At 36.4% G+C, this 60,074-nt stretch overlaps 10 protein-coding genes across 11 annotated transcripts; 2 read left to right on the forward strand and 8 right to left on the reverse strand.

Moving 5' to 3' along the window:
* Positions 1–3,865: 3,865 nt before the first annotated feature.
* LOC125198776 (uncharacterized) lies at positions 3,866–5,496 on the reverse strand. Its single transcript, XM_048097075.2, has 3 exons — positions 5,360–5,496; positions 4,377–4,715; positions 3,866–4,240 (listed from the first exon to the last, which is right to left on the reverse strand). The coding sequence occupies exons 2-3, from the start codon at positions 4,687–4,689 to the stop codon at positions 4,044–4,046; spliced, it is 510 nt and encodes a 169-aa protein (XP_047953032.1). The 5' UTR covers positions 4,690–4,715; positions 5,360–5,496; the 3' UTR covers positions 3,866–4,043.
* Positions 5,497–6,362: 866 nt separating this feature from the next.
* LOC125205108 (Tetratricopeptide repeat (TPR)-like superfamily protein) lies at positions 6,363–9,405 on the reverse strand. Its single transcript, XM_048103927.2, has one exon. It carries the CDS (start codon positions 9,178–9,180, stop codon positions 7,135–7,137), a length of 2,046 nt encoding a protein of 681 aa, XP_047959884.2. The 5' UTR covers positions 9,181–9,405; the 3' UTR covers positions 6,363–7,134.
* Positions 9,406–11,107: 1,702 nt separating this feature from the next.
* On the reverse strand, positions 11,108–13,887 carry LOC125202189 (zinc finger CCCH domain-containing protein 44-like). 2 transcript variants are annotated; one of them, XR_016135127.1, is made up of 3 exons: positions 13,501–13,887; positions 11,614–11,855; positions 11,108–11,358 (listed from the first exon to the last, which is right to left on the reverse strand). XR_016135127.1 is itself a non-coding variant. In XM_089063903.1 (2 exons), exons 1-2 carry the CDS (start codon positions 13,798–13,800, stop codon positions 11,730–11,732), a joined length of 426 nt encoding a protein of 141 aa, XP_088920029.1. In that variant the 5' UTR covers positions 13,801–13,887; the 3' UTR covers positions 11,568–11,729. The 2 variants fall into 2 exon arrangements, 1 of the variants encoding a protein (XP_088920029.1); XM_089063903.1 differs by lacking the exon at positions 11,108–11,358 and having other exon boundaries at positions 11,568–11,855.
* A 162-nt stretch (positions 13,888–14,049) lies between these two features.
* Positions 14,050–17,882, forward strand: LOC148931483 (RNA polymerase sigma factor sigB-like). Its single transcript, XM_089065961.1, has 7 exons — positions 14,050–14,399; positions 15,082–15,362; positions 15,554–16,156; positions 16,514–16,744; positions 16,866–17,006; positions 17,115–17,315; positions 17,399–17,882. The coding sequence occupies exons 1-7, from the start codon at positions 14,309–14,311 to the stop codon at positions 17,678–17,680; spliced, it is 1,830 nt and encodes a 609-aa protein (XP_088922087.1). The 5' UTR covers positions 14,050–14,308; the 3' UTR covers positions 17,681–17,882.
* A 585-nt stretch (positions 17,883–18,467) lies between these two features.
* On the reverse strand, positions 18,468–19,220 carry LOC148931484 (uncharacterized). Its single transcript, XM_089064804.1, has 2 exons — positions 18,878–19,220; positions 18,468–18,607 (listed from the first exon to the last, which is right to left on the reverse strand). The coding sequence occupies exons 1-2, from the start codon at positions 19,218–19,220 to the stop codon at positions 18,468–18,470; spliced, it is 483 nt and encodes a 160-aa protein (XP_088920930.1).
* Positions 19,221–22,990: 3,770 nt separating this feature from the next.
* Positions 22,991–25,204, reverse strand: LOC125200723 (uncharacterized). The gene is made up of 2 exons (XM_048098465.2): positions 24,605–25,204; positions 22,991–23,947 (listed from the first exon to the last, which is right to left on the reverse strand). Exons 1-2 carry the CDS (start codon positions 25,178–25,180, stop codon positions 23,231–23,233), a joined length of 1,293 nt encoding a protein of 430 aa, XP_047954422.2. The 5' UTR covers positions 25,181–25,204; the 3' UTR covers positions 22,991–23,230.
* A 1,949-nt stretch (positions 25,205–27,153) lies between these two features.
* Positions 27,154–31,603, forward strand: LOC125200722 (putative cyclic nucleotide-gated ion channel 7). The gene is made up of 8 exons (XM_048098464.2): positions 27,154–27,314; positions 27,450–27,649; positions 27,938–28,505; positions 28,741–28,953; positions 29,110–29,420; positions 30,028–30,139; positions 30,421–30,657; positions 30,733–31,603. Exons 2-8 carry the CDS (start codon positions 27,591–27,593, stop codon positions 31,477–31,479), a joined length of 2,247 nt encoding a protein of 748 aa, XP_047954421.1. The 5' UTR covers positions 27,154–27,314; positions 27,450–27,590; the 3' UTR covers positions 31,480–31,603.
* A 13-nt stretch (positions 31,604–31,616) lies between these two features.
* On the reverse strand, positions 31,617–32,943 carry LOC125200724 (Ribosomal protein L3 family protein). Its single transcript, XM_048098466.2, has 2 exons — positions 32,376–32,943; positions 31,617–32,030 (listed from the first exon to the last, which is right to left on the reverse strand). Exons 1-2 carry the CDS (start codon positions 32,917–32,919, stop codon positions 31,741–31,743), a joined length of 834 nt encoding a protein of 277 aa, XP_047954423.1. The 5' UTR covers positions 32,920–32,943; the 3' UTR covers positions 31,617–31,740.
* A 955-nt stretch (positions 32,944–33,898) lies between these two features.
* On the reverse strand, positions 33,899–40,512 carry LOC125201565 (UTP--glucose-1-phosphate uridylyltransferase-like). Its single transcript, XM_048099732.2, has 18 exons — positions 39,748–40,512; positions 39,214–39,290; positions 38,309–38,399; positions 37,237–37,297; positions 37,058–37,135; positions 36,932–36,976; positions 36,760–36,830; positions 35,947–36,019; positions 35,799–35,856; positions 35,605–35,651; positions 35,471–35,536; positions 35,260–35,300; positions 35,111–35,171; positions 34,853–34,936; positions 34,669–34,767; positions 34,480–34,584; positions 34,276–34,347; positions 33,899–34,192 (listed from the first exon to the last, which is right to left on the reverse strand). The coding sequence occupies exons 1-18, from the start codon at positions 40,368–40,370 to the stop codon at positions 34,151–34,153; spliced, it is 1,794 nt and encodes a 597-aa protein (XP_047955689.1). The 5' UTR covers positions 40,371–40,512; the 3' UTR covers positions 33,899–34,150.
* Positions 40,513–45,813: 5,301 nt separating this feature from the next.
* On the reverse strand, positions 45,814–55,058 carry LOC125200763 (myosin-12). The gene is made up of 39 exons (XM_048098523.2): positions 54,778–55,058; positions 54,569–54,697; positions 54,100–54,243; positions 53,706–54,008; positions 53,549–53,607; positions 53,299–53,458; positions 53,070–53,219; positions 52,832–52,968; positions 52,599–52,745; positions 52,183–52,284; positions 52,045–52,102; positions 51,843–51,944; positions 51,710–51,747; positions 51,461–51,587; positions 51,211–51,381; positions 51,003–51,134; positions 50,822–50,928; positions 50,690–50,750; positions 50,436–50,613; positions 50,154–50,359; positions 49,883–50,002; positions 49,714–49,812; positions 49,404–49,619; positions 49,013–49,152; positions 48,825–48,926; positions 48,430–48,625; positions 48,264–48,359; positions 48,128–48,187; positions 47,878–48,048; positions 47,652–47,807; positions 47,370–47,573; positions 47,150–47,296; positions 47,007–47,077; positions 46,823–46,922; positions 46,686–46,742; positions 46,548–46,604; positions 46,371–46,451; positions 46,204–46,286; positions 45,814–46,135 (listed from the first exon to the last, which is right to left on the reverse strand). The coding sequence occupies exons 1-39, from the start codon at positions 54,778–54,780 to the stop codon at positions 46,009–46,011; spliced, it is 4,797 nt and encodes a 1,598-aa protein (XP_047954480.2). The 5' UTR covers positions 54,781–55,058; the 3' UTR covers positions 45,814–46,008.
* Positions 55,059–60,074: the final 5,016 nt, after the last annotated feature.

The following is a 60,074-nucleotide window of genomic DNA, read 5'->3' on the forward strand; positions in this document are numbered from 1 at the left end:
TATTATAAATATAAGAAAGAATTAAATTAATTATCATTAACCTTAATAAATGTTGATTTTTGTTTATATAAATTTCATGCAATAAAAAATGAACCAATTGAATAAATTATAGTCTCTTCATATTTATATTTCATAACTAAGGGTACAATTGTACAAATAAAATTGATACTTTTTAAAAGTATTGATTTCAACGAAAATGCATTAAATACACTATCTTTTATCAATATTTTATTTTTATGGCTGGCCATAATGTGGCCATTTAGCACTACTTTTTTTTTTTGATAGGTGAGGTTAGGTTGACAACTATTTTAAATTAATAACTGATGACTATTTCAACAACCTACATTACAGTTATCAACATGAAGATATTTGTATGTCAACTATATATAATTGACATACGTATATCTTCTTTTTACATCTATATTTACATATCAACATAAGACATATGTATGTCAACTACATTTAATTGAAATACACATATTTTCGTTTTGACATCTATATATAACATAGATTATTGGCATAGTTGTTAGTTATTAATTTAAAATAATTACCAACTTATCATATACTCCCTCCGTCCCCATAATTTGTCACCATTTGACCCGACACGGGTTTTAAGAAATGTAATAAGAGCACTCCCAATGGCGACGGCGAAAATCCGGCGATTTTTCGCCGGATATCGCCGACTTATCGCCGGCCATTGGGAGGATTTCGGCGATAATTCGGCGATAAAACTCCCTTATTATCGCCAACTCCCTTATTATCGCCGATTTATCGCCGAATCATCGCCGCCCACTGTGGGCGCGATTCGGCGATAATTTTTTTTTTTTTTTTTTAAATCTTTGTTTTTTAAATCTTTGTTTTTATGGTTTTTATTTGTAGTTTTTTTTAAATCTTTGTTTTTAAAATCTTTATTTTTTATGATTTTTATTTGTAGTTTTTTTTAAATCTTTGTTTTTTTAAATCTTTGTTTTTTATGGTTTTTATTTGTAGTTTTTTTTTTCTCGTTGTATTATATTTTCCAATGATTAATACAACGATGAATTGTTCATTATAAATCTATTTATTAAACACATTTGTAGGGAAAATTAAACAATATTAAAAATGATGATGTAAAAATGAAATGTTGAGTTAAGGAGAAATAAGGGAGAAATAAGGGAGAAACCATTGGAGCAGTTGGCTAAAAGTTGGCTAAAAACTGGGAATAAATTTTGGTGCTGATGTGGCGCTGATGTGGCAGGAGTTAGGGAGAAATAAGGGAGTTTTTAGCCGGACCATTGGGAGTGCTCTAAAAAGAGGATTGAAAAAGTTAGTGACATGTGGGTCCTACTTTTATATACTAGTTTTATAATAAAATGTGAGTGAGGATGAGTTAGTGGAATGTGGAGTCCACTACCAAAAATGGTAAAAGTGAAAGGTGACAAATTTTTAGGGACGAACGAAAATGGAAATAAGTGACAAGTATATCCCTTCCTTGAATATACAAATATCTATCATATGTGAGTATGTACAAATTGAAAAGCTAAATACCCCTAAATAGACTAACTTTCAATTAATTCTGATTCTTCAGATGAACTTTCGTACTATTGGTAATTTTTGACAAATTAATGTCATTGTGATTTGCTGAAGTGGAAAATTAATACCATGAATATATTATAGATATTCAAATATAGTACATCGGTCATTTAAATCATATTGACATTTTTTTTTAGTTTGACCCTAGGTATATTGAATCCATCTTTCACAGAATCTGACTAATCATAATTGGTTTGAGAATCAGGTTTGTGGATTAAGATCGAAAGTTTCCCAATATATGGTGGAGTTTGAACCCGTGACCTCAAGGTCACCACAGTTTGTGCTCTGTCAATTGCGCTACAACCTGTTGGTAATGGTACCATATAGACATTTTGTGGGTCAATGAAATGATATTTTTCCAGATAGCAAAGATCATATCATAAACATGTTTATTAGAATAAGGAGGGTCCTATTAGGTTGCTATCTAACTTAATTTGTTAACTTGTCAACTTTGTATATAAAAAATTTCATCATTTTGATATTTTTAATATGCAACATTGACAAGCTAACACTTAGCAAAGTTAACAAATTAAATTGGTTACCAATATATCATACTCCTAAGCCAAAGAAATGTAATTGAGCCCTCAACGAAACACACTAGTGAACAAATCGCATAACAAAGATTTAGGATATGTCTACCTTTTGGAGAAGAAGAGGATGATAAAGAAATGTGAAAATGTCGATGGAGACTTCAACCACTGACCTCCAATTCCATTTCAAGTAAGTTGTATAGTTAGATTGGCGTGTGAACTGTTTATTTTACATTAGATATCTCAAATAGAAATGAGATATTGGTCCCTAAAATAATAAAATTTAGCACAATATTGATATTTCTCACTAACTTTAAAATTGATCTAAAATATTATAATCTTTGCATTTCGTATGTTATTTCCCAACCTGACTTAAATAAGAAATATTTATAATATTTTAGAACATTTTTAAGTTTATATCAAGTAGAATAAAATGACAAGGTCGAAATTCAGGTGATTTAGTTGTGTTAAATAGAATAACAAAAATCCATGTACGTTGGTCAAATATGATGATTGGTCTACTATGAAAAATAACACCGAACTTAAAATTTGTGTTATTTTACACAAAACAGAGCAGCAAAATTTGACCAAAGTTATTTTAGGGACAAATATAGAGAAATGTACATTTTGGAGAAGCAAGATTGGTTATTTTTTCCCTTTGAAGCACGCAACAGTATAATCTTCTCTCTCTTAATCTAGACTAGCTAGGAGCATAACCGAACACGATGCTTGAAATGCTCAACAGGAGCGTTGCACGTTGCACTGCCCCAAAGATTATCATCATAATTAATGCTAATTGTCTACACAATTAATTCCACAACTGGCAAATCCTTTATAAACCACACAAAATATAAATCTAGACAAGTTGTTGGGCAACATTGAGAAGTCCATATATGGATTTGAAGGTAGAATGAAGGAACGACAAAACCACATGCATGCTCCAAAATGATAACAACATTGCAAACTAAGAGCTATGTTCAACTCCTTGTAGTACTAATTTCTCTATCAAATCTTTTTTATTTCATTCGAGGGAACATAATATAATAACCACACGTGTGGCAAGTGCTAATCTTGATGTCCTCCCCAAACAGAGGCCAGTGTCTTTAGTGAAATGTTTATGTTTTAGTTCACCATTAATATATGTTTATTTATTTGATACTTCTTCAATCCCAATAAATTTTAAACATTTAGTTTTAAGTATGAGATTTTATGCAGTATTATTTTGTGAATTAATGAAAAGATAAAAAAGTAGAGATAATGTTGTAATTATATTAGGAAATGTTTCATTTTTAATGGAACAACTAAAAAGGAAAACATTTCATTTTTAATGTAACATATGGAGTATAATTTAACATTGTGTTGGAATTGAAGGTTCAAATAAGTGATAAATTGTAGACTCTTTTTAAACTGTTTTTAAGAGAATGAAAGATATATTGCCTTGGTGAAATCTGTATTTGGCAATCCATGAATCTACATGTAGCAACAAACCAGTGTTCATATACCCAAAATACAGAGATACAACCCAGCAAAATCAGACATAATTCCTAATAACCATCTCAGATATGATCGCAAGATTTGAATTATTAAACAAAATTAGTTATGTGCATGTGCAAGGTTATAATAAGATTGTTCCAATGAAGAGAGAAACCACAATGTGTTCCAATGAGTTACTCAGAAAGCACACTAGTTCGGATGAATATAGCATAGTTTGGAAATCACTCACGTTCAAGTACACAATATTATGTTTATGTGCAAAACATAGCTTCAGCAAATCACAGAATTTCAGAAATTAAATTTCACCAACAAAATATTCAGTAACGAACTGCATAACTATATACAAAACAATGATGGAAGAAATATGTTTGCGATAAACAGGGATATAAAACGATGACAGTAGAATGCCAGCAGCGAAACAAGCCAAACAAGGGTTGCTTTGTTGCATCACTTCCATCTTTTCATGAATTTGTGCTTCCCATACATGCCATGCTTGCCATGCTTGAACTTCCCGTGCTTAAACTTCCCGTGGTGGCCATAGTAACCACCATGAGGTTGGTACATCCCATGAGCCATGTGGTGAGCACCATAAGCAGCAGCAGCAGCAGCTGCACCTCCGGCAAGGAGTCCTCCCACTCCAAGCCCTGCATTCACACATATCAATAAGTCACCCATCCAAGTCATCAATATCACACACATCATTGCTTCATTCTAACACAGCAACAAACTCAGTTTCATTTCTTATTCGTGTTTAAATGACAACCCTCGAGATAAAGCTACCTGAATGGGATGCGCCAGGATAACCTGCCGGGGGGTATCCGTGAGGAGGAGGGTACCCTGCTGGTGGATACCCTCCGTGAGGATATCCATGTGGCGGAGGATACCCTGCGGGAGGATACCCATATCCGGAAGGGGGATAACCCGGTGGTGGATAACCAGCTGGAGGGTAGCCTTGGGGAGGATAGGGTGCAGAAGGGTAAGCTCCATGGTGAGGATAATGTCCTGCTCCAGCAGCGTACGCAGCAAGATTAGATAACAGCCCTTTGTCCTTGTCGTCCGAACCACCATGTTTGTTGTTATTTCCACCCTCCATCTTTCTTAATTTGGATCAAACACACACTGAAAAAAAAAATTAACAACATCATTCAAAATAGGAAGTTGTATCCAGAAAAGCTAATCCTTATATCGCCGATCGCTCTACTGCTTTTGGGGGTGTGAACACGATACACAAACATGAAGCGTAAGATATCAATTATCAAGCGCAATTAAGACGATAAGAAGACATTTTAAGTGCATAGAATGGAAGATCATCATCCTAAATTTGTTTGAAAAACAAAAAAAAACGAAAACCATAAAAAATCCCTTAATTATCATCTTCAACATATACAACCAAACAGAGTGGTTAACTTTTCAATAGACATTCCAACTAATACCCAAGATCAACCTAAATCCTTCCCCCTTCCTTTCTTAACAAGGGAAACGTCATAATTTATTGAAAGACACATGATAACTGGAAACTAGCCATGATCAATCAGCAAATACAATAAACCACAGCGATAAATTATAACAAAAGTTAAACAATTGTTCATAGGCTAACATGAATCAACAAAAACAAAATAAAAAGATTTTCCAGCGCCACCATAATCATAATGGAGTATACCAAAACATAAGAAAAAAACTACACAAAAATCAGAAAAGAAATCATAGCAGCATAAATTCATATAGATTTCATATATGGATCAATAACATAAAGCTTATTTCACCTGATTGGATTCACCTAGGTTTAGTTTTTTTTTTTTTTTTTTTAAATCCTTATCCGCTTTGGGTTTTTGCGAAGTTGATTGAACAACAAATATTATGAGCGATTCAATATATATACCCTGATGAAATATAAATAATCAACCGTGCAACATATCGTATTAATTTAGTAACGCGTTTTTTCAACGCGTGCACTTTATTAGGTAGTCTCTTGTTATTATCGCATAAGTTACACTACTCCACATAGGCATGACAATTCAATCTTAGTCTCTAAGGTTTAATTATAATAATTGAAAAATGAATTAGTACTAGTATATTTGTTTTTGGATTGCAGGCTGACTGTTACAATTCAACACGTAATATAATTGAAATAGCTCTGATATATTTTCCTAGTATTGTTACAATCCAACACGTAATATAATAGTATTTGTTTCACATTGGCTTATAGATCTTCCAATCAAATTCCGTATCGACATTTCGTAATATTTATAGAAATTGCCAACGATATAGATTTCTTTTTAGTAAGTCAGAAAATGAAATACTATAGTACAATGGGGCAAAAAAAAAAAAAACAAATAAATCGTTAGCACCTAGAGTAAGTAAATTAATTGCTCACCAGTATTATACAAATCACTTCGTTGGTTAAAAAACGAAACCATCATTTTTTTTTTGCGTCTAAATTGCGGGATATCGTTATATGACTTTGTCATGCATTAAAAAAATGTTATATTTATCATAAATTATCGTATCCAAATTTGTGAAATTGATAAAGATAATTATAAAAATACGAAAGTATCACAAAAGTATTGATGCAATTTTATCTAGACGAAAAGATGTAGGGAAAGAATCTGTAAATGCTGCAAGTATGAAACATCCCAAATCTAATCAGCATCAACAAGATATTAATTACCCTATCTCCTAGATTATTTTAAGCGTATGGTGGTAAATAAGCTTAAAGTTCTAACACTTTAATTTATTACACGTTTTAATCAATAATGCAACTGTTAATTTATTTATATCTTTCCCATTGAATAGTTACATATAGATCAACACTGTCAACCATCAAACTAAGAATCAAACTAAAAAGGGATATTGCTCTTACAAATCAAAAACTTCTGAGTTTTCAGGTGTTCGCTCACTCTTCAATCCAGGACACACGCAGCGCAGGATATCTTTCACAATCTCGAACCTCTTGAGGGTCCGGTGAAGCTTCTAAGGACGCATACTCTGCCACATCGGCAATATTTCGCCGCTACCATCTTTCTCCATGTTCACAATGCCCGGCCAATAAGACATGGATATAGTATATCATAGCAGCCACACCAATCAGAGTCACGAGATTAAACGCCATACTGTCACTGACAGACAAGCATGGGAACAGGATGCGGCATTGATATTGCAGAAGATATCTCTAGTGTTTATCATCTCTCTTTTTTTGCTTTGACATAGATGGCAAAAGATATTTAAGCTTATTGCATATATTCAACATGTACTGCCTACTCATCATATTATAAAGAAGTGTAGACAATAAGAAGAGTGGCTGAAACAAGTAACCCTCATCCACAAACATAAAGCAACCTAGTTTTACTTATTGCATCTGCACAGACCAACTAGGGTAGGACGACATGCCTAATCATGGAATAAATTAAGCCAGTAAACTTTAAAAATGAAAACAGTACCTCCTCTTGGTGACAATGCTCTCTTGATGAAAACAGTAAACAGGCCATTTTGATCAATTCAATGGTACATTAAGAAGCAGTTTAATCAAATCTATACCAATTCAAGAGTAATCATTTCCATGTATAATTTCTTTGTCTGCTGCAGAATCTGTGCAAGCTGCATAATCAACATCTTTCATTTGCTTAGTCAGTCCCCTTAACAAAAGGAAAATTTCAGCTGATTGGCTATTAGAAGTGTCGTCAACTAAGAAAGGAGAAACTCCAGCCCCAATATCAACCCAAGCACATCCAGGATCCTTTCTCACCCCCAAGTCCCTCATAAAAGACCTTACTTCGACTAGTTTGCTCCAACAACCAGCAGCAGCATACATGTTGGCAATCAAAACATAGTGCCCTGAATGCTGAGGCTTCAACTCAAGCAACTTCCCAGCTGCCCACTCCCCAATATCTTTATTCCCATGGACCAGACATGCTCCAATAAGTGCAGCCCACAGTTCCGGGGTTGGCTTACAAGGCATACTTAATAGAATTTCTGTAGCTTTATTTAGTAATCCAGCCCTCCCATAAAGATCAACCATACAAGAAAAATGCTCCAATTTAGGAGAGATACCATATACAGTTTGCATCTTCTCAAAAAGTGACTGACCATGATTTACAAGACCAGAATGGCTACAGGCTGACAATACAGAAACCATTGCTACAGCATCTGGTTTTATTTGGGATCTTATCATTTCTTCAAATAGATTGAGAGAAACTTTACCATCTCCTTGTACGCCATATCCACTTATCATTGAAGTGTAGGTAACTGCATCTCTCTCATCCAGCAAATCAAACAGTCTTCTAGCAACTGAAACTTTCCCTGATCTTGCATAAGTATCAATAAGAGAATTCCAAAGTAGCAAGCACCCCCAAAATTCTGTACGCTTTGCAATATAGCAGTGGAGCTCTTTCCCGTGTTTTAGGTTAGCCACACGTGCACAAAGAGGTAAAATGCCGGCAAGTGTCACATAATTAGGTTTGAAGTCCATATGAAGTAATTCTCTGAACAGAAATGTGGCCTCTTCAGACCGATCCCACTGTGCGAATGCAGATATGATGGAGTTCCAAGATATTATGCTTTTAGCTTCTATTGATCTAAATACAGTATAAGCATGCGTAAGGTCACCACACCGAGAATACAAGGTAATCAATGCATTTTTTAAGTTAACATAGTCAATAGAAGAATTTCTAACTGCCAGTCCGTGGATTTCTTTCCCCAGTTTCAAAGAACAAATATGAGAGGAAGCACCTAAGGCAATAATCAGTGCTACGGGATCTAGATGACAAAGAGAGACTCTCATCCGACCAACTAATTCAAGTGCCCCCTTGAAGTTGCCAGTCCTCAAGCAACCTCCAGCAATGGTGTTCCATGTTATAACATTTGATTGAATGCCAGCTTCTTGCATGCTCTCAAAAAGCATAAAAGCCTCATTCCACATATCCTTAGTGGCATATTCTGAGATCATTGAGTTCCATGAAATTTCATCCTTAATTAGCATTCCGTTGAATATACTCCGAGCAGTTTCCAGATCACCACACTTCCCATACATAGAGATCAGTGCATTCTGCACAAACAAGTCCGTGTTTAAAGAGCTAGCATCAATAGACATATGAACCTCTTTTCCAAAATCAAGATTTGATAGCTCGGCACAAGCCTTGAGAATAGATGGATAAGTGAAACTATCAGGTTTTATTTGCTTCTGACACATTTGTTTATATGCGAGAATAGCCTCCTCAAAATGCCCTCTTTTTACATACGATGAGATAAGGACATTCCATCGTAAAGGATTCTGACTACATGTATTCGCAGCTACAAAATGAGCATCGTCAAGGGAATTGAAAGCCGCATAGTGTGAAACAAGTTTTGGGACCAACACATGATTATGTTGGAGACCCCAAGTAATGACCTGGGCATGAAGTTGCTTCCCTTCTATAAGCAACTTGCGTTCAGTACAAGAAAACAATAGACAGGACAGTGAGTCCTCAACAAAATCACAAGAAGCAGATGCCAAGGCATGATGTTGAATAATTCGAAAAATCCTAAAGGCTTTGATCAAATGGCCTTGGCTCGCAAAATATTTCAAGGTTTTCTGAAGGCCTTCCACCATAAAATTATCATTTATCACACTAATCCTACGATATTTTCGTGATGTAAGTAAAACTGAGAACTGGTTTTCTTCAGGACGTCCACTGGTTTAATTCTCTCTCCAGTTGAATAGAATGCGTCTTTCAATTTGGTGGAAAGAAATGCCTATTGACAGCTTATGACATCGAGATGACATACAATGCTTACGTCCCCTCTCATGAACATTTTGACACAGATAACACATACAATATGCACGACTGCACCAACAGTTAGCCTTCCACCAGGATACCCTTAATAATATTAGCAGCTGCAGAAACAAATTACATGGAAAATAAGGCATCATTAACAATCTAATGTGATATCTAAAAAATCAAAGATGAAAAAAGGATTAAACTGATTGCAAAAGGCATCATCAAATCAAGTGGCACAAAGCTGACTTCAACAGCCATATCAAATTACTAATGAAAACAATTTCCAGAACGCCTGAAAACTGAAAAAATTGAAACTTGCAGAAAAGAATGCCCACACTTGATATTCTTCAGTTGAAGAGGGTTTAGCTAGGGAAACTCAAGCCATGCAAATGCCACATGACCAAATCGGCCATAAACTAAATTAATAAATTAAAAACACATTAACATTGTGTACAATTGTAATGCATTATAACTGAAGAGAGAAAATATAATCTAGAATACAGAATTTGGAAATCAACTGCAATATTGTAGGAATCCAGACTGAAAGATTTTAACTCAGCTAAAGAAATCAAACACAACCACTATAATCAAATCATTTTATCTCGCCACTTCCTTCAACGAATTTGAAAACGACGGGAAATATAGATGTTAAAATTTCAAACTAGAAAAGAATATGAACCTGAAACGTAGGTGGTGCCGTGGCGGTGAGTGGCTGCCGGCGGAGTTTGCGACAGCGCTTCGACGGGGTGGGTGGGTAGGGCTTATGATTTCCCGGAAAATACCAGAGAGGTTTTAATTTAAATGGTTGAATGATAAACAAACAGGAGAAATTGAGTAATTTAAGAAATTTGAATATTTATAAATTAATTACTCTCTTCATGTATTAACTTTAATCGATTCAATTTTTTATTGCAATGATGTAGTACTCCATAACGTTAAACTTAAATGAATCATTTTACCTTTGGAATCTCTCCATCCCATTAATTCAAATTGATAAAACAAGAGATAAAAAAAATTGCTAAAATAAAAATTGTTATCTTCACGGGACATTCCAAAATAGTATAGGACTCCCTCCGTCCCACAAAAGATGTCACACTTGTGGGATGATACGAGATTTTAGGAAGTTTTGTTTTGTGTGTTAAATGGAGAGAGAAAATATAATTTTTATATTCATGTGAGAGAGAACTTTTTTCAAAAAGGGAAATGTGACATCTTTTGTAGGACAAACTAAAAAGAAAGTGTGATATCTTTTGTGGGACTGGGAGAGTAAAAATTAATACTCCCTCTGTTCCATAGTAATAGAGTCATTTGCCATTTTGGTACGTTCCATAATAATAGAGTTATTTCCCTTTTTAATAAAAATCATCATATTTTTTCCACATCTACTTTAATATCTCTTACTACTTTATTCTCTTTTCATTTCTCTATTTTTTTTCATTTTCCACTTTATTCTCTATTTACTCAACTCACCTAACACAATTTTTCTTAATCTCTGTGTCGAAAAGAAACGTTTCCATTACTATGGAACGGAGGGAGTAGTCCACTTCATACTCTTCACTTATCCACTCTGTTACCTTTCAACTGAAAGTTGTATCCGCCACAAATTCTTTAATGAGGATTCAGTCGACTCCTTACACCTCCGCACCGACAACATGCTCTTTAATAGATATCCAATAATACAAGTAGCAACTCATCGTGACCATGGTTCTTGATTCCACAAACGAGTCCGTGAAAACTTTAATAGGAGTAATATAGTACTTTGACAAAATCACAAAAGCATTGCAGTTGTCACTCATAGTCATAGTACTACATCTTTAACAAGGCATACACATTAGAATCCAACATCCGACATAAGAAATGCTACTACCAAGTACCAACTACAATTAGGTATCCATCTGAATTTCTCAAATTTTCATTCGCACAAGTGGACCTGAGTACCAATCTCCCAATAGCAATCCAATTCTAGATTTCTTGTTACTGAATTTGTAACGGAATTTATTCGTATGTATCTGCAATATGCACCAAAAATGTCAGTTTCTGGTAAGCATCATTGCTTCAGGTTGGTTCACCAGGGCTCATTTTCTCCGGCTAAAACAAATTATAAAAGGTTACCATTGTCTCTTTATAAGCATACATAAATCACTAGCCAAGATTCATAACTTTCCGATAGTCAAGGCCTGCGTGTGTCTTGTGTGTTTGTGTCTTCGTGAGAGAGAGAGAGAGAGAGAGCAGGAGAATTTCATAACTGGATTAAATCATCCTACCTTTTTACATTGTCAAGCTAGAAACATAACTTCGAAGTCTCCACAAAAAACAAATGTTAAGTAAGAACTTGGAAGCAGCTTTTTCCAGAGGTTTGGACAATGAGCCCCAGCAGCATTCAAGCCGACTTCACAAAATGGGAGGAAAGCAGCTTAGCGATCTCAAGGAACCCCACTTTATCCTTTCCTTCAAAAAGCTTCTTGAGCGTGTCATCGCAAAAGATCTCCCTCCTATCTACCGGGTTCTGCACAAAAAATTACCAAAGTATGCGTAAATCACTAAGCATACTATACACAAACAAGCATGACAAGACCACCTTACAAAAATAAAGTTCATCACAATTAAATATTAACAAGTAAAATGCCTGCAGTAGGAATTTGAACCAAGTAGGCAAATTCAAATGACGAGTTTCACAGCCTACAAAGAACCAATCATCCAAATGAAGCACAAGCAATAGCACTTCCACAGAGAATCACATCTTGTCAGGGCTGAAACAATAAGCCAAGTTAGGATTGTTTCTTTCTAAGAGTGTTAATGCATTAAAAAGCTCAAATGAAGGGTCCAATATTCATTGTTGCTGCAAGGTGGCATATTGGCACACAGCAGAGGGGGAGGGCGGGTAACCCCTACACTAAATGGACAAATGTATCCTTATTAAAGTACTGGAGCTACATATCAACAAAATCAAAAAAATCAAACTGATTTGAGGTCAAATGTCAAAAAAAGAAAGAAAAAATGTCTAACAGGGCTTTCTCATCCCATAGTTGATAAATATCTAAGTTTATGTTATACAATTACTAAATGAGAGAACTGTCTTCAAAGAAACAGCATATGTTTGAAGCTGTTACAAATGCAACTTTGCATGTCTTTTTATATATGAACTATTAGCTTGAATAAAATAAAGTACTATGAGCTAATAGGAAACACAATATCAGTTTATTTATGTCATATGCTAATATGAAACACAATCATGCAAATAGGAAACAAAATTGTAGTTTCTCTGGTCATAATGAGATAATACATATGTTGTCTCAAGAATCAGTAACCATATAGTTCTTGTTGAATCAATGATGGCATCTTAGAACCAGAAATTATTAATATTAACCAATAAAATATCCACAGCCATTTTCTTAAATATTAGGAGCAACAAGGTCACATTATCAAATTTAGTTTGTTGGGAGGGGCAACGCTAACACTTGTGACAAAATTCATTCACACAAATGACATTTGACAGACAAAAGGTAATTAAGATCATACAGGGTTTGTCAATCATATAAGGTAAAATAACTGTCCTCTGATGTAGTATTCAGTATTCACACTTAATCACCTGAAACCACACATGAGAACTAAATTGACAAGAACATACAAGTCAAAACTTGCTGAATGCTGAGATAAGCATTGGCTCAAGTAACATATTCCAATTTCAAATTTTACAATAACAACAAAGTAAAAGAAATAGTCTTTGGCAAATTCACCAAGCTATAGTCATAGTAATCCTACTATTGAACGACTTCGACCATTTCCAAGCACCTCATAGTAATTTCGGGGCACAGTGTGCCTGAAGTTTGATGCCACAGACAAAGTCGATATCTTAGGTTAACTAGAAACTAGCCCAAGTCACATTATCAAACAAACATCACATGCAATAAGCTAGTGTTCAAAATATATTAAACCACAACAAACATTAACAGTCCAATCAATTGGATAATTCAATTGTCAGTGTTAAGAGTCCTTATGCATCAACACAACCCAAACGCACAAACACAGAGTAAAAGCACATGGCATGGACAATAGTAGCAGCACAGCTTCATATTCACAAATTACACCCATTTCTCACACAGAGAAGATACAAATTAAACAGAAATAGAATGTAGATTGAGAAACAATACCTGAAGATTGTTTGCCTTGATATACGCCCAAACTTTCTTCACAGCCTCCACCCTAGAAATTTCAGTCTCACCCACAAAATCCTGGAGGGCCAGCGATATCGGCTTCGCCTTCATTATCCCAGACGGCTGGGTTGGCTTCTTTTGCTTAGCTGGCTTTGCTGCTTTTGGAGCGGCGGCGGCGGCGGCGGGAGCTCTTTTGCTAGGGGGAGCTGCGGCCTTGGGAGCAGCAGACGCCGCGGCGGACCTCGCTGCGGCGAACAGAGCCCTAGTACCCCGGAGCAATCCAGACGCAGTCGACATTGCTGTTGCTCTAGGGTTTGGAGAGTGAGAGATTGAGTTGAAAATGAAATTGACAGTGATGAAAGAGAGAGATCACAACCAGGGTTTTTTTTTGTTTTCTCCCTCAGTTTTATTTTTGAATATTTTATTAATAAATTATTTTTGCCGCTCTAGTTAAAAGCCCAAAACTAATTGGGCTCAATGGCCCAAAATGGAAAAAATAATAATTTAAAAATATAGAGAGAGAAGGCGTGGAGGTGGAGCCTTGCTGTAGTTGTCTTCCTCTCAACCTCATTTCTCAAAGGAATTGCCAGTCCTCTCTTATCCTTATTATTATCTCTTTCTACCTCTCCAGTTTTTGTATCTATATATCTCTCGTTCTCAGACTACTGCGCGCCTCCTTCAGCCAAATAGCTCTGCGTCGTTGGCTCATCAGCAGTTTTTCATTGGAATAGAAGTTGCGGAATTGCACGGGGAAGAATGTTTGGAAGTTTGAATATCTGTGTATAAATGTGTATATAAGGGAAGGATGTCGTGCCTGCTACCGCAATTCAAGTGCTCGCCGGACACTTTTGCAGTCAACTACTTCAAGTCGCAGAGCCATTCTTCTATCCACTCATGTTAGTGATTCTCTCTCTGTGATTGTGATTATTGTTTGCAGACGCAGATGATTATTATTTTTCCTTTTGAAGCTGTAATGTTATTGATTATGATGCATTCACTGTTTATGTGAGGGGAATTTGAATGTGTTCAATTGAATTGGTATGCGGTTTTGGTTGTTCTTACTTGTGAGAGTTGATAAGGATAGGCTGTTCTTACTACTGGAGAATTGAGATAGGAGATTTGAATTATGTTATGCTATATTGGCGATGGACATTGTATGTCTCTATTATGTTTGTGGTGCGGATGGGTAATTTTGTAGACGATATGGTTCACAAATCGATGCCCCTTGGAGGTTTTGTGTTATTGGATATGATAAATGCCAAAATTTTGATGTTTTCAAGCCTGTAAGATTTAAAGATGTTTGGGAACCATTTCAAATTAGATCTGATTTGCTCTTGTAATCAGATGTTAAGACATAATGAGGCTTTTTTATGAAAGTAAGGGGTTCCAAACTTTTTAGTTATCTTGAAAATTCCCTTTGGTTTTAACTACGACTTGGTTGTTGTGAATCTTTTAAGTGAACATCTTATTAGTTCTATGCTATTGGTGACATCAAGCTATTGATCTGGGATGTTTATGCTGCTGGGATATCAGGCTAATAGAGCTGTGGATTTATTTTGGTAATGTACTTATTTGCAGCAAAGAGTAGAGAGGCCATCAATTTCCGGACACAATGTATCTTATCTGTCACATCGGTGCCAACAGCCACAACATCATCAGTGCTTGAGTTGGAGAAGCTACAGCTATCATCATTAGAAGCTTTTCCTAGTTCAGCTGCTGCTGATAGATCATGGAGAGTATCGACATCTACATCTGCAATGCTCGAACTGGAGAAAGTAGCTTCTTTAGACACTCGTCCAATTCCCTTTGTTGCAGAGAGACCATTGACATACGTTGGAGCAGTTGGCCCCCCATCTGAGGTTGGAGAAAGCACATTCTACAGAATTCAGGCTGTGATAATACTTTTCTTGTTTGATGTTACACATTCAACTTTCAAATTAGAGACTGTCTTCAGCAAATTGTCTTGAATTCTGATTGTAGGAAAATTCCTGATTCTTTTGTTACTTAACCAGTTAGTAAATCCTAATTGCTAACATTAATTACAATGCAGATACGACTTGGAGCAGATTCGGATGAGGCGACTATTCTTACAAGGGAAGAAACTGTCATCACTGCTGCATCTGAAGCACTTGCTCTAGCTAAGGAGGCAGTCAAGTTAGCAAAAGATGCAGCCATGATGATCAGCCATCATAAATCCACCAAGTCAAGTAGCACTACCAGTGGAATGTTAAGTGGAGATAATTTAATGTTTGAAAAGAGTCAGCTTACCTATCCTGCAGAAAAAGTTTTCACTGAAGCTAAAGTTGGTGAAATTGGGCTAGGGGGAAATTTTCCTGTTTCGGATCCCCTTGCAGAACATGATGATGATGTGGAACCTAGTGCTGAGGAACTAGAGTTTCTCGAGTCCCAACTATCTAATATTATAACTGTTAGATCAAAGCGTCAGACAGAACGAAAAGCCAAGAGAAGTAGGGCAGCAGAAAAGGCAGCAGCCAATATTGTGTCTGTGAAATCTGGTTCTTCAAGCCGGAAAAAGCGCTCTTCTGTGCAGGAAGTAGATTACTCTGATCCCTTACGTTACTTAAGGGGGACAACAAGTTCTTCTAGGCTACTAACTGCTTCTGAAGAAAAGATGTTGTCAGAAGGGATCCAGGTAGCTTTAGATTAATTTGGCTCCGTTTCATTTTTTCCCAAACAATACATTTATTTAATGTCATTTACCCAGAAATCATTTATTGACTGTGTAGAAAAATCAGCTTTGGTAAATCATTTCGTAAATGTGTGATTTTAGAAACACGCCAAAGTTAATATATTAGTCAAATATCTATATTCTTTCAACTTAGTCTAGAGAAACTATTGGTAGCTGTCATTAGTAATAGTTAGTGGGATCTTGCTTGGGTTACTAGTAAAAGTAACTTTCGTTTTCCTTTTTTTCTGTTCTAAAGCCTCTTGCAGTGACTTGCTGAATTATGTTGGTTTGGCATTTAACACTTATTTACAATGAATGCAGGCTCTATTGAAGCTGGAAAAACTACAGGATGAGCTTACTCTACGTTTTGGTAGCCCACCTACTTTTGCCCAATGGGCTGCAGCGGCGGGTCTTGATCACCAAACCTTGCGGCAGCAACTAAATTATGGTGTTCTATGCAAAGATAAAATGATTAAGAGCAACATACGGCTCGTTATTTCTATTGCAAAAAATTACCTGGGAGCTGGGATGAATCTTCAAGATCTGGTTCAGGTATTCATTTTTTTGCCACCTCTGATTGACAAATATGAAGTTATAATGCAGAAATTAAAAAAAAACATATGATCGTCTTGTACTCATCTTTAACTAATTGGTCTTATGGTTTCGTCCTCAGGAAGGGTGTCGTGGACTTGTAAGAGGTTCAGAGAAATTTGATGCGTCAAAGGGTTTCAAGTTCTCCACCTATGCTCATTGGTGGATAAAGCAAGCAGTGCGGAAATCACTTTCTGACCAGTCCAGGACAATTAGACTACCGGTAAGAATTCTGCTACACTTTCTTTTACCCAGTGAATAACCGAGTGAGTGTACTGGTTAAAATGGAGGCTTATGAAATCTAAATTTGCATGCTTTGCCTGCATGGCAGTTTCACATGGTTGAAGCTACTTATAGAGTGAAGGAGGCAAGAAAGCAACTCTACAGTGAAAATGGTAGAGTTCCTGATGACGCAGAAGTTGCTGAAGCGACAGGGCTCTCCATGAAGCGACTTTCTGCAGTTATGCTGACCCCCAAAGCTCCAAGATCCCTCGACCAGAAAATCGGATTCAATCAAGACCTCAAACCCTCAGTACGTCCGAAAACATATCTCCTTGACATCTCTATCCCTACTCCTTCCCATCTCTAACTTATTTCTTCTTTTTCCTTGTATAGGATGTGATCTCAGACCCTGAGGCAGAAACATCCGAGGAGTTGCTGATCAAGCAGTTTATGAGACAGGACTTGGCGAAGGTTCTCGACAGCCTGAATCCGAGAGAAAAGCAAGTTGTGTCGTGGAGGTTTGGGCTCGAGGATGGTAGAATGAAGACATTGCAAGAAATTGGGGAGCTTATGGGTGTGAGCAGGGAAAGGATCAGGCAGATAGAATCTTGCGCCTTCCGTAAGCTGAAGAACAAGAAGAGAACGAAGCACCTGCAACAGTATGTAATGGCATAGCAAACCCTCCTTGGTATCTTTGAATTAGTCTGCTAGAATTCTTGAGGCTTATTGTCTGGTTCATGTTAGAGAATACCAGTATCATGTTTTCTTTAGCAGAATCATGTTAAAGATTAGTTCTTATCGTTTGTGAATACGACATTTTTGTATAACATAAATTTTGTTTTTGTTTATGAAAAATATATGCTGGATTCTTTTCTTAGAGCATCTCAACCCTGTTCCTAATTCAGGCCCCAAGTCCCCCCATGTCATCATTATCTTAAATTTGAATGTCAAGCCATAACTTCTCTAACCCTGCAGGCCCCAACCCAGGCCACAACTAATAAATTGCACTATTCACAATTTACAACCTATTTTACTTGTAAAATTAAAAATGCCGAACATATTCAAACACAGAAAAGTTGTTCTTCATTCGGAAATTGAAAATTACAACATTGAAATATAAAAATTCCACAAAAAAAAACATTAAAACATAAAGTCAATGCTGGAAAACATTTGTGCGTGTCCAAATTTCTTCATTTAGATCCGCTTGGAGGCGAGTGTGTAGTTCTTCTTGGTGCATCGCCGCTGAACGGGTCATGACATTGCGCACGTCGGGAGGAACACCCTGCATGGGCGGGTCGGTGACAGTGTAGCTACTGCTGGTGCTGGAGAGTGGATCGTCGCTCCACAAAGTGACATTTTCTCCCTCGTCCTCAACGATCATGTTATGCATTATGATACATGCATACATGATGTCGGTGATTAGTGGACGGTGCCAACCACGGGCCGCTCCCTTCACCATAGCCTACCGTGCTTGGAGGACTCCGAATGCACGCTCCACATCTTTCTGAGCCGCCTCTTGCTTTTGGGCAAACAATGCCCTCCTATCCGTTGTCGGACATGTGATGGTCTTCACGAACACGGGCCATCGAGGGTAGATCCCATCTGCCAGATAGTATCCCATACTGTACCGACGGTTGTTGGCCGTGAACTCTACGTTCGGCGCTCGCCCGGCACATAAGTCGTTGAAAAATTGAGACTAATTCAACACATTGAGGTCGTTGTTCGACCCAGCGACACCAAAGTAGGCATGCCAGATCCACAATTGTTGGTCGGCAACGGCCTCCAATACAATCATTGGATGTGTGTCATTGTGCCCGCTAGTGTATTGTCATCTCCAAGCCATTGGACAATTCTTCCATTGTCAGTGCATACAGTCGATGCTGCCCAGCATCCCCGGGAAGCCGTGGGTCTGCTCGTGCATGTTCACCAACTTGCGAATATCGTCGGTCGTTGGCTTTCTCAAGTATGTATCCTTGAATGCTTCGACCACTGCCCAGTAGAATCTAGCTAGGCAATCGCGTCCAGTTTGCTCGCTCACATGGAGGTACTCATCAAACATATCTGCAGTCGTTCTGTAAGCGAGTTGGCGTAGGGCGGATGTGCATTTCTGCAAAGTCGATATACTTTGCCGCCCGACAGCATCAATGTTTTGCATGAAATATGAGTCGCGAGCAACAACTGTGTTGACGATGCGCAGGAACAAAGGCCTCCGCATCCGGAACCGACGACAAAACATCTGATCACCCCATCGAGGATCTCTAGAGAAATAATCCGTGAAAAACTACAAACCAGCTTGTTCATGGTCTCGGTGGATATACGTCTGAGTACATGGTACCCAGACGTGTTGTTCGTTCCACGCTTGAATAACAGCTTGGTAGCGTTCCACTTCGTTGTTGATTTCTTATTGGATTGCGGGCATCGCCGTCTCTAACATTCGGGCCATTTGAGCTTCGATTGCTTGTTAACCTTCACGGCAAGGAGGCATTTTTCGAATTTTATAGTGTGAGAGGGAGAGAAATGAAGTTGAATAAAAATGAAAATGGATGGAGTGGTATTTATAGATAAATTTCATTTGTTTATTTATTTATTTATTTTTTAAATTTTAAAAATAAATGAATGAATTTCCGGGGGCGAACCACATCACGTCACGTCCCGACGCGATTAACCATGCGCCGGGCCGGACCCTGGGACGCAACTGCGTCACCGGGACTGTCCCAGGCCGCAAATCTTCGCCGTTTAATGCTCGCGGCTCGGCCTGTGCGCATTGGGGATGCTCTTAATACCTCAAGAATAGTTATTGACATTATTATATAAAGTTATAATTTTTTTTTGAATATAACGTTATTGATTTATCTCAATAAATATTGGTTTTTTTTTTCCTTGTCCAGGCATAAGAAAAAGACTCTGAACACATTAGCTCTTTGTAAAACACATTAGAAAACAAGCTGTGTCCAGTTTAGCCATTTCCTTTCTCTTAAAAAATTTTCCCACTCCAGTAATTTATAGATGCATCTTGATATAGATGGATGTACACAAATATGGAATGGAGATTGTGAAAATTACTTTTAATTGATACAATCAAACATGTGACTGGCCTGTAGGAATATAGTAAAAAACAAATAAAGAAAGAAATTGGTCATTTCCAAGAATTTTATTTACTGATACAAGTTTTCCAAACAGTAATATTTTTCTTAAAGACATGTCTATACTATTGACAATTTGTTTTTATTTCCTTATGGACTGTAACAATTAGTGGATTATAACGTAGTTAAGATTAATGATGGTTAATTATTTGTGCTAACGAGTTAAACTTATGAAATAGGTTTATTATTAGCAATGACCTTTTTATATTACAAGGTTTGATAATTAATTAATTTGAAGATGTTTGAACTTTGAATATTCTATTTGATTTTTATTTTGTACTCCCTCCGTCCTATAAAAGATGTCTCACTTGTTGGACGACACGGGATTTTAGGAGGTTTTGTTTTGTGTGTTAAATGAAGAGAGAAAATATAATTTTTATATTTATGTGTGAGAGAACTTTTTCCAAAAATGAAAATGTGACATTTTTTATAGGACAAACTAAAAAGGAAAGTGTGACATCTATTATGGGACGGAGATAGTACTATGTTACTTTTTCATTTTTTGGTTGGGCTTGTAATTTTTCACTACTTCTTATGGGCTCGTTCGCTTCTAAATAATTGGAAGCGTATGAAATGAAACTGGGGAGAAATAAATGTGGTTAGTCCCACCCCTCCTTTTAACTAACTCATTGTTTTGTGTTTCGTATTTGACGAAGCTGCCCCCCAAAATATTAGCGGCAAACACCATCCGAAAATGTTAAAATACCCTCCAAAATGAAATTCACATTCTCTTGCCAAGAAGCTTCGTTAAATACACGGTATGCATTGAGCTACAATAGCATTGTCCACTTGTTGCTGTGAATAACGTCTAAATCGGAAGCTACGGTGAATAATATGTTAGGGAGATTCAAAATACTAAACAGAATGGATAATCTGAAAGTCGTGATTAAATCACTTTCAGATCAAATCAATTTCGGTGGTTCTACCAAAATATTTGATAGGATACAATTCAGAGAAAATCAGAACTTTCTTATGTTGATTTTTGAGAAAAGAAAAACTTAGAACCAAAAAACGAGAATTGATCAGTTTTTAACAAGATGAACCAGCGCATCTGTTAATTTCATAACCGAAATTTTGTTTTTCAAAGGTTTCCGAAATTGCAAACTAGTCCTTTGACTTTCAGAAATTACATTTTCGGATGAATTTCTTACACAGCTCGACCCCAGCCAGGGGCTCTGCCCCTTGGACCCTCGTCCATCTGTTAGAGGTTCCGCCCCTAACATCGTAATGAATTCAAATAAGCGTGCTCTCCGCACCTCCAGACTTATATGATGTCTCATTATGATAATACTGATCAATCAAGTTAATCCAATTACACTAAAATATCCAACATAATATTCCGGCGTAAGGATTACTAACCATTCGAATCGTTTTGTTGTTATATTCTGCACTTCTTCATTTCGTTCAAAATGTTGTCATTGTATTGTGCAGGTTGATGACGTCACATTATGAGTATCATTTCCACGGGTAACACACTGGTCGCATCGGGTTTTAAGATTGGTAACAACGTCTGGTCTATTTTGGTAATTAGAAGGGTCTACAATAGTATGTGTTCGACCAGCATTGGGATGTTCTTCGCTTGTACTTTGTTCGTCGAACTACTTGAAAGATCCATGGTGATCATCATTAACCGGGCACTTGTATGTATACCCTCCAAATGACATTGTAATGAAGTTTTTTTTTATGGATACACTGCAAACAATAATTGAGAAAATCGTTAATGAACAAAAAACGCTCAAATGTCTTCGGTCCAGGTTGGAATGAAACATTATGTCAGTTTTACATATTCAACAATAATTTCTAAACGACTAGAATATGATATTCTTAGAATATGATATTTAATTCATCCCATTCTTAGGATATGAATATTTCATCCCATTCTTAGAATAAGTTTTACATATTGAACAAAAAATATATATGATTAATTTCTATCAGATATTCTTAGAATATGATATTTCATCCCATTCTAGTTCTAACCAAATTTCTAGTTCTAGCTTTCTAGGTACTTCAAAAATAAAAATAAAAATAAAGGTAAAAAAACTCAATTGATAATACGGGACGAGAAGCCTTTATATCATAGACATATCATACTTAATATAGATACCTGAAATTTACAATAACCTTTGAAATGATTGGTTTAAAAAGTCTCGAGTTTGAATCCATCACCACTTTCTAGATCAAATATATTTGAGATCTACATGCCCTCATACATTAATGTGACCGTATATATATACATGAACTCGTGCGTGTCTGGCTACTGCTCAGCCGTGGTCGTCAAAACACCGTGTGACGCCCCGCTTTTTCGCCTTGGTTAATTTTATCTTGCTCAAAGTGAAATAGAAATAAAAAGAAACTCTTGAGCAAACAAATTTTTATTCTATTGTATCGAAAATTAACGGGATAAATTTTATTCAAGTAATCGAGCTTGAGCTGAGTACTAAGTTTTTAAAATTCTATTACATTGAATATTAACTATGGTTTTTTATTGGAAAGAACCTGAGTAAGATATGTTATGCCATTACATATTCCAACTTCTTCATTTATAAGACGAGAATAGAGAGAAAATAAAATCTATTTACCTCATAATACGTTTAAACCGAGGTCCACTTTTGAGAAGGCCCAAGGCAGCTCTTTTCTTCATCAATCTGCTGCCCAATAAACCACTCCTGATTAAATCAAGTTTTTGTTGCGCAATTTTTGGAGTTTTTCTTTTTTTTTGGTTTAGGGTGTAATTAACTTCCTTAAGTGTATTGCTTTTTTTTTTTTTTTAAGTTTCCAGTTTATGTGAGCGACGCATGAGACTCATGCGTCGTCTGTTAATGAAACGCATGACACTCATGCATTTTAGGCAACGACACCTCGTGCGTTTATTTTTTTAATTTATTTAAAAAAAATTTATAGACGACGCATGACATGCCTCTTCGCACATCATTTTTTCACATTTGAATATGTTCATCATTTTAAGTTGGAAGCTGTATGTAATTCCTGTCCAACCCCAATTAGTTTGAGGTCGCTTGACCCAAAGCGGACAATATCAAACTAATGTTGCAGTCGACGATCCTAACAGGGGTGCCTCTTTCATTCAATTAATCGGCATCCTTTCGAAATTTCTCATAAACTGATAACAACAGCGTCGCATTCGATGCGCAACCGGAAGATCTCCATTCTGCCGTTTCACTCTCTTCCACGTGACATACATCTCCGGCACGTAAACGCAGACGGTTATGAAGACATGGACGCCGACATACACAGACACCACCACAGCAACAATCTTCCCAACCGTCTGCGTCTCAGCAGGATCGACCATGCTCAGCGAAGCTCCGTAACTCACCCCAATAGCCGCCATCGACACCACCGTCGCGTAGCAGACCACCGTCATCAGGACGCACGACTTGATCGGCACTCGTATGATGACGAGCAGGAGAACGACGAGAGCCGAGGCAAAGGCGGTGGTGTTGGCGCGGGCAAAGTGTCTGTATAGCCCGGGATGAGCGGATGCCATCACTGCCTTGCCAGCTCTGTGCGATGATGTGTCGTCCTGCCACACGCCGCCCGGGGGGCTGACGGCTGCCTGGAACGCCATCCCGGCTATCAGGACCACCACCACCATGGTCATGCCGGTTATCCCGCGGAAGGCGTTGAGTAATGGCTTGTCTGAGCAACGTAGTAAGAGTTCTTCGATTTCGGAATAGGCAGCGGTGTGTTGGGAGCTCTCTTTCAAGATATCCAGCGGCGTTTTGCCCATGGAATTTTCTCTTAGCTTTTGTATTTTATTTTTTTCCAGCAAATATCTTACCATCTGAGATTTCGATATAATAATTCAAGAATTAGAAAGATGTACATTTTGGATGGTGGAAATTAGATCATCTCTAATGACACTCTAAATAATTTTCTTTTAAATTTGCATAATAATGGAGTAAAATCAGTAAATAAGACATTTTGAATTTAATAGTATGATATTTATGCTAAAATGAATTTAATACGACACATACATAAAAATGAATTCAAATATAGTACTCATAAATCATGTTTTAATAAATTCTCGCCAATTTGACAAAAAAGACACCTGCTTTAATTTGGTACGACCCGGTCAATGTGACAATTAAGTCGAATTAGCTGCATTTATTTAGAGCCATTTTGGTCAATTTTTCTGAAGTTTTCTAGAGTTTATTGGAACTAAGATGGTCCCTTGCAAGTCCAACCAATCAAGCTTATGATGCTTCAACTATTCACAAATGAAACACACAGATAAAAAATTATTTCACATCGTCACAACTCACAAAGTGAGAACTTAAATTACTCTACTTTTCAATTATTTTAGGATGGAACCTCATTGAATATGGACTAAAATTTTAATTAGCCCAATAGTAAATCTAAGTAAAAAAAATGAATAATCGACCTAGATTGAAACCATAGTATAAGTTTAATGGACAACCATAGAGAAAGCATCTTATACCTCAACTCGGTTGCACCTAACAGCCATATGCAAAAGTGTCTCCCCATCATCATCCTTGGCACGCACTAGATCGCCCATTTTCTCTCCCAAAAACCGCAACGTCTCAAGCTGACGATGTTTCACGCACAAGTGCAACACAGTCTGCCCGCGATGCAGTCTCTCCATTGCAGGAGACAAGTCGTGCTGAAGCAGAACCTCCAAGATCTCGACGTGCCCTCTCATGGCAGCAATGTGAACCGGGTTCATGCCTTGATCATCGACCCACCAGCAAATCTCAGGGGCTACAATCGACAATTTTCGGGCAATCTCAACGTGCCCTTGTGCAGCTGCAATGTGAAGGGGTGCCGATTTTTTGGAGTCGATGTCTCGAGCTAGATCCGAGTAATTAAGCCTCAATAACTCTTCCACTATTCCCACTTGTCCACGGATTGTTGCTATATGTAGAACATTTCTTGACCGTGAAAATGAAATTTGATCGACAAGAAATGGATCTTGTTGTACAAGTGTTTGGAAAGTTGATAAATCTCCCCTTTTTGCTGCATCATATAGTTTCTTTACTGCTGTTTCTGCAACCATTGTTTTGCCAACTCCAATTTTTATTTCATATAAAGTTGTAATTTGCGAACTTATGGCATGCGTGATGTAAGTTGTTAAAACTCTTAAATCATGTCCCATATTGATTTGGTGATGATCCTAGCTCCTCTGTAAAAGTATGAAATATGAATAACCCTTTCTATTATAAAGCTTTTTAAGGAGTGAGTGACTCATTTCTAATTTAATTCAGGTCTAAGAAATGCTAAGTCATCTCTAATACTAGAGAATTCTACTTCTAATCACTTTTGCATTGGTGATTACCTTTGCCTACATGATTAAGAAGTCAAGATAATGAAAGAATTTATATTTTATGTGGAAAACATTGACCCGGCTTTGCCTACAATAATTATTTTGGAAAAACTAATTTTGCAATATTTTAAAAGAAAAACATACAATCTCATCCACTCACTCCTTGCGAATAGTGGCTTTCATTATTTTACAATAAATTATTATTCTTATTAATATATATTTTGATCTTGTAGATAGTAGTAGTAGTAGCTTTCGTTGTTTTACACTAAATTTAGAACATAATTAATTAATATATATTGAATCATGAAAATATATTTTGTGTAAATATGTATGTATTTTATTTATTTATTATGTCTTAAATGTATTATAATTCTCATTAGAAAAATATTTGGTTAAGAGGAAAACTTATTCTATCTACTATATACACTTCTCATATTTTTTATATTGAATTCGTTGGGCCGTGTTTAAAAGTAGGTATAAAAAGGTCAGATTAGTGGGCTTGATTTTTATTTATCACGGTTTAGAAAGTGTCCACTAAAAAACCCAACCTGTGGCTTTGAAATATATGTAGATAATTTTAGGATTAGTTGTGGAGATATATTTTAGTTTCTTCTGTATCTAAGACCTCTTAAACAAATCTATTAATAAGATAATAATATGTTTGAATTGGGGTGAATGGTGATGTGGATATTCAACAAAATATTGTGCAGAAAAAAATATTTTCTTTATTATTATAGCATGTGCTAAGAATTAATTAAAGCAACAAAACAAATAGTAGGAGTACTAAGGAATTAATCATCAAAATAGTCATGGAATCGTGTTGGGGAAGTGGGTTGCGGCGTGTGCGGTTTGGAGTCTCCCTGTAACACACGTCTTGTGGTGATGATGATGATGTAGTTTGATGTTCTAATAAAATAACAAAAGATTAATTTCGGTTCCATCTTCAAAAATCTAGACCATCTCCAGTCATTTACACTAAACTCAAACCAATTTTTAAGTATATATAAAAAAAAAACAATTTACTTTAACCATTTACACCAAATTTAAGATTTATACCATTTTCGGGATTTTATCTCACAAAACTTTTGGAGTAACACCAAACCAAATATGGTGTTGTTTCACAAAAAACACAAAAAATGAGTTTGAGTTTGATGTATGGTTAGAGAAGATTTCTACACTAAAACTCATTTTTTATGTATGGTTGGAGATGGTCTAACATGATTAGTTTTGGTGTACGGCAGTACCGTTGATGTTCTAATAAAAACAATAATGAATTAGGCAATAAATAGATATAAATATTAATAAAAATTAACATGGTAACAACAAATATTAATTTTGTTTCATATTATGAAAAGCTTAGTATAATGATACATTGATTATGCACTTTTAAAAATATTCAAATTGAAGCTCACAATTTATAAATATTTTAAAAAATGGTCCAAAATTCGTTTTTTATATATGTATATTAGATGTATGGTGTATGGATTTGATATTTTGATTTCATCGTATGGAGAGAGTACGTTTGATTCCCTTGACTTGGCGCGAAAATCACTCTCTCACGCTGTTGCCCAACGGAGTGAGAAGATGTTACAGACCTATTTTTATTTTTTGAATTTAGGCACCGAAAACTTCTCTCATTTGTTAATCTAATTACTCTGATAATAAATCTCACGCAAACAGTTTTTTCCCGCTGGATAAGAAAATAATTTGACGATCCAATCAATCTTCCTTTCTTCCATTTCATTTCGGCATAATTCTTCATCAGAAACTAGGATTTTTTTTGACATTTTACTTTTCTTTTCTTCGGGATCGCGTAGACATATTAGTTGGTGGCTGTGGAGTTGCCGTTGATACATTTCCTTTCCAGGTATGAGAAATTCCGTGATCAAATTCTGCAGAAATAACAAATTTTGCCTTGTTTCGCTTTGTGCTCTGTTTTTTATCCCTGTAATTATTTATATTTCCCTTATGAAAAGTGCATGTGAGTGTGTGTGTTTCTCAGGCTAAGCCGTCTGATCAAACATTGGCATCGCGGGGATATCTGCAGACGATAATTCATGATTCCGTGCGCAAGTTTAAGGGGTTCTTGTTTCTTTTTTGTTGAAAAGCTCGCCACAACTTGCTATGTATTTGGTTTTCTACAATGTTCGACTCCAATTATAAGACACAATATATTGGTGGACAAAAGGAGAAATTCGTAAGGTATCCATCATTTGCTCTACACTTTTGTGAAGATTTGTTTTCGGTTACTTCATTCTATAGGTTCGAAAATGGTATATTTATGATTATGGTTGATGTTTTCCTTTTTTTTGGAAGCCTTAAAAACTTGTGACTTTTTCGATTAGTTAGCTAGACTCTCGATTATTCGGATTCTTAGTGTTCATAGGCTATGAAAGGGCAATACATATTTTGTTTTTATGAATAATATCACTTGGTACGTGTAGGGAAAATGACAATTTGTTTTGTGTTTTGCCATGGTCATCGACATAGGTTGGAAGGCTCCAGTTCTTTTAGATCAGATATGGCTCAAAGGAATAGATGCGGGTTTAGCTTAGAGGGTTCTCAAGGACCTCCGACTACAAATGCATCAAAGTCGTTTAAAATGGTTCAAAAGGGATCCGAAGGGCTTCTTACATTTGGCCGGTCACTGAAATCCGGAGTCACACGAGCAGTATTTCCAGAGGATCTCAAAGTTTCTGAAAGAAGGATATTTGACCCTCAAGACAAGAGTCTTCTGTTGTGGAATAAGCTTTTAGTTATCTCATGCATTCTTGCAGTATCAGTGGATCCTTTGTTTTTGTATCTTCCAGTTTTCCAGCCTGAAAAAATGTGCTTGCATATACACAACAGTTTGGCATACACGACTACGACTCTGAGGACTGTAATTGATGTCTTTTACTTTGCACGCATTCTTCTCCAGTTCCGCACAGCTTATATTGCGCCTTCATCTCGGGTTTTTGGACGAGGTGAACTTGTGATTGATCCCAAAGAAATAGCAAGTCGGTATATACATCGTTATTTCTTTGTGGATCTCTTCTCCGTGCTACCTCTACCACAGGTATGTGCTGACCACATAAAGGAGCTTATTGTATAATTATTGCATAATCCTTAAATGCATAAAACATTTACTCAGTCAATCATGAGTTCTCCATAGAGGGTTACATAGCAATGCTTTTGATACCATGTGATGTTCTACTTGTTTGATTTAGACATCTGGTGCTACCTATTTACTCCAGAAAGCTAGATAATATACAAAATATATGTTTAGTATATTTGAAATTATGCTTCAACAGGTTGTGGTGTGGAGATTTCTGCGTGGGGCAGAAGATTACGATGTATTGAGTACAAAAAAGGCTCTGGTGATAATTGTTTGTGTCCAATACATTCCAAGGTTTGTGCGGTTTATTCCTCTTAGTTCAGAGTTGAAGAAGAGTCAGGGTGTGTTTGCGGAGACAGCATGGGCTGGTGCAGCTTATTACTTGTTATGGTTCATGCTTGCTAGTCATGTAAGAAAACTGTTGCTCTTCAAATTTCTAAATGTCTTGATTGCTTATATCTAGGATTCCATTTCCATTAGTCCTTCTGATGAGCAGTACTAACAAAATAACTACGAAACTTTATACATCAAGAGACTAACTTTATCACTGTGTATGATGCAACAGATTGTTGGGGCCTTATGGTATCTATTTGCCATAGAACGCAGAGATACATGCTGGTACCGAGCATGCTATCAGAACCGTTATGATAATTGCGATACAAAAAATCTATATTGTGCCCATGAGGTCACAAACCTTGAAGCATGGAAAAACATCAGCTCGGCGTTTATTACACCAATATGCGAGATAACCGATCAGGAAAAATCCCCGTTCAAGTATGGGATATATGCCCAAGCTTTGTCATCTGGAGTTCTTGATTCTGAAAAATTTGTCTCAAAATACTTCTATTGTTTATGGTGGGGCCTGCAGAATTTGAGGTATCTATCTTAATACATTTCCTACTATGCTTTTGATGATATACCAGTCAAACCAATCATCCATGAAGGAGAATAAAATTTTCATCCATTCATTCCAAAATTCTATAGCTGTCTAGACAGAGCTATGTTTGTTTCTGCAGTTCCCATAAAATCTAGTAATATTCTAGTAATAGCCTGTGAAAATCTAATAGATAAAGGAGGCAGCCTAAGCTAATGATAATGATACTTCTTTTTCATGGATCGTGTTTATTTCTATCTCGTGACTGGAAATGCACTTCTTAATGTCACGCATCTGCTTCGATTTATATAGCAATCTTTAATCTGCTGGTATTTGAAATAAGTTGGAAAGAAATGGTGAGCTTTGGATAGTCGAGTTACTTTTTTCAGTGGTACCAATTAGAGGTTCAGTCCAGTTCAATATATATCTCACTTCCTTTATGAGTTTTACCTTCGTGCTCAATCTCTGATAAATTGATCGAGACGACTCCCTACTTTAGTCCTCATAATAGATGGCAAACCTACATGATGCCTTAGACAATGATATTGAGGCTATTCAAGTTGAGATGGCTAGCATTTGGTGGCTAATATTATTTGAATTTCTCCTCAGCACACTCGGTCAGGGGCTTGTAACCAGCACGTATCCGGGAGAAGTTCTGTTTTCTATAGCAGTAGCCATTTTAGGCCTCCTCCTATTTGCTCTACTCATTGGTAATATGCAGGTATATATACAGGCTTCATATTTCATACAAACTTTTCTTTGGATGAACTCGAGTTAGTTTATAAACAGCATATATATTGCCAAATATCTGTCAATTAGATATCAGGTAAAATGTAAAATTCAAGTTTTTGTCACAAATTTGACATTGCTAATCAAGGCTGATACCACAAGATGTCTGCCTGTATGGCTGTTCATCATATTTCCTGATGCTTAATGTTGGTCTAAATTTATCAAATTTCATGGCTGAATGGTTGATTGATGGGTCCTTGTTTTTGCTCGCAGACATATCTTCAATCTCTCACGGTTCGGCTGGAAGAGATGAGGGTCAAAAAACACGACTCGGAACAATGGATGCATCACAGAGTGCTACCAACAGAGCTAAGGGAAAGAGTGCGACGCTATGATCAATACAAATGGATGGAAACGAGAGGAGTCGATGAGGAGAGCTTGGTCCAAAACTTACCAAAAGACCTTAGAAGAGACATCAAAAGGCACCTCTGTCTCAATTTAGTTAGACGAGTAAGTATACTCTACTTGGACGACTGAGCTAGCAAAGCTTCCCATTCAATTTCATTTCATACGATAAATGTTCAGGTCCCTCTCTTTGCAAACATGGATGATCGATTGCTCGATGCCATTTGTGAGAGGCTTAAACCCAGTTTATACACAGACAACACATTCGTGCTTCGTGAAGGAGACCCGGTGGATGAAATGCTCTTCATCATCCGCGGCCGCTTGGACAGTGTGACAACAGATGGTGGGAGATCCGGTTTCTTCAATCGAGGCACCCTGAGAGAAGGCGATTTCTGTGGAGAGGAGCTCCTCACATGGGCTCTGGATCCAAAGGCTGCTTCCAACTTCCCTCCATCCACGCGTACTGTCAAAGCTTTGACAGAGGTGGAGGCTTTCGCTCTTACAGCAGACGAACTGAAGTTCATCACCAGTCAGTTTAGGCGCCTCCATAGCCGACAGGTGCAGCAGACGTTCCGATACTACTCACAGCAGTGGAGGACTTGGGCAGCCACTTTCATTCAAGCAGCATGGCGTCGGCATTCAAGAAGAAAGGTTGCTGAGCTTAACCAGAGTGAGTGTGACGACAGTGGATCGGATTACAGCAGCGAAGATGATTACTATGAAGATGATGTGCAAGCTCGACTGATCGGTCCAAGCACCTCGTCGAGGTCGGATACAGGTAGTTCTTCCAGGTTTAAGACAACCTTGTTTGCCTCGAGATTCGCTAGCAACGCTATGCGTGGAGTCAGCAGAATTCGTGGCAAATCAGGTGCTGGGAAGATCAAATTGGCCAAACCACCTGAGCCAGACTTCTCTGGTACTAACTAGTTAGCTCCTGTGCTACATCATATTAGGCCAAAGGCATGATCTACCTACACTTCCTACATTACTGGTTATTTGTGTAGAACTAATTCATTTTGAAGCAGCAATTCAAGTAGCATTATTACTGTAATCACTTAAACATATATTGCAGAAAATTTCCATTCCTGTAGCCTCAAAAATGTTTTCAAACGGCAATGACAAACTAGGCTCAATTCAAACAAGAATTTCAAAAGCTACTTACTGAACATCATAGATTACAGAGTGAGGCTACTTTTGGGGGATATTCTTTCCCACGATTTTGGCCGGTGTGATGCGGAGCAGGTTGCCTGGTTTACCAGGAACGGCACCTTTGATCATCACGACATTGAGTTCGTTGTCAATCTTGATAACCTTGAGCTTTCTGATCTTCGTCTTGGTGCCTCCCATTCTCCCGGGCATTTTCTTGCCCGGGTAGACACGTCCTGGAGTAGTTCCGGCACCAATGGAGCCGAGTTGCCTATGGCTCTTGGACCCGTGAGTCATAAGCCCTCTCTTGAAATTGTGTCTCTTGATTCCACCTAATAATAGTTAATATTAGCATACTCAAATATCAATTCACCAACACATCTCCAAAAACAGATAGTTTTATATTCTCAACCAACAACATCCTTTTTATTTATGTATCTACGCTCAATCTCGTCGAATATATTCAAATTATGGTGAGTAATTTTTCTGGAATTACAGCTAAAATAATCACAGCTTCATCCTTGCTCAATTTTATGTGTCTACACTAAAATAATTACAGTTTCGTCTTCGATTCTCAAATTATTTTAGTAATTTGACATTTTGCCATCCGATTTCTAACCTAGATAGCAAAAAAAGAAGCAATTGGCAGTATGATTATGAAAACCGCGAAATTGTACCTTGGAACCCCTTTCCAATGGTGGTTCCGGAAACGTCGACTAAATCGCCTTCCTTAAAAAGCTCCTCCAACGCCAGGCGCTGATTAGGCTCGAAGCCTTCGACGGACTGCAGCCGGAACTCCTGCAAGTGGCGGAGCGGAATGATTCCGGACTTCTCCAAGTGGCCGAGCTCCGGTTTAGTGAGTTTCCGGTCGCGAATCCTGCGGTAACCGACTTGGACGGCGTCGTAGCCGTCGGTGGCCTTGGTCTTGACCTGAGTGACAATGTTGCCCTCGCGGAAGCCGACGATGGTGACGGGGATGACTTGGCCGGTGGTGTCGAAGTAGGACATCATGCCTAATTTGGTGGCCATGAGGCCGATTCCGGCCTCCATTGAGGCGGAGATGGTGGGGGGTTTGGAGGGGGAGGCATTGAGAGAGAGGGAGGAGAAGCGCTTCAAGGGGAGGCGGAGGAGGAAGGAGGAGGAGGGGGAGGAGGAGGAGGCGGAGGAGGAGAAGCGCTTGGAGGTGGTGGGGATGGTTGCGGAGAGAGAAGAGATTGACATTGTTGATGCAGAGAAATTTAGATTGGTTTCCTTATCCACTCCCTCAGTTAAGAGAGCTACTGCAAACATCTCTGCATAATTTTTTACCCTTTTATAGACTGGGCCTTGTGAATATTAAAAGCCCAATTATTTACCCTTTGATAGAATGGGCCTTTGACGATGACAAAAGCAATCTCCAATCAATTTAATTTGGGACAATTTGACATTGATCGATTGCTATGAATTATACTGCCTCCGTCCATCAAAATTTGTCCCATTTCTCTATTTTCGTCCATCTCCTAAAATTTGTCTCATTTCACTTTTATCATTTTTGGCAGTGGACCCCATATTCCACTAACTCATGCATACTCACATTTTATTATAAAACTAATACTAATATATAAAAGTAGGATCCACCATCCACTAACTTTTTCAACTCATTTTTCATTACATTTCTTAAAATCCGTGCCGGATCAAAGTGGGACAAATTTTGGTAGACAGAGGTAGTAGCATGTTTATGCATCATATTAGTATGTTTTTAGTTAAAATTTTTTGAATTCAGATCGCTATATGCATTTTCTTATGTTTCATACATGGTCATAGAAATCCATATGACTAATAAGCTAATTAATCAACAAAAACTTTACCTAAACATTACGTATTTTCTTACAGATATGAATTGACTGTTTGTGATGATTTATATAATACTCCTACATTAATAAATTAGATAGTTTTGTGAAGAAATGTCAATTTAGAATTCCTAATCTCGAAGATTTTATAAAAAATCGTTGTAAGTTTTGATGAAACACAACGATTACCACCACGCCCATTTCTTGTTTAAACGTTCCATTCCATTGGTTTAGCCGTTTAGGCACATATAAAAACAGAACAAAAAACCCACTTTGCTTTGTACTCCATTGGAAGAACATAGTACTATAAAAGACCCATTCATGGGAGACTAAACCAAACTACATCAAAAAAATAAAAATAAAAATAAAAATAAAAATAAAAAAAGTTGAAATAAATCACATCCTTAATTTGTAATTCAAAAGACAAATCAGAGAATATGCAATATGTTATCTAAGAATTGTTTTTGGGTGGCCGGAAGAGTGAATCAACTCTAATTATTGGAGCTAGTTTCCATTCCCCTGCTAACAGGGATAACTGTGTAAGAGTAAAATGTATGTTCCCAAGTCTGGTGAAACTCGGTGTACCTCCAGCAAAAACAATCTCGATTTTCTTGTCGATCAACTTATGATGATACTTTTCCAATCTCTTCTTGGCTAGTTATAGTCTGTTATGGAGGAATCGCAGTCAATCAATAAAGTCATCACAAGCATAATGGTGAGTGAACGAGCTGAAATTCACATCTCTTACCTTATTTTCCAGAACAGCGCCGTCAGGGATAACTATCCTCACACCGGGTCCAGCATAGATATTGACTTCCCCCTAACGAACACAGGAATGGCATGGGAAAATAGTAAGAACCAGTAACCAACATGACTGGATAAAAAAAGAGCTTAAAAAAGGTCTGTTTGAAAAGGTCCCATTATAAATCTGGTCAAGTAGAATCCGTGTTACCTTGAGAGTTATGCCAGTTCCAAACCAAACATCACCGGTCACCTTCAAGCTGTCAAGTCCTACAATACTAGGAATAGACTTGAACCGCTCTTTGAAATTTTTGATCTAAGAGAGAAGAAAGAATGAAGTAAATCCAACTTCGAGTTAATAGAAAGCATTTCACAAAAGCTCCAGTCAGAAAAGAATTACATTTCTGAATACTGGTCCCAATTGGATGGATGGGTCCGTGGGATTTTCTCGGGTTGTATTTCGAGTCAGCTTGTCCTCAATAAAGGTATACAGATCCGACTGCATGGCAACAATTAGTTATGAATACATATAACATCAGAACTATCAAACTCCAAATGATTGTTTGGTCGGACGTATTATTAACCTGTAGCAAAAATAGGTCTGATGTTGCTTCAACTGGAAGATATCTTACATTGGGAACACTTATTGCAGAATGCTGATCGAAAATCTGTAGGATAAAGAAGGAACTTTCGATCAAAACTTATAAAACATGAAATCAGCCTTTTCTATAGAACAAAACTGCTTGAGAAGTACAGCCATAGAAAATGCTTAATCCACCAAAGGGTATGAATGGGGTCCATCTGTGATCCTGATGGCACATTTAAAATCAAACATTTGGTACCTTGGAAATGGTTAGACAATCTTTATCCACAAGTTTTTCCATAGATTGAATGCTCATCCACCTAAAAATTTGGAAATAATGTGGATAACAGATATAGCTTCTTTATTTATGAAGATGGAATAAACAAGTTTTCAAGAGCAATAACTTACATTGTATCAGTAAATCTCCAATCCTTCTTTGGCGTCAGAATCTTCAAGATGCCCACAAGAAAAAACATAAAAATACAACTATCAAATTATGAGCAGAACCAACGACACACCAGTAACCTAGTTCCTACTATAGTATTGTCATACCAAATACTAGGACTAGAGTATTAATGTGGACTTCCGAAATGCATAATAAACGCAAAAGAAAACCAACCGGAGTTTTGGCTTCATCGTGTGAATGTTGGGTCTCTTTCCTTACAGAGGATGATTTAGGGGTCACCTGCACCAATATTAGAAACAGTTACCAACCAAAGTTTGGCAGCAACTTATGTGAGCTGTCGAGAATACCTCTAGGCAAAGCTCAATATCATTCTGACCAAGATAATTCAAGATTTCTGCAAACATGCATTAAGGAGCTCAATTGTAATAAATTCCTATATTATTAGAATATGATGGAGTCCTTAGATTCAGATGTTGAGAAAAATTGATGAGATCATCAAATTTCAGAGTGACATTTATTGTGATCCATAACAAAAGGATACTGGGGTCAATAACACAACCAAGATTATCTGAGCCCAACAGCAGTATATACTCTTTACCCTGTTCGCAAAATCAATGTCATCAGAGCCTGTATTAAAATAAGAGAATATTTTCTGCTTGCAAGACATCCAGAAAGGGGTGAAAACAAACCTGTGATGATAGTATATCCAATCTTCCACTATTTACCAACGGGAGGATGGCCTGAGCAATATTGAATGAATTCCTTCACATGTAAAAAGAAAAGCAAACTTCATATGTGATATGTACATTAAATGTCATACGCAAGACACCATATTTAGCATAAAGAAAGCTAATACATGCTGTGCAAGAATGGACTAGCCTTAAATTGGTATTCCTGATGGAAAAACTAGAAAGATATTCGTTGAGGTATGAAGAATCCATGACCATGACAGATTCTTTACACTTCATAGTTGAAAAATAATAAGGTTAATGTTAAGAAAAGAAGAAGACGAGAAAGGAGGGTACAAACGTAAGCTGCCATTTGATCCAGAAGAAAAATGAAATTGTAACCTTGAAAAGCTATATGGGGAAAAAATTTCAAACACCAAACGATCTTCCCTTATATAACTTTTAAAATGTGAACATCCCTTCTAACCAAGACTATGAGGTGCTGAAAGTCCCCCATATGCTAGACTACTTAATAACTGAAGAGTAAGAACTGAACAAACCCACAGTCCGCCTAATATTCACATCCCGAGTTATTAGTTTTTACACATAATGTTGATATCGATCAAGGATCCAAGATTTTCGTTTAGTTATGGAAAAACAACCACATATTGAATGAATATGGATGCATATTATTTCTCCCTATCATACAAATCATCATATCTGATCCACAAGGTGGGAAAAACGCACTGACAGTCTAACACACAACAATAATCAGAAATTGACAATCTTCAAAAGTTTCCCTATCCCCAAGGGGAGAGAAGAACTGAAACATACATTTCATCCTTGCTATCTTGGCCTTTAGCTGAGCGAGCAAACTTGCTTGCCTCTTGTAGGTCAGTGATGCTCTGTAAAACATACATATATCAAAAACTAAATTGGATAAAGTTTTCCGACTAAATGAATAAGCCAATAAGGCATAAACAACAAAAGGATCAAAATGTCAAACCTCTTCTATAGAATGGATATTCTTATTTGGGTGCTTTTTCAGGAACTGCCATCAGTTAAAACACCAACATCAGTTCCCACCACAGTTCAGCTCCAGATGAATATCAGAATATATAGAAGAAGTTACCTCTAATACTTTCCTATGTGCATCAACTGTATTCACCACATATAGTGGAATATTGGTTCCATATTTTGCGTTTAGAGCCTACAGATAGTATCAGATAACCAAAATCAAACAACTGCAGCTCCTGCGTGGAGCCGCCATAAGCTTCAAAAAGAGAAACAAGGAACTGACAGGAAAATTACCTCAATCTGATTGATTGTCAAATCAAGGCAAGTCAAACCATCAACAATTTCCATAGTAGACCTGCATCAACAAAAATTGATGTAAAACTAGCATAGAGATCTGGAAGAAGTGTCATTTGAGTCTTTAGGTAAAATATAATTAAATTCCCACTAGACTTGATCAATCATACAAACAAAAACCACACTCTCACAGTTGGACATAAATCAAAGAAACAACAAAACTTCACGTCCAAATGTTATGTTATATCCTCCATCCATTACAAGTGTTCCACATTTATTAAAGCATATGCTGAAAAGTTATAGGAACACTTATAAGGGATGGAGGGAGAATATCTATTAATTCATCATTCATCTTACTGAAACAGGATGGGTTAAGACAAGTTACAGACTTCAGAAAAAATTACTTCACTGGATTTTATGCTTTAAATGAACTGGAGAACGGTATCATTTGGAACTATATTACGTTGTAATTTTCTTTGGGATATCATAACTATCAACTTCTAGTACTTATCAAATGGTCTGACACCGCTGCCTCAACAATTTAGAACATAGCTCATGAACAGTGGTGTGAACTCTCAAAACAATATTTAAATATTATTTTCCTTTCAAACTTTTTCTACATATATAAATGAATGGAATTGATTTTCCATGCTTCAGCCGCTAGAATCCACTGTCCAAGTTCAGATACCACTTTCTGATGAAGTACTAAACTTTTAACAAATCATAATTTCATTCAGAAAGTTGAACGTCAAAAAAACAATATATCATTTTATCTTTATTTGAATACAAGTGATGCTGAACAAAGTGAAAAATTGTCTGAAAAGCATTTACTAACAAAGTTATCAATTATAGAGGATATCTTTTTGATGAAAAACTCACCAATGAGGAAGCATATTAAATTCACTAATAAAATTCATGACGTTACCACCTTATCTTCCAGCTCATTACTGTGCTTTTAATTCATACAGGAAAAGCCACAGCTTCCACAGATTCAGAGAGTGAACTTTCAATTATCTAAATTGAAGAATACTAGTTATGGAGTAATATTTTCCAATGTTAGAGTGGGACTCACTTGGGGCCAGAAAATCCTATTGTGGTCCCTAGATCGCCATTGAACCTCACTATGACAAGTTTGTCCAATAGCGCCTTAGTCACTGAGACATCTGTTGAAGTTGAAAGCATTATGCCATTAAAACCATATAACAAGAATTATCTGTAAAACAGACCAAATAACTAGGGAACAAAAAAAACAGGCAATTGAATTACTGCTAATTATTGAGATAACTGCTCATCGCATCAAGCTTGAAAAGGTCAATCAATGATGCTCCACATAGAGTTCAGATAAATTTGAAGGCACAAAAGATTAATTATTATTGAACTTGAATGGTAAAAAACACTGTACAAAATTAGATTTCCCTGTGCTAGTAAAAAACCAAAAAGGAATAGATGATGCTAAGAACTGTCCCAATCAATTCTTAATACTCCCTCTGTCACATTTTAGTTGTGTCATTTTCCTCTGTTGGTTGTCCCACTATAGTTGACTCATTTCTTTTTGGGGCAAAACGCAAAAAGCAACACATTTAATCCCTCCTACTTAATTTTGTCTCCTACTTTATTCTCTCTTCTCAATCCTACTTTATTCTCTCACCATTTGACTCCCTAAACACTATTAGCTTAAATCTCGTATCCAAAAGAAATGCCTCAGCTATAGTGGGACAGTGGGAGTACAACAATTCATAGAAGCATTTCTTTTGAATTTTATCAACACTTCACAAAACACACTAACTATCAGATTATTCTAGTAGCACTTATAGCCTATGAGATGGCCTTGATATTTTGACTTTTGATAAGATAAAAGTGAACAAAGCTCAGCCCCTACAATCCTAAATGTGACATAACTTACGGAGAAATATATGTTTTGGTGCAATGGTACAAGGAGGAGGGGGGGGGGGGGGGATGATCAGAAGTTATATTTACCTTCAGGAATTGCAGATAGTTCTTCATAAGGAAGCACAAACTTGTCTGTTGATTGATTAGTCAGGTCATCATCTCCGCTGGCAGAAACATATTTAACATTACCAAATTAGTATATAAGTATTAAGTTTAACCAAAAATAAATGGAACTAAATTACTATGTCTAAATCAAAAGGGATCACTTTGAGCTGGTTCTTTTAGGGAAAAACGAAAATCATAACACAAATCAGCAGTGAAAAACAATAATCATTGTTTACCAAATTCAAGTAATCTTTTCAATAATCACATGAATTAACCTAGTACAGACTCTCCATAAAAGTGTCAAGAGATCATTGAGGCCCACTGCAGTATATCAAAGCCATACATTCAAAAGAAGAGAGGTAAACATCAATAAATTCCCAGATATTATCAAAATACACTTCTGAGAGACTAATAGCAGAGAAAATAACAAATTGTGAATCCAAAAACAAAACTTTGGAAATGGCATCATGAAACTTAGAAGCTAAAACAAGCAGTAATGAAGCAAAGTTGCCGTACCCAATTACAGCCTCCTCACCCCTCTCAGCCATTGCCTCCTTCCGCTCTTTCAAAATTGTCTTCGTGATCAAATTACAGAACATATACACAAACTCCACCGAATCATTAGCAGGCACAGGGTACGTTATCTTGCTATACGTCTCCCAAGGCATGCTCGAATCGACCAATCCGACCACCGGAATCTGCAGCCGGTTCGCCTCCTTGATGACCGAGCTCTTACTCTCGGTGTCGAAAATCACGATACAATCGGGCGCCTCCGGCGCGCAGATGTTGAATTTCTTATTCCGGCCTCGGAACCGCCTAGGGCTGGAATTGTTGGTCAAAAAGCCTCCGAGGCGCCAGGTGGTGTCGTGCTTGATTCCAATTGTCTTGGTCATCTGCGCGATGATCTCGTCGAAGAGGGAATTGGTGTTGACGAAGAGGAGGCGCGCATTGTTGCGAGAGAGGTGGCCGATGAAATCGCAGGCGTTGCGGAGGCAGATTAGGGTCTTGTCGGAGTCGACGATGCTGACGCCGTTGCGGGTGCCCTCGGAGAAGATTTTGAAGTGGTTGGAGGTGACGCGGCGGCCGATGTGGGCGTTGGCGTTGAGGAGCTTCTGTATGACGACGGAGTGGAACGACATTTTTGGGGCTAAGCTGGAAATGTTGGTCGAGAAGGGGAATTCTTTTGCTAATTGATTTCAAATAGCCATATATGGTGGCGGATCGAGTAAGGGTTTAAGCGGCGGAGAGGATTTTAACAAATCGGAATTGCAGGTCAGGGTGTATTACACTGTAAGAACATCCACGGTACAAATAATTAAAAATAATTTATTCATATTTAAAAAATTAAATTTAAATATAATTTTATAAAATTGAATGTGATACTCTCTCGGTTCGCTCGTAATTGTGTCAAAAAATTTCGATACGGAGTTTAAGAAAGTGATAGTATTTAATATGTTAAACAAAAAGATAAAAAAGCAAGAAAGAGAACAAAGTAGAGAGACTACAGTAAAAAAGAGAAAAAAATTAATACTACTCCCTCCGTCCCAGTAATTCATCCCAGTTTTCCATTTCGGTCCGTCCCACATAATTTGTCACATTTCACTTTTACAATTTTTTGTAGTAGACCTCATATTCCACTAACTCATTTCTACTCATATTTTATTATAAAACTAATATATAAAGGTAGGATCCACATTCCACTAACTTTTTCAACTCACTTTTCATTACAATTCTTAAAACCCGTGCACAGTCAAAATGACCCGAATTATCTGGGACGGAGGGAGTGTTATATAGGAAAATGACTCAATAGTCAATATAAGAGAACGAAGGCAAATGAATCAAAATGAAGATGGTAAAGGGAAGAAAAAGATAATTTTGAAATAATATCAGTACATCATTGAAATAATATCAAATTGAAAAAGTTAAAAATTAGAAAAGACAAAATTGTCCAACAGCCCAAAAGGGCATTTTCGGGAGAAAACAGTGCAAAATGACCGATTTTAAAATAAGCTCTTAGTTCAGAGATTACTGGAGATATTTTTAAAGTCCAAGGGCTATTGACAAGATAAACTTATAGTTCATGGACCATATTTGTAATTCGCTCTTATTTTTATTGTAAACTTGTTTAATTTTATTTTTAAAATTTTTAATCAAGTGTTAATATATAGTATAAGGATATTATCTATTGTTAACTACAATCAAATTTTAATCATTAGATTTAATAAATCTAGTGATATCTAGTGGTGACACATGAAAATTCATTTTGTATTAATTAATTCAAAAAGGGTCTTTTAGTTTTCGTGATTTCGTGAGGTCAATGGGTATAGTAAACATGTCAACTCATCACTTGAATATGTCAATTAAATTTGATTGATATTGAACATGCATATAATTGACATTATATATATTATGTGTTGACACTTTATATGAGTATTACTGTCAAAAATGTTGAAAATATTAATTAAAATTCAATTAAATAATTCATGTACTTTCAAAATCATCCAATACATGTACATGATAACATGAATTCTAAATGAAAGCATAAATCTTATAAATAATTTAATCCAATAAATATAACTATTTTTTATTTATAAAGTCTAATAGAAGTACTTAAAATTAAAAAATGCGTGAATTTTTTTCTAAAATTGTGAAAATTTATGTACACTGACAGACTTCGCTTGTGATTTTAGGCTGGGTCAGGTCTAGATATATAAAAGCAAGCCCGGGGTTTTAATTTTCAGAAGTAAGATTCTCATTCAAATTCTAGTAATTAAATTTGAAGTTGTTTCCGTTTATTTCTGAGTGAATATTCTATCATTATTATCTCCTTTCTATTCTCCTCCTCTTGTTCCCCACCTCTAATCACGGTTTCTCAGTTTCGCTATCTTTAACAAAATTGCGGTCGTGACAAAATAGTATCAGAGCATCTCAGTTTAACCCAACCACTTTATTTATAGGCCCAATAAAATAAATACATAATTGTCAAAATGAAATATATAAATTAAGTAGATCACTATTGACTTTGCTTAAAAACTCTAGATCAATCAAGAATAAGGGAAAAATAATTTGAAGAATTTTAGAGTAACCAAGAATTAATCAACTTGGCACCTTGCACTACTATTTTAATAATAAAAAAAAAAAAGAACCTAGAACTAGTATAGAACAATTAGTTAAAATATTCTAGCACGAGTTACTTTTGAGTTTATAAATAACTTAGAAGTTTATGAGTAGAATTCAATGATCATTTTTCTCTCTATAAATGGCTAGACATTATTTAGTATCATAATATACTACTCCTTGATATCAGACCAATAAAATACAACCATCAATTTATAAAAAAAATTTTGAGGATAATTACAAAAATGCCATTTTATATTAAAAACTATAATTTAAATTAAACTTATTTTTTTAACTAATCTATAGTTATTTGTTTTTTTTATGAACGGACTTCATCTATTGACAATGAAGATGGGGTATTTTCTTATCACTTCTTGGTTTGATTATTATCAATATTGTTAATGCTTTTATAATGCTCTTTTTAGTTAGACAGTAATTTACTATGCTTAATAATTGATAGTTGAAATTATTATAACTTAAAAAAAATTATATTTAAAATATAAATGATTGGTAATATTTCACCCATTTTTTTTTTCATGTATTGAATCATAAATATAATTGTTAAACTTTATCACACCAAATAGATTTTAATCCAAATCGCATAGTCGGAGTTTAAAGATATTTTGGCTCCACATTGAATAAACTATATTCAGTTTTTTACCTTTTCAGATTGTCAACATTTTATTTTTTCAGATTGTCTGTGTCGTTTATGCCAGTGCAAGCATTAGAAACAAGATTTGTTCCATCTTTCCGAAACTACTTTGATTAAGGTTTAGTCCTCTTTAGTTCATGTAGTGTACTTGAAATATATATTAATTTTTTTTATTTATTTGTATAGTATTCTTTGAAATAACAATTTATTATTATATGTACATCGAATATATGTAACATTCATAGTCATAAGTTTATTAATACATTTTTCTTTTTCTCTGTTAGTTTACAACTTATATCTTTAATTCTAGACATCATGTAAACTGTTTTGTAATATTTCCTGCACATCCAGGATTGTATTAATAGTGTTGAAAATATCATCCGAAAAGATTTATAAGACTATTTGTAATGTAATTAATTTTCTTACCTTTTATTTGTTTTCTTTCTTCCTACCATTTTCATCTGGTTATATACTCTGATTCGTTTGCCTTTGATTTTTGCAATGTTTTTATTATTAGACATTTATTCTTTGTCAACAAGCATAATTATAATTTTTATCATCTATTTTTTTGTTCATTTTCTTAGAATTCTCTGAAAATTTTATGGCCGGTGCATAGCACGGATGGTAAAACTAGTTTTAATAATAATAAAAAAAACCTAGAACTAAGTATAAGACAATTAGTTAAAATATTCTAGCATGAGTTACTTTTGAGTCTATAAATAACTTAGAAGTTATGAGTTGAATTCAATGATCATTTTTTACTCTATATATGGCTTTAGACATATTATTTATCATATTATACTACTCCTTGACAGTAGATATGAGACGAATAAAATACAACCATCAATCTATACAAAGAAATTTTTTGAGGATATTACAAAAATGCCATTTTATATTAAAAGCTATAATTTAGATTAAACTTATTTTTTTAACTAATCTATACATATATAAAATACGAGTTTTTGACTTCTTTGATATTCGTGAATTTGGGTATAAATTTGAAAGTTTACAAACATCAGGTGTAAAATTATAAACGTAAAGTAACCGCTGATAATCTCATTATTTGGTAACCGCTAATATATGAACGTGATTCCACTGAAACCACTATATTCAAATGAACCCAATGAACGAACTATCAATTACTCCTACCGTCTCAGTTTAATAGTTAGGGCACGAGTTTTAAGAAATTGTTTGAGTGTGTAATAAATGAAGTGAGATGGTGAAAAGTGGAACCCTTTTGACATTTTGCATGTAAAATGGTTGCATTTTTCCCGTATTCGTGTCGAAATTTTAATTCCGTATTTGTGAATTTGTTTGTTGGGATATCCTAGTGCTTGTCCACTATTATTGCTAATTTTTGGGAATTTTAAAACATATTTTATTCATGAATTCTAACACAATACAAGGTTATTAGATTGTTTTATGTCTGGTTAGAAATTGCATAAAGTTATTAGATTGTTTTATGTCTGGTTAGAAATTGCATAAAAGCATGAAGAAAGATGATGGAAGAATCGCCTAAAATTGCAAAAGATAGGAAAAATTAGTTGACTGTTAATTTTTCAAGCCTAATTGCCAAAGATGAAGTGGGGAGATCAGGGGTACTAGCCGTTTTAAGATTTAGGTTTCATAATTTTCTATATTAGCAACTCTATTGAATAGATATAAGTGAATTTGATGACTTCCATTATTTACATTGTTTAGTTGTTTTAATAACCAATAAATTTAATTTACTCTTTTTACTCTCATTTTTATATTTCAGATCAGTTGCAGATGACCGTCACAACATCAATATCAATGGATATGCAAATGAAAAAGATTGATGTTCATAGCTAGTGATTTTTTCTATTCTGTTTGCTTAGTGTTGCTAGACAATATTTTAACCTTTTTGATGATTTGATTGTATTGAAACGGATTTTATAAGAATACATCTTATTTTTTCGTAGTACTTTATGGTATCTAACTAATTTCATCCTTTCAAAGCCTACTTCATTCAAAATTTGAGTCCTTATTATTTTTCTTTCAAAACTTCTGCAATACTAGTAGTTTAAAGTAATTGGGGAACTAGTTTTACATGGAGACATTATATCTCATTAAACACATTTTTATATAATTGTATTTATCAAATCACAAACCAGAGCTAAAGGATTAAGCTATTAAAAAATTTAAAAAGTAGCACTATTTTTCAAGATCATCAATACTAGAGAATTTTTTAAGACCATTAATACTATACAGTAATAAAAAACGATGCTATTTTATTTGATCAGAAACTAACCATGAAATAGTTTAGTTTAGGTGAAGAAGAAAGTTAAGGAGTAGTATTCATATGCTGATGCAAAAGTTTGTATTTTCCGGTAGAAAGATAAAGAATGAGAAGGCACAAATTCATAAAGGAAAGCTATAAAAGAAAATAAATAATATTGCTGACATGGAGATAGACGAAAGAGAATTGTGTTCTGTTTGTAAAATTCTAAAATTAAGGAAGCTAGTCTACGTGTGATTTAGTCGCTCATATTAATTGTGCAACATATTTTTTTTAACTAACAATTATCTTTAGCTACCAAACACAAAATATGTTAACTTGTTGAAACTATGATAATTGTCTATTGTTGCTAGTTGAAACATAACATAGCTATCGAACAATTTAATGTGCAATATCATTTTTTTTTGCATGAACACTCGTACAAAATAATGTGTGCTACTACATTAGTTGGTTCAGTGTTATTATGTTATGCACGATGCTGTAATTGGCATGCAACAAATGATAATGGCTGCGTTGTTCCATTGGTTGATTTAGAGGATTTCATGGGCTAATGTTTACACAAATAATAGTAATTGGATAAATGTTGTGAATCAAAACAGAGAAATTAATGGTAGAATGAAAAGAAGGGGATTTACATTTTGAACGCTCACACTCACACTCACTCCCTCACCACTCAAAAGGGGAAAAAACAATGTGTATTCATCATATCTATATGCTGAATCAAATCAAAATTGGCGATTGTGCAGAATTATGATTCTGCTATCTGCAACAGAAAATGGAAGTCTGATCTTTGACGAAGAAGAGGCGGCGGATTCACATCTGATACATTGATATCCTGGAACGACTGTGATATCTCATCAATGGAGAAAGGTATGCTGCAATTCGAATAAATTCGCGTTAGTGCCTGCTGTTTCTTGAGTTTTATGCTTTAAATTTTGAATACCTTGAATCTACATCCAGCAAGAATGTATTGTTTGGTGAGCTAATTGAATCTTCTACTGTCAGAGCTTTCATCTTTGCAATCACCTAAATTCAAATAATTGCAAGCTTTGAATAAAGCCAAACTATGATGCAATAGACATAAATAAGGCATATATGAAGAGCCATTACCTCGGTAGATAATCCTTGGGTTCCATATTTATCATCCCAAAACATGGTTCCGATTCTATATATTTGTGCAATACTCAATACCTGATCAGACCAATGGAGAGTAGATTGATGTTATGACTAAGGTGTGTTCACGGTTTCGAGTGAGGAAACAGGAGTGCTATATAAGGTCAAGTTTACCGGGCAGAGTTCACTCGTGATCTCATCCAAGGACTTGTGAGTTTTCTGGTGCAGGACCTGTGAATGGTTAAGAGATTTATCACATGATCAGTGGTGATTCTTTAAAATATAATGCAAGATGAACTGGTTTTGCTATACCAGAAAAGCTATAGCTTGTCTTATGTGTTGTAGTTCGTCCCACGAGGATCCAGCATACTGCATAAAGATGTAAGATACGTAAGAAAAATTGACCTTTCCTGAATCATTAATAAGTTTTTATGCGAGTAAGCATTTACCTCAGGTGTTGCTTTCACACACCAGTTCTCCAGTTCTTGTAAACCTGCCTTAACATATTCACCGTTGCTAAATGAACAGCATTCACGGCGTAGCAGTAAGCTGACAATATTAAGCAGTATTAGCCTATTAGGACATTAACATTGTTGCTGGGGTGCAAATTTGGAAGTAGTAATGATTTCTCACCTATTGAAAAGTTGAACATTTATGAATGAGAATACTTGGCTGAAAATCTTCCTTGTGATGGTTGGTGCAACCTAACAAAGATTGTCTTGTCATCATTAACATGTTTTACAAAATCATTTGAGGATTAAGATGTTTCTACTTACATAATTTTCAGACAGTATTTTCATGGTATGATCGAAGCAATGGACGATGGTTTGCCAGTGTAGGCTAGAGCTCTGTTGTTTCATATTATGTGAATGGATGGTTTTAGAGGACCCTTTTACCGGTCTGATCCTCGCAACTCTTGGTGCCTGTTTATACCATAAATTTTGAGATTCATAAAAAGCATTTGTTAATAATCTTTTGCAATTGACAAGTACTTACTTGTATACATAAATTAAGAAATGGACTGATCTCTTTCTTTAAGCCATCGCGAATCATCCCATATATTTTCTCGACACATGCTGTGAGATGTTGCTTAAACAGCAAAGCCGGGTATTTTGCTTCAATCCTTGATTTGGTGATGGGGTTGCCCTCCATTCCGCTGTAGCCACTAGATAGTCCCATGATCATAGAAGATGACCGCCCCTGACAATGGAACACTACAACATGTAATAGCTGCACACTGACATTTTATGCAGATGACTCATTTGCATCAATGCTTACCTGTGCCATTCTACCAAAAAACGAGATGGGTGAACTTCTGTTTCTTCTCGAAGCTGCTGCTGATGAGTTGCTTGCCTTGATCGTTCTTTGCAGAAGAAACAAAAGAGTTGAAGTTGTTGACAGCCAATAAGCCAGATTCTTTGTGCTGTCCTGGTTCTGCAGATAAAACTGCTTGTAATAATCGTTGGTAATTATATGTTGAACATTTATGCTCTTGTTCGGTTACCTCAATTGATGATTGGATTGCATGAATAATCCTATCAAATATATTAGTTTTATCTGCTTCGAAGGATCTCCACTGTATGAGTGTTCTGTAGACGATGCAGGCAGCAACTGGCCTATTCTTATCAAAGCGGCTGTCTTCTAGAAGACATTTGATCAGTGCGTCATGATTTTCCTGATAAATAACATGCAAATTCCCATTATTCATAGAAACATATTTCTTCGTTGATATTAGCGAGTGGTGGTTTTACTACCTGCTGTCTATCCGTCAAGGATCTCTGTTTAGAGAGAGGAGGGGGAATAACCTCAGAATCCTACACAAGAATATGTACTTGCTTACTAACACCGTTAACAGAAAACTTATTTTTATATGTACTTGTTGAATGTAACCTTAATCACTTCATTGATCTGCTGGTCTACTTTTGTTGCTGGTTGATGTTCCACAGTGTCCAGGCCATTATGGTCCTCGTATCCATTGTCCAAATTCTGAGTTTTAAAGCGGCCACACTTCAGTAAAATTGCAAACTCTGTAATTAGTACAAACCTACTACTGTACCTTTACTGTTGAGATAACTTGATCATCATCAGTACTCTGTATTTGTTGCACAACATCAGAATTCTGTATTTGTGGCACAACATCAGAACTCTGTATTTGTTGCACAACATCAGAACTTTGTATTTGTTGCACAACAACTTTTTGACTGTGAAGCAACATGTTCTCCGACTCCAAATCTTTAATCTTCTCCCTCAGTCTGATATAAAACAATTTTAGATTTCTGCAGTATTTCTAACAATAAATACCGTCTATGTGGCCAGCTACACTAAGTGCTTCAAGTGTGTTTTATCATCAACTATCTATTAGGTATTGACTGAAATTTGCATATTGAATTTCTGTGGGAAAAAGGTGTCAAGTTTTAAGGTTAGTTCAGAGTCTCTTTTTTATATTCTTACAGTTCCATTTCCTCAGTCAAGCCCTCCTGAGCTGATAAAACCAGAGCCTGCTGACGTAGCACCTGATTCTCAGACTCGAGATTAGATAGGTTCGATTCTAATCTGTTGAGATATAAAACAGGTATAGTTATAACAGAGTCAACAATTCCGATATGGCTACATGTTTTAGTAGTAATACTACCAAATACCTTTCGATGCTCTCTTGCAGTTGTGCAGCTTTCATTTGTGCCTCTTCTGCTTCTTTAAATCTGGCATTGCTTTCTAGTTCCACCTTTGAATAAGCTTGCTCAAACTCCTCTACCTTCTTCTTCAATTCAGTGATCTCTTCCTGCAAATATGCAGTCGGAATTAGGTCAGCTTCCCACCTAAACATATGAGGTTTGCTAGTTTCTACGTTGGCAATAATTTTTTCCGGAATTTGCCTCGGGCGATGTTCTGGAATAGTGCATGGTAGAGTTTTTGTGCATTTATCCTTGCAGCACTTTTTTGCTAAATGAAGTCTTCATGCATTATTGTGACTATTCTAGTCTCCAGATAAAAATGCTATCTTTGTAGTATAATATAGTTGCTTGACGATACCTCGAGTTCGTGGTTTTTATTTGTCAATTGCTCCACCTTCGTGTTGTCAACAACCGGTACCTCTTTGATGACTGGCGGGGCTTGTTCAATTGCTATCTTGGCAGCTTCTCTTTCATGAATAATTGCAGCTTGAGCTTCCTGAAGCTGCGTTTGCATATCCTGTAAAACATTCTGCAGTTTTGCTATTTCCTGGCCCTTAGATTCTTCAATATCCATCTGCAACATGATTAATTTTATTATGATGTATAATTGAAGGATGCATATCATCACAAGCTAATATTAAGATTGACAGAGTGAATTTGTAGCTTACCCGTAGGTGTTTTTCAATGTCTAATCTCCATGTTAGCTCGTCAACACGCTTTTCCAGCTTGTCCTTTGCTTCCTTGAGGGCTCCTGTGTCTCTTGCTTCCTGTTTTAGGTCTACATTAGCCTATGACATATGCAATTATTAGCAGTAAGACTGTAGCAGTAATACTAACCATTCTTAACTTCCGAAGCTCTTTTCTAGCTATTCTAGCTCGCCATAGGCATTGAAGTGAAAGGTTGGCTTTCTTGAGACGTTTATAGGCAGAAAGGGCATAGAAACTTCTCCATTGTGTCTGGAAAAAGACAGATAAATTTTTCATCTAGATTGCTGGCTATGTATTGTAGAAGCACAAAGGCGGTGAGTTTAATCAATTTTTATTCCAATCGAGAAATACAGACCGATATCATTAGTCTCCAATCTGCCTTACTTTCAAATGGTATTACCTGAATGATTGTTGCTCCTTTGTTTCGTCTTCTGCGTCTGAACTCATTCCGTGCTGCCATTGCTCGTAAGCCAGTTTGAATTACTAACGCTGCCTCCTGCAATTTGATGTATGAATTTCTTGCTGCACGAGTACGTGCATGTTTCTGTATTCGGATTGAAGCAGCTTCTCTCCTCATGTGTTCATAAAGCTTACATGCGATCCGTGCTGTGCAAAGCATAAAAGAAAGGTATTGTTATGAAAATCATTTATAGTCAGAGAAAGCTTATGACATTTCTAATACCTCTCCAAAGTTTCTGGATATTTATGGACGCCTTTCGTAGAATTATAAACTCTTTCCTTGTAAGGTGAGTTCGGATTTGCCTTTGAATGCGCCTGACAGCATGAGCCACAACTTCTGCTCTTCTAGCATCTAATTCAGCCATCTGCCCCGCTCTGAGAAACACCTTGCTTTTCCCAATCTGAGGTGCAAGAAATGCAAATAATGCTAAATATTTATCTTAGAATTAGATTTAAATTACTAGTAAGATTTCTTACCTGATAGCCTTTTAAGCCCATTCTGTCACATATTGCAACACATCCTAATTTCTCATCTGACCTGCGATGCAGATATCAACATAATATTATCCTTGGATCTCATTTTTGTGATTGATAAGATTGGTTACTCACCCATCCACAATATCCGGAGCTAGCATTCCAAACCGGTCTATAAACTCATCAAATGTTCTTTTTGTTGGATACCCTGCACAGCTTATTCTTATGGCCTCTAGTACACCCTGCCAGAGTGTCACATATGTTTAACGAGTCTCAGAAATTTAAAACATGTACCATGAATGAGTAAGTGACTTACTCCACATCTCAACTGGTTCAAGACATTGAAGTTCTCAAATATCCCAGGTTTCAGAACTGTATTTGGCTTCACACATCTGATGTAATGTGGCTCTGTTGTGCTCAGGGTTTCCATTAATGATTGTAATTGTTGCTGTAAATTTTTCAAGGTAAAATATGAGTGTTTGACTGATGATGAATTTCTGTACAGTTTACTGATTTTCACCTACTTTGAAGCGGGCGCCGATGGAGGAAAACTTGGATTGCTTTGATGTTTCTTCAGGCAATGAAGGGAAAAGATTTGCAACAAATGAGCAGGTGGAATCATTCAAAAGAGCTTGATGTTCTGCAATAACATAATCCTTATTTTTGTCGAGAAATTGATCTGCTTGATAGGTTACCTGTTATTACAGAAGAGAACATTAAGAAATTCTATATTCACCAGACCTTATAAATGTCTGTGTCCTTTTTCTTACATACATCACCAGCATAGTGATTTATGGTGAAGTCGGTTCTAGCAAGTTTCGGCTTGCTGAACCGTTTGTGAGCTTTATAAGTCTGGTACATCTTCTGCGCGAAAGTTTCATGAGTTGACTTTGGAAACATGCTGCAAGATTGGGAAATTCTGTTATATCTTCCTTTTCATTCTTCTTTTGTTTCAAAGCAAGAGATGTTTCATTTATTTTATTCTTTGATGATCAGTAGATGGCAGTGGCTAGAGCAGCTTACCAGGCTTCATCAAGAAGAGCAATTATTCCTCCTGGTTTCTGCAGGTAAATAAATATCCAAAAACTGTTGTTAACATTATGAATTTAATTAGATTAGCATGCATCGTCACAGAGACACACATGCACACACAAACCTTTTCGATAAGATCTAAAACGTCTTGATTGTCTACGAACTCAACATAGCTCCAGTCAATTTCCTCCTTTGTATACTCCTCTTGTTCCATCTTGAAAACATGCTGCAATATATGTTTGTCTAATGAATCAGCATAGGTCCATGGGATCATAAGATATGTATACACGGTGCAGGGTGAAGATATTAAGCGAACCATATTATACCTGATTGAAGTGCTGTTGCAACTTCTCGTTCGTTAGGTTGATACACAACTGCTCAAAACTTCAATATGCAGGGTGCAGACAAGTTAGTCTTCAGGTACAGATACCTCTGTTATGCTCAGACAGAATGGAAGTAAATACCTGTTGATCTTGAAGCTCTCGAACCCATAAATATCTAGGACTCCAATTATGCTTTTAGCATTCGGATCTTGACCAATCGAATTGTTTATCTTGTCCACGATCCTGTCATAATAGTAGTAGTTTCTATTATTCACAATAACTACATCATAGATAGTCTTTATTTCTTAAAATTAAATCAGATTTTTACCTTATGGACTTTGGGGTAATATCAAATAAACCATACTATTCCATTGCTACAAAAGCTTGAAGTGATATAAACTATATAAAATACATCACTTCATCTTCTAATTCAAGTAACTCTTAAATGTGACTCTATTGTTTAGTATATTCTTTGTTCAAATACTATAATTCTTAAAAAAGCAAGAAGAAACTCTCTGCTTAACATTTCAAGAGGATGACTTGAGGAACTCACTCACCAATCAAATAATCTGGAATATACTGTCTTTGCAAAAGCATCCCTGCTTGTGACAGCTGCAGCAGGATCGAGTGGTTTTGTGATGCTCCCATCGGGGGTAACAATGACACGCTTGCAAAGAGAGTCCTCAAGTGCCTTCTCACTGCACCTGTATGATGCCATTTCAAGGAACATTCAAGAACATCATAAAGCTCAAATGTTGTATCAAGTGCGAAAACTGAAGAGATCTCTTACTGTAGTAGCTCAGCCGCTGTCTGAAGGTGATAGCGCGACTTATCATTTTTTAGCTTAGATGAATCTACTTCACTCCCCTTGAGAAACTCTATATTCCCCAAATGGAGTATAGCAGCCACTACACGGAATATAGCTTCCTACTCAATGACAGGAAGAAATAAGAGTGTCGATTATGAATGTGAATTGAGGCTGCAAAATCTGATACTCAATACTGCTTTTTCCCAGTCAAGGGATGTACCTGCTCATCCTGGCTGATTCCAACAATGTCCATGGCATTTCTGGTTTCCAGGTATTCTCTGGCATCATCTACATTCGCCACCTCATAACAATTACTTTGATTCAAATAGTGAAATGATCTTGGATCTCCAAGCTTGTACCTCTTCACTTCCTGCAGTTAAATAGTAGGTTTAGCAGTCTAGGCACGGTGGTCATACTCATACAAATTCGATTCATGAAATCCACATCACCTCTGGAGGCGCTGCACAAAGCATGTAAAAGCAATGGTAGTTCCTCTCCGGATCAGAGACTTGGCAAACACGCGATCTTTCTAGGAGATAAGTCCGAACTGCAGCCCCTGAGATCTTCCCCTGCTTATCGAATTGGATTTCGACAAATTTTCCAAAACGACTGGTGCCACCAGTCAGTCAAGTGAAAGTCTTCCAAGCCTATACTTAACAACTTGAAATTGAACTTGAAACATTTTGTGCATCCATTTACCTGGAATTGTTATTTTTAACAGTTTTTGCATTGCCAAATGCTTCCAAAACTGGATTTGACTGAAAATATAAAAATTTAGAAAGGTAAATATCTGTGAATCTTCGAATGCTAAGCGCTAGCGAGGCTACGAATGAAGGGTGGAGACATCTCTTCTCACCTCCAAAACCTGTTGCTCTACTGTTCTTCCTTCTGTGCCAGACCTCCCTCCCATGAATGCTAGATATCTCATTAGCATTTTCGTTGTTTCCGTCTTTCCAGCTCCACTCTCTCCACTCACCAAGATAGACTGGCTTCCATGTTCATTGATTATCGACCTGTAGCAGGTATCTGCAACGGCAAAGAGATGCGGACTCAGCTCTCCGAAAGCAGCTCCTTTGTACTGCTGCATCATGTGGATATCGTACAGATGTGGCAACCTCCGGAAAGGATTCACTGCTATCAAAATGTTCCCCGTGTAAGTCTGCACCATTTCCAAGATTGTTATCAGTCTTCTCTGTTTTCTTCAGCGTTCTGCTAATAGTTGTAAATCAAATTGGGTGGACAGAAGTTACATATATCTCATTGAGAGAAAAGCGACAGGCGAGATTGTGTAACACCCCTGGCTCGTGGAGGTACGCTAACTTGGTCATATCATCAACCCCGGAAGGGGGCGCTTCAGTATCCTTTGGATATATGCTTGAAATAGCTGCAACTATCTGAAATCATGAATTCATTCTTTCAAATATTTATACAGGAAATATTCCTACACCTTCTAAACTTCAAACTACTAAACAGCATTTCTTCAAGGTGATGGCTGCTTGTTTATATGCTCTATTTTCATTCAAAAACATAAAACCATGGAATTTGGCTCCATCAATACTATTCTTAATTTCATGACTCCATTGATTAAGATACATGTGCTGAATTTGCATGGTTGCAAAACTGTAAATAATCCTGCTATTACTAACAACTGGATTGAATATGATACAGTTTGCAGGTAGAAATGTGTTGGTGCTTGAAATTGAAAATTGATTGACTCACAGTGTTGCCGTTTGTGGTAAGTATGGTTGCATCCGATCCTTTAATCTCCAACACTTGCCCATCGATCCAGGCAGCTTCAGGATCTTCAGCCCAAACATGCGATCCAACAATTATGTTTACTGGAGTTCCCTGAATCATCAAATGAGTTGATTAGCTTGCTAATCACAAAACTGCAGAAATCAATTCAAAATCACGGCAAATCAGCTTACCATTAGACTATCTGAGCATTGAACACAATGAATAAGTTTCAGCTACAGAGAGAGAGAGTATTTGAAGGAATGTGGAAATGAAAAGGAATGCCGACTGGAAAAGTAGGGTAATGAAGGAAGGTGGTGAAAAACGCAAACACAAAAGCAAAAGGCAAAATGCAGTGACATTCTGTCAACTCCGATTTTCTTGGTCCACGTCGGATGCTGACATGGCACCCCAAAAGATGTACTGATCCTGTGAAACGCGCGTGAATTCTGTTGTTCAAACCGGCCAATGAGATCCAACCAGAGTTGCAGCAGCATGAATGATATGATTGCAGCATGGTGATGAGTGGACCTGTGGCTATAGCCTTGCAATGTAGTAAAATAAAATGTCACATTCTTGCTAATTATGATGTTACTAGTTGCTACTAAACTTTCAATTTTTTGGTATTGCTTTTTCTTTTAAATGGTTGGCTTGGCCCCTTAGCTTTCTCTTTAATCAATGGCTTTTTAACAAGGTAGGAGATTAATTACTTGGAAAATATCATCAATAGTGACATTCATGCCCCTCTAGAAAGGAGTTTTATCGATTTAGGCCCATCAAAATAGATGTTTATCAAAGTGATTGATAGTATTGAACATTCATGTTCGGAATTAATAACATCCACCTTAAGATTTTTAGATCGTCATGCATTAAAGTAATGAAACTTCCCTTGAAAATAGCAAAGGTTATGTTATTTGTCATTTTTTATATATTCCAATGTAAGAGTCTTTATTTGTTAGTTTATTTGTTATTTTAATTATTTGGGGTTTACTTGTTTGTCTTTTGATTTAGTTTACGATCTTGGCATGCGTACTTAGTAGTCTAAGTATAAAAAATTTCATTATTATATTCCGCAGTTGAATTTTGATAAATAAGTAAGCATTTATTTTCATTTATGTTGTTTTCCTATGATATTCAGTACATAATCAGCCAATTTGCAATCTTCTTTGCACTATTTTCTAATACTATATGTACAACATTACAAGCTCACCCGAATAGTCTTGATCAATGTTTTAAAATTTGAACCGTTAAGCAAACTAGCGAAGCTAATTCAACTAGTTGGACCGGTCACACCACTGGTCGAGTAAGATTATTGTAGCAAACACACGCATTCAACCAGAAACAAGGGCTATTCATGGCTAAACTATACTATCAATTATCAAACAACCCCTTATATTCATATCATTGGATCAATACATGCACCTCAAATAAGATCATCTATTGCAACATACAAAGAGCCTGTTATCTCCAATTTCAAACTTAATGCCCAAATCTCATAATGTTTGATAAGTTGCTAACTCATTGAAGCCACCATATGGTGATTAAAAGAAATGGAGAATCTATAGGCAATTAGGCATCACATGGGGATTCTCGTTGTAAAGTTAGTTGATTTTTTAATTAGAAACCTAGTTGTAAAGATTTGATCAAACATAGTCTACATAGAACTTCAAGAAATGAGGAATGAAGAAGCCATTGTTTATGATGTGAGAGTGGAACACCTGGAAAGCTATTTCGGGCGGTGGGCGGTGGGCCCTCCCTGTCCCAAAATTCTCTGACTAAATCCACCAACCTACCATTTTAAATCTTTAATGATACACATTTTTGTAAATCAATTTTGTGATGTCATTGACAATTGAATTTCATTTCCTTTTTATTTAGGGTCGGTGGAGTATTTAGGCTTTACTATTGAAATATTGATAATTGATTCTTGTGGGTTGGCCATTCACATGGAAATGAAAGCTACTTTTGGTAGGACCTTCTTCATTGTTCAAGTATCGTCTCCAGCCCCTCATTTGGTTTTATACAAGGCTGCAAGAGAGTCAAATTCGTACTAAACTGAAGTTTGATTCATTTATCATCGAGTTAGATGTACTTTTTTCACGATATAATTTAATGTTTTCAAAAAGTCATTATCTTCTTAGAAATTCGTAGTAGTATTAAATTTGATTTGTTCAACTAATGGGCTTCACTAAAAAAGATTGAGGAAAAAAAAGAAAAATATGAGAAAAACTTGTTATCAATAAAGATCTAAAGGAGTAGTATAATTTTATTTACAATGTCATTTTTATGGTGTAATAAATCATGACTATTTTATGTACAAGTAACTTTTTTTTAGGTACAAGTATCTTGGTTCACTTATGGCATCCACAATGGGAGATCCTAAGCAGGGCCTTATGCACTGTCACGTCAGCATTTTATCCTTCTTCTATTCCACCTGCAGTGGGACGGACTATAACCCCCTAAGCGACGCCTTAAGTATTTTATCTTTTATTTGAATATTTAAATACTTCGAAATTTGAAAAACTAACTTCATTTCATTAAAATTCAAATATTACAATACGAAATAAAAAAATTACAATTTCTAGGATCCATTTATAATTGGCCTTGTTCGACCCGGCTACACCAAAGTAGGCATGCCAGATCCAGAGACGGTGGTCAGCGACGGCATCTAGGATCATCGTCGGGTCGCTGCCCTTGTAGCCGCTAGTAAATTGGCCTCTCCAGACCATCGGCAGTTCTTCCACTGCCAGTGCATACAGTCGATGCTCCCTAGCATCCCAGGGAAGCCGTGCACCGTCTCGTGCATCCGCATCAGGCTCTGGCAATCATCAGCAGTCGGGCGTCGCAAATATGTGTCGCCAAAAGCCTCCACAACTAACTTACAAAAAGTCTTAAGACATTCGCGGCCAGTTGTCTCCCCGACGTGGAGGTACTCGTCGAACATATCCGCTATTGTGCCGTAGGCCAACTGACGGATCGCAACCGTGCACTTCTGCAACGGCGTAAGTCCGGGTCTGCTGATCCCATCTTCCTGATACTGGAAGTACTCATCACGTCCCTCCAACGTGTGCACAATGCGGAGAAAAAAATCTCGGCTCATTCTAAAACATCGGTGAAAAACATTCGGGCCCCACCTTGGATTCTCGGCAAAATAATATGCGAACATACGTTCGTGCGCTACGTCATGCTTGCGGGGGACATATGTCCGACGTCGTATCGGGCGAGGGACCCGCGCCTCCGCCGTCGCCGCCTGCTCCCGCTGCATTTGTGCCGAGCATTCCGCCTTGGCTTCATTAACGGCATCGAACAAGGCTCGAGTCAAGGCCCGTCTGCAGCCATCCGATGTACTCAAATCGTAGTTCGTCAGGATTCATTTTTGAGACGATGAGAGAGAATAATTGAAGAGAAACTGAAGAGATGTGAAATTGGAGTGTGTGAAATGGTAGAGAATAGTAGTGTTTAAATAAGAATTTTTTTTTGAAAAAATTCCAAAAAAAAAAACCAAACGCGCGCCCATCGTCCGTGACCCATCGTCCGCGTCGTCCACAGTGACGGACGATGGGTATCCTCCGCGCATCGTCCGCGGACGATGTATCGAGCGCGAACGATGCGACGAAGGATGCATCGTCCGCCCCATTGCGGATATCCTTACAATGTCAATTTTACATGAAATACATAGTGTATAATGTATTTTATTCAGTATTACGCATTTATTTATGGTACACAAAGATTTGCTATAGGTGTCTTTTGACTCTATTTGGCATAATAAATTTTGGAGTTATAAATGTAGTATAATTAAGAAGAATAAGAAAATCTCGTAGATTTACAACTTGCAAAATGAGAACAAGAACTGGGAGTGGGACCCTCATATTTGGTATTCAATTAATATCATAGCTAAGACGAAATCTTGTTCCTATATTTTACAAGAAAAAATAATCATTTTATTGATGAAGAGTTCTTGTAGGTCCAATATTCAATTAATTGCGAGGGACATTGAATGAATAAGTGGTGCCGCATACTTTTTTGAGCCATTTACTTGCAATTCAATATCTTGGGATGATTCATATTATATCCACATTTATCTAGATACGTGTAAATATAAGGGAGAAAAATGGGTTCTTCATGATAAAAAAAAGGGATAAACTGAATCGAAGTTGAATATATTGAAAATTGACATACTGCTATTACGTTGTGAAGAAAGAAAGTTGTTATTAAAGTACATGTAAGTGAAATTTATAGGTCTTAGATAAGTGAATGCAATACTATATTTTTCTAAATTTTAATGTAGTAATCGATATCGGTATCACAATAAAATACGAGATTAATAGTATTACTATAATTTTAATAGACAGTGCAAACTGGTTTCAAAACCGTACATCAGATTCATGGCCCAATCCTTTATAAATAAGACTAATCAATTAAATATTTATGGTACACAATATTATTATTTTGAGGTACAGCTGGGACATATGGGCCTAGTGAATTTAAATGATGGGCCCATATATTTCAGCATCTTTTATCAAATTGGGCTTTATAAATCTTAAGATATTTTGTCTTCTCCATAACACACAAACCTGACAGCCCATCTATCAATCTACTCCCTTTATATTTTTTCCAATTGCAAACATCATTTTGTACACTATTATTAACAATGCATCTAATTTTTTTGTATAGATGCATTTACGGCCTCCAGTATCCTCTTATCTTTCTTCTCCCTTCGGACACAATAAAAAGTCTTGGTTTAACACGAACATAAATTTTAAGAAACATAAATGAAAATTGGTAAGGAAAGTAAGTAAAATTTGAATTTCACTTGAATGTAACAATGAAGTACTAGTTTTGTGGAATGCGAGACTCAGTTTACCAAAACTCGAAAAGTGAAATATGACTTTTGACTGTAGACGTTCATTTATGGTAAAATGAAAATATTTTCACAATAAGATGGATGGTTATTTACGAGCAACAAATTTACTCACTTTTTTCTTTTATGACTTAACATTCAAAATAAGCTCTTACATTTTCCATTTCCGTACCATTGTATATTAAATTGAGACCATGGGTTTCAAACTAAGGTAGCAAGAAAGAAAGAACATGTTTTTCACTCTACAACGACCTTGTGTGTATTAATTCAATAAAAAATTAAAAGAAAAGGGCATAAAGCTGCAATGTGGCACTTTTCGGAGGCTCGACGCTCAGCAACACAGCATGCCCTTAGGCAAGGACAAGAATGTGTATCGTCGTGGATGCTTTTAGAGCTTTTGTTTAAATTTTTAAAAACCTCGATGGTAGGTATCTAATATGGATATAAAATAAGTTGAAAATTCATAATATAAATAAAGAAATTGACAAATGCTCATAAATGTATTCTTCATATAATGCATATACTATATATGATACGGGAGAATATTTTTAGTTGAAAAGGACTCAACGTGTGTCGTATATTAACAATTATTTACCAAATCGAAAGTGACTAATTGGAAATTACTATCAA

Source organism: Salvia hispanica, chromosome 2 (assembly GCF_029641045.1).
Source record: "Salvia hispanica isolate PSC_SH4W2 chromosome 2, Shi_PSC_v1, whole genome shotgun sequence".
NCBI classification, from domain to species: domain Eukaryota; kingdom Viridiplantae; phylum Streptophyta; class Magnoliopsida; order Lamiales; family Lamiaceae; genus Salvia; species Salvia hispanica.

What these genes read in the sequence shown, in the direction of transcription:
- LOC125200723 (XM_048098465.2), bottom strand. Translation starts at nt 25,180, where the DNA reads ATGGTTGCAGAAACAGCAGTAAAGAAACTATATGATGCAGCAAAAAGG. An exon ending in TTAGGTGCAACCGAGTTGAG is followed by an intron (nt 23,948 to 24,604) that starts GTATAAGATGCT and finishes TCGAAATCTCAG; the next exon opens with ATGGTAAGATATTTGCTGGA.
- LOC125198776 (XM_048097075.2), bottom strand. Translation starts at nt 4,689, where the DNA reads ATGGAGGGTGGAAATAACAACAAACATGGTGGTTCGGACGACAAGGAC. An exon ending in TCCTGGCGCATCCCATTCAG is followed by an intron (nt 4,241 to 4,376) that starts GTAGCTTTATCT and finishes GTGTGAATGCAG; the next exon opens with GGCTTGGAGTGGGAGGACTC.
- LOC125200724 (XM_048098466.2), bottom strand. Translation starts at nt 32,919, where the DNA reads ATGTCAATCTCTTCTCTCTCCGCAACCATCCCCACCACCTCCAAGCGC. An exon ending in CATTGGAAAGGGGTTCCAAG is followed by an intron (nt 32,031 to 32,375) that starts GTACAATTTCGC and finishes AACTATTATTAG; the next exon opens with GTGGAATCAAGAGACACAAT.
- LOC125205108 (XM_048103927.2), bottom strand. Translation starts at nt 9,180, where the DNA reads ATGGTGGAAGGCCTTCAGAAAACCTTGAAATATTTTGCGAGCCAAGGC.
- LOC148931484 (XM_089064804.1), bottom strand. Translation starts at nt 19,220, where the DNA reads ATGCGGAGGCCTTTGTTCCTGCGCATCGTCAACACAGTTGTTGCTCGC. An exon ending in GATGCTGGGCAGCATCGACT is followed by an intron (nt 18,608 to 18,877) that starts GTATGCACTGAC and finishes ACTATCTGGCAG; the next exon opens with ATGGGATCTACCCTCGATGG.
- LOC125201565 (XM_048099732.2), bottom strand. Translation starts at nt 40,370, where the DNA reads ATGTCGTTCCACTCCGTCGTCATACAGAAGCTCCTCAACGCCAACGCC. An exon ending in CAAGATAGCAAGGATGAAAT is followed by an intron (nt 36,020 to 36,759) that starts GTATGTTTCAGT and finishes TTACATGTGAAG; the next exon opens with GAATTCATTCAATATTGCTC. An exon ending in ATTGTCTAACCATTTCCAAG is followed by an intron (nt 34,937 to 35,110) that starts GTACCAAATGTT and finishes TTTATCCTACAG; the next exon opens with ATTTTCGATCAGCATTCTGC.
- LOC125202189 (XM_089063903.1), bottom strand. Translation starts at nt 13,800, where the DNA reads ATGTCGACTGCGTCTGGATTGCTCCGGGGTACTAGGGCTCTGTTCGCC. An exon ending in TCAAGGCAAACAATCTTCAG is followed by an intron (nt 11,856 to 13,500) that starts GTATTGTTTCTC and finishes TTTTTTGTGCAG; the next exon opens with AACCCGGTAGATAGGAGGGA.
- LOC148931483 (XM_089065961.1), top strand. Translation starts at nt 14,309, where the DNA reads ATGTCGTGCCTGCTACCGCAATTCAAGTGCTCGCCGGACACTTTTGCA. An exon ending in TGTTGTCAGAAGGGATCCAG is followed by an intron (nt 16,157 to 16,513) that starts GTAGCTTTAGAT and finishes CAATGAATGCAG; the next exon opens with GCTCTATTGAAGCTGGAAAA. An exon ending in CCAGGACAATTAGACTACCG is followed by an intron (nt 17,007 to 17,114) that starts GTAAGAATTCTG and finishes CCTGCATGGCAG; the next exon opens with TTTCACATGGTTGAAGCTAC.
- LOC125200722 (XM_048098464.2), top strand. Translation starts at nt 27,591, where the DNA reads ATGTTCGACTCCAATTATAAGACACAATATATTGGTGGACAAAAGGAG. An exon ending in CCGTGCTACCTCTACCACAG is followed by an intron (nt 28,506 to 28,740) that starts GTATGTGCTGAC and finishes ATGCTTCAACAG; the next exon opens with GTTGTGGTGTGGAGATTTCT. An exon ending in TACTCATTGGTAATATGCAG is followed by an intron (nt 30,140 to 30,420) that starts GTATATATACAG and finishes TTTTGCTCGCAG; the next exon opens with ACATATCTTCAATCTCTCAC.
- LOC125200763 (XM_048098523.2), bottom strand. An exon ending in TTACCACAAACGGCAACACT is followed by an intron (nt 54,244 to 54,568) that starts GTGAGTCAATCA and finishes TCATGATTTCAG; the next exon opens with ATAGTTGCAGCTATTTCAAG. An exon ending in TATTCCAGATTATTTGATTG is followed by an intron (nt 52,285 to 52,598) that starts GTGAGTGAGTTC and finishes CTATTATGACAG; the next exon opens with GATCGTGGACAAGATAAACA.